Genomic DNA, 72,089 nt, shown 5'->3' with positions numbered 1-72,089 from the left:
TTTCGGCCAACAAAGCAAGGTAGGGAGCTACAGGTGTCCAAGCTGAGAAGCTACAGCAGGACAGCTCCAAAAGCGCATTTCTCAGTATTAATGCAGATCACTCCAACCGACTCAGTGGCCTCCAAAGGCCAAAATACCTTCTGACAAACATAAATATGCATTTACTTTGTATTCAATGATGTAATAACTTTCTTATCTAAATATCTTGAAAAGTTGGTGAAGATATTTCATTTCTCAGATGACTCAACGCCTGAGATATTTTGTAATACTGTTTGTATATATTTGCCCCTCGCACAAGCTTGCAGGGTTGTTGTTGATCCCCTTGAAGTTCTTATGCTGTAATCCTTTCAGAGTTTAATAAAGAAAGTGATGGAATTTCTTGGAGTTCTGAAGTGTTGAATGCGTTCTGGTGTCTGTTGAAAGATGCAGGATTCCTGTGTATTTTCACAATACAATAAGTTTTTGTAACTCTCTTTGTTATCTATTTTCGATTTATTAAAATCCATATATGTTTCTAATTTCTAAGTTTTTGACAACAAAGAAAAAGAATAACCTTCAGGACTTATTCATGCAATACCCTGAGTTCAATCTATGTTGTTAATGAATGTTTCTTCTTCAGCTATAATCTTGATAAGTGTAATTCTTAATTGCTGCACTTTCAGAATATATCTTTCACAGTGACCTTTGCTTCAGGAATTTCAAGTTTGCTCCTGTGCAACATGTTTCATTTTCACATCACCAGCTTAATAGAGAATTCTTAATTGCTTTCTATTGGCTGGCCATGCATCACCACTTAAGTTTGAATTTGTTTGTTTGAGATACACAATAGGCCCTGCAGTCTGAACATCATCACTCCAGAATTTCAAAGAATTCCATAGCTCTAGACTCCATTGCCCAATGATATACTACTCTCTGAACACTACATCTTAAGCCCTGAAAGAAGTCCTTCAACCAAAACATAAACCAAAACCTGAGCACAATAGCTAGCCTAAAAACACCATCAAAATAGAGACAAATCATAAAGAGAGAGCCCTCTCTGATTACAGTTTGGCTAGGAACTGTGATCCAAAGATTGGTTAGTGGTTACCCCGGCCGTATTCCCTTGGGAGTCATAGGGAACAACCTGGGTGTTAACACTGGGAAAGAATGCACAAATCTAGAGAGGAAGGTGAGGGCCTTCCTTCGCCAAATTGTGCAATACATCCTTGGTGAAGGCAGAGTTCGGGCCAAGGTTGGCCCGAATCGCTGACGGGAAACTGAAATCATCTAAGACAGTAAATGCATGGTGACACGAAGTGATAGTAGAAGTGATTCACAATGCATGCAAAATGTGAATGAAAGATTCAGAAAACATATCAACATGCTTGTGGGTGAGGCAATTCACCGGTTGGGCGAACGTCCGTGCAAAATAGTTTCATGCATGCGACAACAATGAGATAGAAACGAAAATTGAAATAGAGCTAGGACAAGCTAGTATACATGTAAACGACAATAAGCATTCAAATAAATCAAGCAAACACTAATCCCACAAGAAGAAACACAAAAAATGACAAAAATACAACACAAGGCATGGGAAGCCGGCTTACCCCAAAAGAGTTGAGATGAATGTGCCGACTGCTCCTAGATTTGATATGGGATGTCAGACCTACAAGTTTGATGTGAGGAATGAGCTCTAGAGCATATGATTGATGAGTTTTTATAGCATCGAGGTTGTGATGCACATGCCACAAAGCTAGGGGAAGCGACACTTGGTGGGAGGTTTCTAAATGGCTCTTTGCATGTAACCTCAAAGTGCTAAACATAGATCCTTGAGACAAGGGATGTATTTGCATGATGCCATAGGAGAAGCAACCTATGCATGCAATTCTACTTTGCTATGTCTCGAAGGGAATCGTTCAACTCAGTTGCACATCCAAGAGGTTGTTCGTCTGCTAGAGAAAAATGTGCATTTATGGCTGGGAGCTGGGCTGGCTGCCCAGGAGATTTACGCAATATTTACGCAGAGAGGCTAATTTCTACCCATATTTGCGCAAATTCTAGGTTGAGCAGCCTCACTAGGGAAATTTTTGCAAATCCTCCTAGGAGTGTTGGCAGGCAAGATTGCGCAATCCTGGAGCCCAGCCGGTTGCCAGAGAGGATTGCACAATTTTTGGAGGGAAGGCTAGTTGCCCTCCCAAAATGGGCAATTTTCAAGGGGAATTTTCTCACCCTGCAATTGGACCAAGTTTGAGTGAACATCTTGTGAGGGTAATGGATCAAGCTGTGACCAAAAAGCTTACTTGTGAAAGAAAGACACTGAAGCTTGTGAACTTGGCGAAGAAAGGCAAGCTACTGTGAAGGTTGGAAGGGAGGCTCCAAAACGAGGCTAAGGAAAAATTTTGGAGGGTGGTTGTAGCTGCTACAACACTTGGCGACACACTGGTAGAACTCCAGCTCTCTGAATGGACTTTGTTCGTGAAAAGCAAGTATAACAACTCTGAGAGTATTGTTCAGTTTTCAGCTCATCTTTGTTTCACACTAACTTCATTATAAGATGTAGCATCTACCAAATCCTTGGTCGATTGACACAAATTCCAAGCCAAGGAAACATAGTTGTTTCTATTGGGGTTGAGGGGTATATAGGTGCACAAGCAGTATAGTCGCCAGAGTCTTAGTTTCATCTATGGCGTTGTTCCACTGCCAGTAGGCCTGGACAGTACCCCAGTGGAGTCACATAGGAACAAAAGCATGGCTCCGCTGCCAGTGAGCTTGGATAGTACCCCAACGGAATTAATTGCATCACCTCCCTATGTAGAAAGCCTTTATCTTCTTTCACCTTATTCATTTTTCATTTTTTACTTTTCATTTTTTACTTTTCATTTTTTCACTTTTCACTAGCATATCTCTTATTCATTTCAAAGGCGGAAGAGGGATCCTAATTTATTGAGACCAGAAGAGGTTGTTGCAGCAAAGAAGTAGTTTATTGTATCTCTGACGTGCCTATTAAATTTTTCCCCCTCACCTTACTCTACTTGACTGAGAGGACAAGGGTTAACCCAAAAACAATTGACTAGAGAAGGTGACACTAGTTAGCGCGCAAGCGTTGTGTTTACACCAAGGTTTGCTTCAAACAATACGTATTTTCCTTCGACGTATCATGGACTAAAAGTAACAAGCTCATCATAAATAAGCAAGATGACAGATAACCAAGTAGTGATAGCTCCATAAGCCCTCTTGTACTTTACCCAGCTCACTTCAAGAGTCATACATGGTTTCGTGCAAAACTAGCCTATGAACGGAACAAGTGAACGAACTAACAATCAATAAAGCAAAGCAAGAGTAGAAGAAAAAATGAAATCGAAGAAAGTAAACAAACAATAAAGTAAAAAAACAAGCAAACAATTCATGTAAGTAAACAAGCATGCAAGAAAACAACTGAAAGAAAACACTACTCCTACTCCTACACTAACAGTACATGGGCCTGATCACGTGAACTGATACTTCTAGTGTAACCATCGATGCATTGCTAGACCCATGTTGGTGAAGGCTTGGTCCACGAGCAAGCCAGTTGTGCAAGCTAACAAGTAATAAAGATATAACAATGAAGACAACCACACTTTGTGTTTGAAAGCTCCCATGGGACATAAGTGAGTGCATGTGTATGACGGGCAATCCATAGACTTATCATGGTGCTGTGTGACACTATGTGCAACTTTTAAGCATAAGCACACTCTTGACTGTGACATGTAAGCAAACGAAAGAAACAAATATAACTTGCGTCATGCACAAGTGCTTGCGACGTAAGACTCCTCCAATGCATGAGAAATGGGATCATGTAGTTCGAGTGGAGGAAGTAAAATCTAAGTGTTAGATTGATTTTAAGTGCATACATATGAGTGATGAGGAGCCTTGAGTGTTTGAAAAATTTCCTGATCGGAAGTGAAACCAACCTCAGGACAATGAGGGCCTGACAAAACCATCAGCTCGGGATGAAGTGCCTCGATGGTCTATGGGGTTTCGACTTCGTTGACAGATGGATCTTCATAGACCAGTGGCTTAGATGGATTGACAACGAGTGAATCAACATTGTGATCGGATGATGAGGTGAAGAGATAACAACAACCAATATCAGAAAATATAGGATGTTGTTCAGCATCCTCATGGTTTGATGAATCACATAGAGGGGTAGATGAGGAGGAAGTATGTTCACCCTCTGTGTTTCCGGAAAAACTAGATGAACTATCAAGTGGATTTCCAATTAATGACTAGTCCTCTCCATTGTTGTATGATGGGTTAATGTACGATGTGTCCTGTGAAATATCAACAATGGGTGCATTCGTGGATGAAGACACACATGCAAAATCATGGATGGCAGGTTCACCAACGATGTTAGGAAATAACTGAGGGTGCTCAGACGGAAGGGAGTCATCCTTCGCCGAGTGTTGATTCACAATATCTCACGCATACTCTTCATGAATGATAACGCATGTTGGTTGTGCAACACCAACTCCATCAGTGGGTTGTTCCTCGTTCACAACAAGTGAAGAGTCTGGAATGGACGAACACAAGACAACATCATCCGGAGGAACACCCAGGTGCGAAGATGAAGGTTATAGAAAAGAATTCATATGAGGAATCAAATGAATCACAACCAAATCTGCACGAAAATTGAGTGAAGTGATGTTGGGAGAGTGTGAAGGATGAACAGGTGTGTGTGCATGATCCTCAACATCCCCGGGAAGTGGTGGAGTTGTTGAATAAGAGGAAGGTAGACAGTCAATTGAGATAATGCTCACTTCCACATGAGATTGTGTAGCTCCATTAACAAAGAATGTTGATCGAGGCTTGATCTCAAACTTTCTCTTGGGATAGGAAGATTTCTTAAGGTAGTACTCGAACCGGTCCCAGAGATAAGAAAATTTTATCTGGCTCCTCGAAGATTGAGACTGCAAGTCATAGAAGCACTGCCAAAAATCAATAATGGATTCATGTGGATCCCTCGATTGTTGTAACAGTTTCCAGTCAAGATGGTCTTGATCAAAATGCTATAACGTGTCTACAATAATATCACAAAAGTGCTCAAATGAGTGCATGGTGTCAACTGATAGGCTGAGAAACCAACGAAATGGGGATTCGCGAAGTGTGTATGCAAGCAAAAAACTAACCTCTTCGTCAGAAAAATCGTCTTCCTCATGAATCATGGAAAGAATTTTATGTAAGTGCTTAGGCCAGGCCACTTTGCCTTCACCATCATACACGTGAGTGGACAAGAGATCGAAAATCCTCCCCGAGATGGAGATATCTTCACGATTCGAAAAACACCTCGAGGGAAGAAGAGTGCAAGACTCCATGAAAGATATGCAAAGGTTCAAAAATGTATGAGAGGGCATAGCTTGTCATCAGGCCCTCCTTCTAGTGTCAGAAATGTTGACGGTGTTGGACCCGCCAACATGTCAAGGGGATCTCCCCGGTAAGAAGTCCCAAATAGACCTCAGACCGTTTGGTGTAGGAGTCCCAACAGTGGGTCATAAGGTAATGCCTTGACCGCGATGTCGTACAGAGGCAAGTAAGATAACTCTATCAGTAGCAAGGGTGTGACTAATACAATGAGTCAAGGAAGGTGTATGATAGGTTCTAACACTTCGAAGGGAGAAGAAGGTGAAGGTGAGTGCCAAGTTGAAAGGGATTAGTTCCAACTTGGCTAGGAACACACAACACAAAAGGACACACATAACTTCTGGTGGAGAAGTCCACTCGGATGCAGCAGTCGCATCATCCAAGGTAAGATAACACGTACAACACTCACAGATCAGTGCAAGATGAGTTCGATGGTTGTTACAACAAGGTTAATGTGAAAGGTATGTTTGATGTCTGGCAGAGAAGTCAACACGAATGGTGACAACGTTAACAAAATATGCAACACATTAACAACAAGATTCATATAATTTCATATAAATCAGTTCATACACAAGTACGTAAGTTAAACAACATATATCATTAAGGAAACTAGAATCGTCCAACTACAATAACAACATATGCATGAAAATGTGTTGGCTCTTATTATATAAAGAATTGTAAGTCACAATCATACAGTACATCCATCTCAACCTGCTAGCTCCATCAGTGAAACATTACAGCCACATCCACCTGCTCCTCCAAGGAGATGTACTAGCTCCATGCAGTGGTGAAGCCAAGGTGTGTTACAATACTATCCAAGCTTTCTTCAAGATAATTTTAATAGAAGCTTGGCTGACCGAAATCCTATACAATGAGTTATGAGAGACTATTTATAACAAAGGGTGGGATGACTCTTGACATTCCCCTTTGTGAAAGTTCAACTACCCTCATGACTCTTCACCTACTCTATGACTGTTACAAAATATTGACACTTGAATTACACTTTACATGACTCGACGTTACAATGCACATGTACTCATGTGAGACAACATGGCTTGAGCAAGTCAAGCAAGACATCACTGACACTCAGTCCGCTATGGTAAGACCAATTATTTGACATGCTTGTGATGGTGAAGGTGGTACGTTAATTCCAAGCTTCATCGTCTGTGATGGTGTGCATGCTCCTCATGGTGACATCTTGCTAAAGCGAACTCTTGCCTCCATTATAACTGGTGCATTGGTTCAGCCCCTTCATCCAACTCGTCTGCTGACATGCACATGGTATTCTTGGGCATGGTTGAATCGAAAACACACTGATGCATGGAGTCAGTGCTTATCTTCAAGTGTGTGTTGGTGGTCATGCGCATCAACTTACCAGAGTACATGTTCAGCCCCAGTTGGACTTACTTATTATCTTCACCTTGGTTAGGGTGTTGAATGGGTTGGATTGCATGCGTGCGCTCAACGACATGCATGGTGCTGAATCCATTGCATGTGATCAACAACAATTCTCACCATGTTTGCTCTGTGTTAGCTGTTGGGATGGATCCTTAACCTGTAAAGGTGCAATTTCATCCGTGAGTGCATGTTGCGTCCAATGCTATTACTATTCCTAGAATCCTATTGCAACTCATTCGTCTACCTATGAAGCTTCATGTTCTTCCTGACTTGCTTCTTCAACATATGAAACTCCTTATTTGTTCCATCTTCTGCCTTTGCGCGATCTTCATGTCGCATCGTCGCTTCATAGCCGGAGTCTCCAAAGTTTCTTTCATCATCAATGGACCTACTTGAGCTTGCAAACTTGTTCCACCTCTGTGTTATCAACAACCCTCCTCTTGCATTCATTGAATTTGATATGTTGTCTTCAGCTTTTATTCTTGATGCTGCTCGTTGTGATGTTGCTGCTGTCATATCTTGATTTCCTTGTCTACGAACAACTTGATGTCTTCGTGGGTAGGCAAGTCCGTGGAGACTTGATCGACTGCATCCCCAAGTGTGCTCTAAAAAGTATCTTTGTCTCTGATCTCCTGGAAACCATTGTACTTGTACTGTTAAGAGGAAGATGAACACTTGGGATACCTAGAGACATGGCAACACTCATGGGAATAAATCTGTTAGTCAAAAACCAAAATGAACATGAGAACTGATTTGCAACATACATGTGTGGTTGATCATGAAGGTTGCACAATTTCGGTAGGGAGTTTAGGAGACCGACTGCCATGACTACACAAGGCAGAATTTGTGCTGCTGGGAGACTGACTAACTGTTGGAACTACACAATGCACAGTCTATTCTGGCTGTTGACTGCTAGGATTGTGCAATGCACAATTCCAGCAAGGAAGGACTGCTGGCCTAGGGATAGATTTGCACAATTTCTTGGGCCAAGCAGCCATTGTCCTCCAGAAATGTGAAAAACAGTCTTGGAGGCCAGTTCTAGGCAAGAATGTGAAAATTTAGAGAGGAAGGTGAACCTTCCTTCCCCAGATTGCGCAATTCTGCCTTGGTGAAGGCGGAGTCTGGGCCAAGGTTGGCCCGACTCACCGATGGGTAATTGAAAGTAGCTAATACAGTAAATGCATGGTGACACTAAGTGATAATAGAAGTGATTGACAGTGCATGCAAAACATGAATGAAATATTCAACAAACAGATCAACATGAATGTGGGTGAGGCAGTTCGCCGGTTGGGCGAACGTTTGTGAAAAATAGTTTCATTCATGCGAAAATAGTGAGATATCAACGAAAACTGAAACAAAGCTAGGGAAAGCTAGTATACATGTAAACGATAACAAGCATTCAAAGGAATCAAGAAAATAGTACTCCCACAAGCGAAAACACAAAATGCGCTAGAAATATAGCACAAGGCATGGGAAGCGGGCTTACCCCAAAACAGCTGAGATGAATGTGACCACTGCTCCTAGATGTGATGTGGGATGTCACAGCTGCAAGTTTGATGTGAGGACTGAGCTCTATAGTGCACGGTTGATAACATTGAGGTTGTGACGCGCATGCCACAAATTGAGGGGAAGTGACACTTGGTGGGAGGTTTTTGAACGGTTCCTTGCATGTAACCTCCAATTGCTAAACATAGATCCCTGAGACAAGAGATGCCTTTGCATGCTATCTTAGGAGAAGAAACCTATGCATTGAAGTCTACTTTTCTTGGTCCCAAAGGGAACCAGTCAACTCAGCTACACATGCAAGAGGTTGTTCGACTATTGGAGAAAAATGCGCATTTCTGGCTGGGAGATGGGCTAGCTGCCCTGGAGATTTGTGCAATTTCTGGGAAGAGAAGCTGACTGCTACCCAATTTTTCGCAAATTCTAGGCTGAGCAGCCTTGTTGGGGAAATTTTCACAAATCCTGCTGGGAGTTTTAGCAGTCAGGATTGCACAATCCTGGAGCCCAATAGGTTTCCAGAGAGGATAGCGCAATTTCTAGAGGGAAGGCTAGTTTCCCTTCAGAAATGTGCAATTTTCAAGGGGCATCTGCTCATTCTGCAACTAGACGAAGTCTGGGTGAATAGCCTATGAGGGGAATGGATCAAGCTATGACCGACAGGCTGCCTTTGTGCAAGAAAGACACTGAAGCTTGTGAACTTAACGAAGCAAGGCAAGCTGCTGTGAAGGTGTTATGCCGCTATACTACTAGTGTAACTCCTTATTGTTATTAGTAAAACACCCTTATTATATTGTTGTACCCATGTAGTCCACATATTGTTATTATTATGCTTCATAGAAGCCCACTATTTTTATTATTGTGCCCTTACATTATTATTGTTATGTCGGCTCTGATTATATTATGACCCCTTAGACTCCTATATATAGAAAGGAGGTCTTGTCATCTGAATCATCCAAGAATCATTCATTTGTGTAATGCAAAGGAGGTTGCCCCCTCGAAGAGGCTAAATTCTAAGGTGTTTATCTATCTTTTATATCTTTTTGTGAGCTTCTTTCATAACTTTTGGTATCAGAGCTTTGGATTCTAGGGTTTCGCTGCTCCAAAGAGGTCATAATGGAATTTTCGCTATAACGTTTTTTCTCTGACGTTTCAGAAGAAAAAAAAATAACCCATTTGAGAAAACATCTTGCTGAACCTTGAGTCCAAATTTTAGAGCTCTTCTCGCTACAGTTCCAGAGATATGATCTGAGGAAGTTAGGGTTTTTGTAGACTCCCAAATTACATTCTAAACGTGTGACCTGGGAAAAATAATCATAACTGTGTCTGTGAGCATCGGATTGAAATTTAGTAAGAAGTTACAGAAAGAGGACAGACTGTAGTTTCCTGTGTATAATTTTCAGATCCGAAGGTCAAAACAGTGACACGTGGCACTTCATACAAGTTCGCTCTTGTGGAAAGGTATATAATCAAGTCATCTTGGGAGATTGTGCATAACTCTTACTTGGAGAATCCAATTTCGATCAGACTAATGGCATTAGGAAGAGGACACAAAGGGATACTATAGGTCATGATTTCAGAACTAGAAGATCTAAAATTATAGAGTTACAGTCATTTCAAGATCAAGCTCCTAAAATCAAGAAGAGGCGATATGAGGAAGTTTGATGGCAAGGATCCGGTAAATTGGATACTACAGATGGAGCAATATTTTGATCTACATGAGGTGCAACTGTTACAAAAGGTATGTATTTCATCTTCATATTTAGAACCGAATCAATTTTTATGGTATAAAGGGATTTTTTCTCGTAAACCACTTGTTACGTGGTCAATTTTCATGGAGGAAATGATAGCACATTATGAGGATACAAAGAGAAACACCTTCTTTAGCCAATTGATAAATATCAAATAAAAGTGTTCAATGGAAGAGCACATTGAGGACTTTCAAAAATTGAATATAAGGGTAAATGATATTCCAGAGAAGCAAACGATTGATGTCTTCATAGGTACTTTAAAGGATAACATTCAACATGAGGTTCGTCTTTGGGAACCTGATTCATTGGAGAAGGCATTCAGGTGGGCAAGAATAATTGAAAGCGAAATTATGGAAACAGGGAATCCCACCACTCACGACTATAATTATGGAAGTGTTTTTCCTCCTTCCACAACCTACAAGGTTTACACCACAACAATTAGAAGAAAAAAGAGAAAAAGGGCTTTGTTACAATTGTGATAGCAAATGCACTAAAGGTCATAAGTGTGCTGAGAAGAAATTAGTTTACATAGATTATGAAGAAGAGGAAGAAAAGGATCAAGAAATATCAAAAGAAGAGGATATAAACCAGGAACCAACCCCAAAGAAGGAAGAAACGAATTTGATCTTGTAAACCATTGACAAGAATTACCACTCCTAAAACTCCCAAGATAGAAGGACATATCAAGAAGAAAAAGGTTCAAGAAGTGAAAGATCACACCGAGAAAGAAGAAATGAATCCAACCATACCTTGTAATGCATTGGTCAGAATTACCACTCTTCAAACTATCAAGATAGAAGGACATATCGAGAAGAAAAATGTTCAAGAAGCGAAAGATCACATCGAGCATCAAGAAATGAATCCGACCATATCTTGTAAAGCATTGGAAGAAATTACCACTCCTCAAACTGTCAAGATAGAAGGAAATATCAAGAAGAAAAAGGTTCAAGCAGTGAAAGATCACATCGAGCATCAAAAACAAGTCCTCCAACTTTTAAAGGATAATGCCACTATGGTGCATAATTGAATGAAACAACAGGTAGATCAACATTGCAGTGAAAAAAGTTTTGATATAGGTGATTTTGTATTTTTACGGCTACATCTCAAGCAAGCTATTTATGAGAAGGAAATTTTGGAAAGACTACATGCACTTAAGAAACGACGACCTTACCCAATGGGAAGACTCTGCAAGGTAAAAATGGATCATGATAGTCTTAAATACTCTTTAGAACAAATATTATCTTTAGAAGAACAAAAAAAATGGGTCACAAATATGTTGGGTTATGACTTTGACATCATCTACAGAAAAGGGAAGAAAATTTTTGTTGCAGATGCACTCTCAAGAAAGGATGAGGATGTGGAAGCATTGTTTTGTGCTATTTCTATTATCCAACCAAATTGGGTAAACGAAGCAAGGGATGAATGGAAGAAGGACGAAGAAGTGTGGCCACTCATTTAAAAGTTGTAGAAGATCCCAATTCAAACAATATTGCCAGAACTTGAAGAGGAAGGAAAAATCATATTGGAACCTGGAGCAGTCACTGAAGCAAGAACCCAATAGCTACGAAATCGATCAATTTCAAAGTATCTCATCAACTGGAAGAACTTACCCATTGAAGATTCCACATGGGAGGACAAGAATTTTATACAGAAGCATCAAGAACTACTCAAGTGTTGAGGACAACACATTTTGAAGGCGAGGGGAATGTTAGGCCCCTATACTACTAGTGTAACTCCTTATTATTATTAGTAAAACCCCCTTATTATATTGTTGTACCTATGTAGTCCCCATATTGTTATTATTATGCCCCGTAGAAGCCCACTATTGTTATTATTGTTCCCTTACATTATTATTGTTATGTCGGCTCTAATTATATTATGACCCCTTAGAATCTTATATATAGAAAGGAGGTCTTGTCATTTGAATCATCCAAGAATTGTTCATTTGTGTTATGTAAAGGAGGTTTCCCCCTTGAAGAGGCTGAATTCTAAGGCGTTGATCTATCTTTTCTATATTTTTTTTGAGTTGGTTTCATAACAGAAGGTTGGAAGGGAGGCTCCAAAACAAGACTAAGCCAAAATTTTGGAGGGCGGTTGTAGCTGCTACAACATGTTGAAATTTGAATCCTATACATGAATTCCCAGGTCAATTACAAACAAGACCTCAATTATGAAAATTTCCATTTGCTAAATTAAAACTTACAAGACTTACAAAAATTTTGGTTATAGATTAAGTTGAAAATTGAAACCCCATCAATTGAAAATTATTTTTGTTGTTAAAGAGGAAAACATTTACCCACAAAAGGCATCTTTATGCCTCAAAATTCTCCCAGAAGGTTTCAGACACCAATCTGCCAAATTGGGGCCCATCGTAAAAATGGTTTTGTGAGCTTATTCCTCCAGTTTTTCCACTCTAAAAGCATTGAGATGGATGAAAAAAATATATATAATGATACAATTCGTATCACACCTCCCCATTTTTGGAGGTTTTTGGTTCCAAAAAGCTTCTATTGAATGAGGTGAGGAAATGTTTCCTCCACCTTCTCTCGGGGGTACTATTCAGCCTTTCCTAGAGGTTTTCCTTTCAATCCAATTTGTAAAAGGTCATGCAACCCCTATCTTCTAGTTCGATACCTCTTATACAAAATTGTATCCTCTATCAATTATGCCTGAGCATCTAGTGTCAAATCCTACATAGATGGTGGGACCTACTCCTATTCCTCATCTAGCATGGAAGGGTCATAGAGTTTTAGATTTTCCAGATTCACAACTAAGTAAATGCACATGTATGGGGGTAAACTAAATATGTAGGAATTTATCCAACCTTTCCGAGTATCTCAAAGGGACGATATGAAAGAACTTGATTTTATTACCAAGAACATGTAGCCTCTCCTTGTTTAACTGTAAGCATAATATATCTCCCACATTGACTAATTTCTTTGTTCCTTGTTGATCATGCCTAGCCTGATATTTTTCATGTCACTTATATAGTGCCTCTTATACCTATATATGGTTCTCTTTGATATTTTTAACTTATTTTTCTTCCCTTAAGGCATCCCCTGTGAGATCCTCCCTTAATCCTTCTTATTTACCATATACAATATCCAAAGGTAAAGGTGGAAACTATCCAAAACAAGTTTCAAATGGGGACTTACTAATGGAAGTGTATACTTCTATGTTACAAGAGTGTTGTATATATACCATATTTTAATCCCAGGTCTTTGGATGCTTCTGATTGTAACCCCTCAAAAGCTACAACAAATTCATGTAGACTACGTTTGTTGTCCCATCTATCTGTGAATGGATTGTTGTCTACTTATTCAACTTCATGTCCATCTTCTCCCACAATTTAGTTAAAAGTGCACTAATAAATCTTGTGTCCCTATCTCAAGTGATGGTACTTGGTATACCAAAGTGCATCTAGACCTGCCAAAAGAGCAAGTTCATTGCTTCCTTACCATTGATGGTATTTTTATAAGGCATTAGAACACACATATTGTTGAAGATATCAACTACCATGAGCAGGTAGTCATGTCCCTTCCTAGTTGTTCGTAAACCTCCCATGAAGTCCATGGAAATTATTTCCCAAGGATAAGTGGATATAGGTAAGGGATTATATAGACCATGTTTCCTATTAGTATGCTTGCTAGTACAACAAAGCATGCATCCTCTTATGAACCTAGCAACATGTTCTTGCATCTTAGGCTAATACACATATATCCAAATAGAACAAGGGTATAATAACAAATTAATATATAAAAGGCCACAATATATAATTCATTAACCTCATAAATTTAGTTGGTGCATTGCATAGGAAAAATGGCATGACTAATTGCTCATACACAACTTTCATGATATTTAAGGCAATCTTCTAGGTATATTCTTCTCTGAATAAAACCTAGTGATATCCAAACTCTAAGTCCAACTTGGTGAAGTATTTAACTTGTTGCAAGTGTTCAACAAATTATTTATTTTTGGCAGGGGGTATGTATTCTTGAGAATAATTATTTTCAACGCCCTACAATTTATACACATTCACCAAGACCCATCCATATTTGGAACAATGATAATGGGTAACCCACATGGTGATGTACTCGGTCAAATGACACCCTATTCTAGTTGTTGTTGCAACTATTTCTTTAGCTCACTTGCTTCTATAATAGAATACTTGTACAAACCAATGTTTGGCAATGAGAGTCAAAAAATAGTTGGATCTCATGCTCTTCACTATTGGGTGGTAGCCTTTTAGGATCATGGAACATATCCTTGAATGAATATAGAAAACTATTCCACTTGTTGTTTCTATTTCTTAGTACACCTCTCTATTGATGCCTTTTCTCTCACTAACTCTTCTACAAACTTAATTTTTCTTAAAAATAGTAAAACATGCTTCTTTCTAGAATTGATCAGTTTCTTCACTTGGTTGGCACTTACCAGTGAAATTTTCCATCCTTGACCAGTTGGTACTAGTTGGCTCTCCACATGTAAATGTAGGTAATTCCAAACACCACTCCACATACATCAAGAAGAACGATGTCATGTTCTACTTCATCATTAAAATCGACATGGATAGTCAAGATAATTTTGCATTATCCTTTTAACTTTATCTTGACATCCTTGGTTACCCATCCCAATAATTGGGTTTGTATGATCACAAACTTCGAATCCCAATTTGTTGACCCTCTCTACTGCAATGGGATTTTCCTGTGATCTTGAGTCAAATGGAGCATTAATCTTGGTCTTTTTAAGCTATATATTTATATGGAAGTGCTTGGTATTTTTGTTCTCCGCCTATTTCTAAATGCTACTAAGATTCACCTCCTTCTACAATGATGTATAGATGATCATTTCATCCATTCCCAAGTTATTTTCAACCCATTTGCTTGAATTAGTGGCCTTGAGATTCTTCTTATTATATTTATGTTTTCTTCGAGTTAAGTTCTAGATGCATATTTCAAGAGTTCTCCTTTGTATGACCTTCAATATTTTAGTGGTTACAATGGTTGTTGGAATCTTTGCACTAGTATGTTATGGCCATTGTATTTTTATATTTCCTCATTTCCACTTCTTCCCCTCCTTAGAAGTATCCTGGTACTCCTTATTCTTTGATATACTTGTTTTCACTTTCTTTAGGCCTATGTTCTCTAGGTATTATGCTTATACACAAACCACATCCAATGATATGGGCTTGAATAACATCACTTGTTTTGCAGATGGTTGTGCAGACCCCCCATATACTTTAGGAGTACATCTTGTTGGAAATAAGACTGAGAGGGGCTGTGAATCAGTATTATCAAATTCTTTTCAATATATCTTCCAGATTTATACTTTCATTTATTCTTCAGATATTGATCATTAATTTGTATGTCAGTATCATATAATAATGAGCAAGAACAAGAAAAAAAGATAGTCACACCAAAGAACACCAAATATAAGGTGGAAACCCAATGTGGGTGAAAACCACCTGCTGCAATATGTCTCTATCTTCTTTCAATTAGAAACTTCTTTTACAATGATTTTGTACTAGTGCAGTCCTTTACCAGTACGCAGGCTGCAACCTGCTGAGAGCTACAACCCTCTCTCATTTTCCAGTCTCTCCTGGAAGGGAGCTACAACCCCCTTAGCTCTTGTACTAGCTGAACTACTAGTAGTAGGTGTTGACCTACTTCTTTTCATCCAAGGGCCACTTTTCATAAATTTTCAAACTGGATCCATGAACATCAAATAATCATCAAGTACATGTGAATCAACCAATCTCCTTTTACAATCACCTAATGAATCAACCAATAACTTCTCAGAATGCAGTAGCCAGAAAAGAAATACCAATAATCTAAACCCTGAACTCTGCAGCAATAGATAAAAGGAAGCCAACAAATATTTTAAGAAAAGTCCACAAATTCACCAATAGAAACTTGCGAATATCCGTAGTTCTGCTGTGTCTGGACTGCGCAGCGCCACACCTTCACCTTCTGCTGCACTGTGGACCCCCGTGTTACACAAAAATATCATCACCATGATTATTTGCAGTCAGTATGGGTCTATCATCACTTGTACTGTCCTCCTAAGCAAGTCTAAAACCTCAGCTCTTCAAATCAAGCTTTAGAAGTGGGAGAAAGACATTAAATATCAATGTAACTCTGGTTCCACACTTTCTCTCATGGTCACCTGCGGTCCCGCACCTTCTGTGTACAAAAGCTGCGTACCTACCTGCTCTGTTCCTAACGGTGTAGGTGCGGACCCTTGTGAAAGTCAAAAGGCGCAAGTTTTATCTTAAAAAACTCACTTTGGGTTAATTCTAGAGTTTTCTAGAAGGAATTTTGATGTTTCGCTCTGAGGTGGTTCATGCATCCCGAAAGAGAAGGAGCTAATCCCTTGACTAAAGGAGCTATCCCTTTGAAGGAGGGCTTTATCCCTTTGAAGGAGGACCTAGTAACTTCCCTCCATTGCACTATAAATACAGGCATTGGGGTGAGGACTAGAGAGGTTAGAAGCTGAACATTTTGAGGGTAAATGCTGGTGAAATTAAGACTCTTTGGTTGAGCTTGAGAGGAGAGATCACATACCTCTTGGTTCTATTGGAGAGTGAGTGAAACTTGTCAAAGTAGAGAAGACATCTTGTTGGACCCTGGGAGGAGCTTGTACAACGTCAAGGCAAAGGTTGTAAAGTTCTTCTTCTTTTGAATCAATACAATCAAACTCATTTTTCTCAACAAGTATCTTATGTTATTTGTTTCATGGACTCCTTGACTTTCATGTTAAATATGTTTTATGCAATTGGTTTTTCAGGTGCTATTTAATTTGTTTGCCTTGTTTGTGTTTGCAGATTCATGAAAAGGAGCTCATTTGGATCAAAGGAGCGAGGGCATCCACAAGCTTGCGTTGGACCAAAGGTAGGCCCTAAAAACACTTGTTTGCTATTGTTTATTAAAGCATATTTAGAGAAAGATAGTGTCTGGTTGGTTTGCTTGTCATTAGGTCTTCTTTAGATTCTAGGAAGGTCTATCTTGTCCGCAAGATCGACACATTCCGTGCGACAAAATGGCGACTCCACTGGGGACTTGATTGTTTTCTTTGTCTATACTTTGACCTGAGAAACTGTATTTTATGTTTCTGTTTTTGACTTGATGATTGTGGGATTGGGTGAATTTAGTTAATTTTGAGTTAGTTTTCATTTTTCATAGTTTTGAGAGAGGTACGCACCCTCTGAGTTAAGCACAGTGCGTACCTGTATGCACTTTTGCTTTGTGCACAGAGCATGGACGCACTTGTGTAAACAGGTTGCCTGCGTACCCTGTCAAAAATTTGAAAAATTTTAAATTTTTCTCTTTTTTATCAGTTTAGAATTTGTTTATAGGTTTTATCCATTGCCCAGACCTACTTGTTCCCTGTCAAAAACTTTCCTTGGTTTCATTTCATTAGCATTAGGGTTTTAGGTGGAATTCCTAGGAATTTTGCTTGTTGGGTTTGTTTTTCATTTTTGGTTGTGTAGTGGCTCTGAGCTTAGAAGCCGTAGGGACCTCAGATTACCTTGGTGTCTACCAGTCTTCTTATGAGTCTGACCATTTATGAAATCTCCCCTTGTTGAGGAATCCGCTTTGAGTTTTCTCATTTCAAAATTTCGAAAAGCTTGTAGTTGAAAGTTTGGAATTTTCATTTTTAAAAAAAGAAACGAAAGATTGGTTGTTTTTTGACTAATTGTGATTCTGCATAAATTAGTCCTTAGCCCACATTTAGCTAAGTAAAACATCCTCAAAAAGACTTTCAGTAGGCTTTGACTTCAAGTAGCTTTTTATATAGTTTGTAGCTCTCAAAGTTAGTCATTTTCATTAGTTTTGAGTGTTTTATTTACAAAATATAAAAAAAAATCTCTCTTTTGAAAAGTTTGTTTTTGTAGTGATTGAGTGCTTTGAAAAGAAAAGGGAAATTTGTGTGAAATAGCTAGTTGTCTCGTTTTTGAGTGCTTTGGAAAGGAAAAGCTCTTCTTTTAATTTGTTTAATTGAGAAAGATTTGTGTTTACAAAGTATTTGCATTCTCAAACTCTTTCTTAGTTTAGAAGTTCATCGAAGAGAAAAGATTGTTTAAATCATCTTAGGTGCATCTTTTTAGTGATTTCGAGTCGAGTCTTTACACCACGAGTTTCATCTCCGCCACCTCTTGACTTAAACAACAACCACTAAAATTAACGCTTAAAGTAAAATTCACCTAGTAACATTTTATTTCTAGGGCTCTGATACACCAACTTAGCTTAGGCTAGTGTCTTGGAGTAGGAGAGTAATTAACTCTCCAAGACAGTAAAAACAAACAAGTAGCTGTATCTTGTGGTAGGAAGAAATCCAATTGTTGCATTTATGCTCTGGGAAAGCTCCTCTTAAAGGAGAAGCACGAGATCGTGTCCGAACCAGTGTGGGAATCAATCCTTCCTCATTGGGAACGACGCCAGATATTCACATATTAAAAACGGTAAACCTCGGATTAACCATTGTCGAGGAGCCTGGGGTCACTTGTTGGTAAACCTTGGATTATGTCAAGGAGCTTTCAAGGGGATTGAGCTTGCTACTCTGCCCTTGCGTGCGTATCAGATCGTAGACTATTCCCCCAGGTGTATTTGTCTCAGTTGGTAGCCTTAGTGACCATATTCTTTAGGATTCTTCCTAAGGTGACAGTGGTGGGAAGATCCCACTGTACCTGGAGTAGACGTCGGCCAGACTCACTTGGATTTTCTGGGGGGTTCACTTCACTCGAGACGGTTAAGTGGAGGAACTTGGTCTGGTCTATTCATTAAGCAGATTGCCACGATAACTGTTCCAACCACCATTTCTGTACTGAATTCTGCGACGTTGGATTTCATCACCAACTAGTGTTTTCGGTCTGGAAAGTTACTGTTTGTGTGTGTTTGATCTCTAGATTCTTTAGGCGTGTGATTCAAATTTGTTTGGTTCTTTAGAGGCTTTAGGTGGTTTTCGTTGAGATTTTACTTTGTTTGCGTGTGAAGTAGTTAAAAGTTTTTAACTGTGGCTGAATTACCAAGACAGTCCCGTAGACTTCGGGGCCTGTCTCCTGAGTTTGTAACCGTGGCTGATTTATTGAGGAAGTCCCGTAGACTTCGGCGCCAACCTCCTGAAGAAGTCCCGAGCCAGCTTGAAGGCTTGAAAGTCCTCGTAACTCCTAGTGGTAGTAAAGTTGGGTCACCTGAAGAAGGAGAGTCTTCATTGGTTGTACATCCTGATTACCAAACTCTAGTAATAGGTTATAATCCTGAATCTATTTCGGTTTCCGAACTTGCTGGTAGCTTTTCATCTACTAGTGATATAGGTGAAGAACCTGAGATATCTGAACCTATTACTCCAACATCGGGGTTGGTCTCTCCAACTTCTAGTGGTCCTAATTCACCTAGGGTAGAAAGAGTAATCACCGAAAATCTTCCTTCTGGTTTGATAGCTATTGACGAACTTGCTCCGGAAGAAGAAGTAGGCATCCCTATCCCTGAAAATCAACCTGTTATTGATCTAAGGGAGCATGAGTCAATTTTTTACAGTCCACCTAGAAGTACTACTTGGTATCTTTCTTTGACTAATTATTTGGAAAACCCAGCGTTAAGTTTTTCACCACCTCGTGCTCCTTATCATCCTAGAGGTCTTTATACTCCCGTAAATATGTCAGGTCAGTCGTCCATGTTCACTCAATCGCTTGAATCTTTTTTGTACGGCGGTCCTTCTGTTCCCTCTGGGTATCAGTCACTTTCTGGTACTTTTTCGGGAGCATCTCCTCAACCCATTGAACAAGGGTTATTCACTGGAAGCAATGGTGCAAAGTCGTTGAGCATAGAAGACATTCTTATGATGTCAGGTTCTATTCCCAATTCTCAACCTCAAGGTGGCCAGTTACCGCCTAGGGGGCAGCCTCAATTAATGCCTGGGGGGCAACCTCAGGGTACGCAATTTGCATCTGGGGGGCGACCTCAAGGACAGTACGTACCTACGGTACAATACGTTCCTCAAGGTCAACCCCAGACTCAATATGTACCCCAAGGTCAACCCCAGTATCAATTTATACCGCAAGGTCAACCCCAATATCAGTACGTGCCTCAGGGGTATCTACCCCAAGGTCAATACTCGAACCAAGGTTTCCAACCACCCCAAGGTCAATCTTATGTTCAAGGAACGGGAAATGTACCTTTCAATTATCAATCCTACCCTCAACCCGGTTATGGTCCTCAATATTCTCAACCTGTTATGGGTCAGTACCCAGGAATGAATATAGTGTGGAATCCATCGCAAACTCAACAGGTGTTGCAGCCAAATGTACAGTTGTCATCTCAAACTGGACAACCCTTAGTTTCTGGTTCACCCCAGCAATCAGTCCAGTCTAATATTCAAACTTCTGTACCTTCGGTAGTTTCTCAGTTTGGGCCTACTGCGCCTCGTACTCCATCTCAAACGACTGCTGCAACTGCCGCAACATATGTTCAATCTACCCCACCTACTTCTGGAGTATCGACAACTCCGATTTCTACTGTTCCTGTATCTACTCCTCAGACATCTTTACCACCGTCTGGATCCATGATTCAAACTACGGTTCAGATGCCTGTAGGACAACCTGGTTTAATTACGGTTGTCACAAGTCAACCACAATTCACCTATCAACCGTACCAGGGACAGTACCAATTCGGTCCTGCTGTCCAGCAGCCAATTTATCAGTATCAACTGTATCCCGGGTACACTTATCAACAACCTCAACAACCCCAGTACGGTCCGGTTAATCCTGGTTTTTCGGGAGGATACAATATCTCGAACTCGATTCCTATTCCTAGTTATCCCGGATATCCTCCTCCTGGGGCTGGTCTCATGACCCAAAGTTTCAGGGATCCTAATCAGCAATTACCGTTTATCGCAACTTTGGACTTACTTGATTTTTCGCGCCTAATGAACGATCCGATTAATTATCTTCCGTTTTGGCCGCCAATGCCGAATAAGTTGCCTAGTGACATTCCCAAGTTCGAAGGTAAATCTGGAGAGGACCTGTCGAACCATGTGATGAATTACCACCTATGGTGTGTGTCTAACTCCATCACAGATGATTCGATCCGTCTTAGACTTTTCCAGCGCACTCTAATTGGTCTCGCGGCCAAGTGGTACATTGAGTTACCGTGAGGCACTTTTTATAATTTTAGTCAGTTAGCTACCTTGTTTTTAACTCATTTCCAGTTGCCAGTCCGATATGACAATGGCATGGAATTGTTAACTTCACTAAAACAATCAACATCCATGTATATTTCAGATCATATTCATGAGTGGAGACGTCGACGACGTTTAGTGAAGGTATTTATTCCGGATCAAATCTTGGCTGAGTGGTTTGTAAAATCTTTGTTGCCAAGGATCACTGAAGATGTTGCTAAAGCCGGAGTTGTTACTGAGGAGCAAGTGACTGCTCAAGCACAATACCTTGACTTGGTCTATACTCAGTCAGGTACGTTACACGAAAAGATCCCCGATCTTCCCAAGTCAAATCAAATCACTGCAGCTCCTTCGGGATCTCATGCCGCTGACGGTATGATTGGTACGGTTAACACTAAAAGTAGGAAGAAGTCTTCCAAGAATTCTTCTCCTATCATAACCTTGCCTGATTCCCCGACAGGAGATTCTTCTGCAGAGGTTTCCACCAATATTCACGTTGTAGAATCATCTACGACTAAATCAAAATCCGGTGGGAAGAAGAAAGGAAAGAAGAAGAATAAAACGGACAAAAGTTCAAAGGAGAAACCTGAAAAGGCGGAATCCAATGATGAAAAACGCAAACCTCGTTATCCATGTCTCATTTGTGACAAAGAACATTTTACAAGAGACTGCCCTCATCGAGCAGAGGTTGCGAAGATCGTCAAAGGTTCCCAAACTCCTGTTGTCTTGAAGGATCCATTTCCAAGTCAAGACAGTAAGATGATAGGTTCTTCCTCAAGTGCCAATGAAGAACCCATATTGATGATGTCCCATGTAAGGATTGCGACTCGATCGCAAGATTATGGTAGTAAAAGTCCTGTTGATGGTAAAGAAGCAGAATCTTCTCATTCTAATCCATCAACCTCAGCTCCTGGTTCCGATCCGCTACAGATCGAGAAACCTAATCCAGACTTAGTAATCAAACCGCCCGCCAAGGGTATACTTCGAAAGTCAGCTTTCAATCTGCATGCGAGAGCGGCTCAGAATTATAACATTGTTGAGGATTTAGCTGTTTCACCCTCAGTAATGTCGGCTTTGGAAGTACTGCAATCATGCCCAGCACAGCGTAAATTACTTTTGTCGGCTATAGGAGCTGTTGATGTTCAGGACCCGAACCTAATAATCTTTGATCTAGAAAATAGTACACCGCGTTTGCCTCATCAAATGGCTTTCCAGATCCCAGTGATAGTAAAAAACAGGCCTATTCATCGGACTGTAATTGATGAGGGAACCGCCACGTGTATTATGTCGATACAGTGTTGGAGATCGCTTGGTTCTCCTTCACTAAATAAATCCCCGACAATTCTTAAGGCTTTTGATGGCCGTGGGTTTCATCCTTTTGGCATTCTATAGGATTTGCCTATAGGGGTTGAAGGAAAAACCGTTAGTCTAGATGTGGAGGTGGTTGATGCCCCTCTAGACTACAACCTTCTCTTGGGTCGAAGTTGGTCTTACGCTATGACAGCAGTCATTTCATCGATCTTTAGAGTCATAAAGTTTCCACATAATGGAAAGATCGTAACAATAGACCAGCTGGCTTACTTTTCATCCGACCCAGCCTCTTCAGAGAGTATTCAGCATGTCGGTAAAACGACTATCCCGTATAAGGATGTTGGAGTAGGATTAGTTAAAGATGTCGGTTTACTGGGAACTTTTCCTTTTCCTCCAATCAATGCATCATCTTCATTTGCAACCATTCATATGATTACATCAGATACTATTTTTTATGACGATCCTTGGATCGTTCCTCCTGAATCTAAAATAGACTCATTTGGTAATTCCATGCCTTTGAGTCCATATGAAATTGCCTATGAAGCCGTGCAGTCTTTTGTCGACCCGTGTTCAACCGAAAATGACTTAATGAATGTGGTCCGTGAGGAATCACTTTTCACATCAACCTCGGATTTAACTACGTTTTCTGAACTTGTCACTCTGATGAGAAAACTCGTGAAATCCTATGTGTAGATGATTTACCATGGGAGGATTTCCATCACAGATCTTCGTTTTTACCTGAGGATGATCGTTTTGAAAATGGTTTCTCATCAATTTTTACGATTGAATATGTCAAGGAACCTCAGAATCCAATGAAACATCCCGATTCAGAGTTAAATTTGGGAAACATCTCTCGAACTATTCCCATTGACATTTCGGTTAAGCCTGGAATTTTTGAGAACATTCATATAGGTGCCTCGTGTATAAATGACGAAATTCAATTTTATAAGGCCCTATTTCAAGAATTCCGCGACGTGTTTGCCTAGTCCTATGAGGAAATGCCAGGAATTGATCCCGCGATTGTTGTTCATGAGATCAAGACTTACCCGGATGCTAAACCCGTCCGGCAACATTTGCGTTAGATTCACCCACGAAAAGCTGCTGCAATTAAGGCAGGAGTTGAAAAACTGTTGAAAGCAGGTTTCATTTATCCGATCCCGCTAACGGATTGGGTATCGAATATTGTTCCGGTTAACAAAAAACAGGGAACAATAAGAATATGCATCGACTATAGGGACATTGATCGAGCCTGTCCAAAGGACAACTACCCAACTCCCTATATCGATCAAATCATTGATGATTGTGATGGCAGCGAAATATTTTCCTTTATGGACGGTTTTTCCGGATACAATCAAATCAACATTCTACCTGCCGATCAACCAAAAACGGCTTTCATTTGTCCATGGGGGGCATTTGCTTATTGCAAATTACCTTCTGGGCTTAAGAATGCTGGAGCAACTTTTCAGAGGGTGATGTCTTATGCGTTTCATGACATCAAGCACATTGTGCAACCCTATCTCGATGACTTGCCTGCTCATTCATTACATCGAGCTGATCACCTCGTCCATTTACGAGCAATCTTTATGAGGTGTAGGCATTATCGTATTCGGTTGAACCCACACAAATGTGTCTTCTGTATAGAAACAGGTCGATTGCTGGGATTTTTAGTTTTGAAAGCCGGCATTCGTGTTGATCCCTCGAAGGTCGAAGCTATCATCAATTTTCCTCCTCCTTCGAGTCTTCGCCAACTCCAAAGTTTGCAGGGGAAAGAAAACTTTTTACGACGATTCATTCCTAACTACGCCGAGGTTACAAAGGGTTTTACACGGTTGTTGAAACAGAACACTCAATTCTCTTGGGATGACATAGCTCAGAAATCTTTTGATGCACTCAAACACGCGTTGACCCATGCACCGTTATTGCATCCTCCCAACTACAACCAGGATTGCTTTTTGTATCTCGCTGCCTCCCATTCCACTATTGGAATGGTCTTAGTTCAGGAAGATGAATTCGGAACGGAACATGTGATATATTACCTTAGTCGCACATTAAATCCAACTGAGCTAAAATACTCACATGTGGAGAAATTGGCATTGGCAGCCGTTCAAGCTGTCCAATGTTTTCGTCACTACATTTTACTACGTAAAACTACGATAATTTGAGATTGCAACCCTATGATCTACATTTTGACCAAACAATTACTAGGGGGCAAGTACTCTAAATGGATCGTTATCCTGCAGGAGTTCGACTTGGAGTTTGAGAAATCTAAGTCTAAGAAATCTTTAGTTTTTGCAGAGTTAATGTGTGACTTCCCGCGTGCTGACACAGAAACTGTGGCAGAGGAGCCCATTGCGGACGAATCTTTGTTTCTAATCAGCACTTTAGATCCGTGGTATGGGGATATCATCGTCTATCTCCAGACCCAATCCTTTCGGCCAGAAACTTCAAGGTCGGAACGTCGGAAAATTTGCTTCCAGTCTCAACAATTCAAAATTATTGGAGATACTCTTTATCGCCATGGGGTGGACTCTATTTTTCGACTTTGCTTAACTCACGAAGAAGCTGAAAGGGTTCTAAATGACTGTCACTCTGGAGCATGTGGCGGTCATATGTCTGGGTATGCCATAGCCCAAAAGATATTGCACGCTGGCTATTTCTGGCTGTCTTTATTTATAGATTGTATTACGGCGGTCCGAAAATGCCAAAACTGCCAGATTTTTGATCGTAAGATGCGCGCTCCACCCGCTCCTCTCCACCCTATAATTGTCGTTGGTCCTGTTAGTTTCAGTCTTTCCAGCCTTCCTCCAGTGATCAAATGTGCTCTTACATAGTGATTTTGAAGTGTCAAGGTCAAATTTTGTCATTTCAGTGAGTCTTCAAGCAAAATTTGGTCACTAGCCATTAGGTCTAGGGTTTGCCCAAATGTCAGTCTATGTCACTATCCAGCTGAGTCTATCATCATTCATAGGGTTTTCATTATCATGTCAGTGTCTAATGGGTCATTTGATACCTTGTTCATGCTTCAGTTGCGCCCAGGCAAGGTCATTTCCCTCTCTTAGGGTTTTGAAGGCAGTTTCTCTTGGGCGGACAAATCATCGGCAAAACTTGTTTCCTGATGTTCATACACCTTCCCCTATCCTTAATGTACCTTATCAAACACTTCCCAACACTCAGATCCCCCAAATTCCTCATTTTTGCACAAACCCTAGTTTCTAGCTACAACTTGACAATTTTCTAGGTTGGGCCTGTGTTTCACTCTTTTGAACCCCTTCCTCTCACTCAATCTCTGAGATTCCACTTTCCCCTGCTTCCTAACTTCCATCCCTACTCCCAAAAATTTTCTCAAGAATTTAGAAGCCCCTTATCTCCTTCATTTCGCTCCATTTCGACAAAATTCCTTGTTTCACACATCGGGGCAAGTTTCACTTAAATGATGGCTCTGAGCAATCAAAGATGAATTTTGCAAAACTGATAGAGGTTTTTTTCTGAAACATGCCAAGGAAGAGAAACCTCCTTCACTTTTTGCACAGGTGTCATGGTTTGAGAGAAATGTCAAGAATACCATTGCCTCAGGAGAATCAAAGGCACCTCTGAAGTGACCTTGGGAAAATCAAGTTTTCTCCTAGCTTGGTTGACCAAATGACTTTCTTGATGGGTAAAATAATAACTAGACACAAATATCTTTCCAATGAGCTATCATGAGCTCAATTTGGGGTTGAGGAAGGTATTCAAACGTTGACTGCAACAACACTCTTCCTTGAGGCAACCTCATTGGGCACTTTTTGACCAGTCTTGGGAGATTTGATTTTTGACAAGTCAAATCAACTCCAAATTGACAAATTCTACTTGGTTTGGAAAGTAGACTCAAATACCTTTCCAACGAGCTATCCTGCGCCCGATTCTGACACCGGGAAGGCCCCCAAACAGGCCTCTCAATGTGCGCGACCACTCAGGAGGTGCGCGACCACTCAGAGGCTCTCCTGCAGTGTTAAATTACAACGTGCGCGACCACTCAGGAGGTGCGCGACCACTCAGGCTGTAAGTGCCAAAATCACCTCCAACTCACTCAAAATCTCCTTCAAACTTGCAAATTGGGTTGAGGTAGGCTCTCTACAAATTGTTTTGTTGGTTGATGGTGGTTGTGGATCCTCATGCTTGTGATTATACCTCCAAGAATGCAAGGAAAGAAGACATTGGTAGCTGCTTGTTCATGTAGGCATAATGCTAGGGTTTGATGTTTTTTCAAGGTGTTGATTCCCATCTATTCCCTCCATTGTTTCCCATTAAATTCACAATTGTTATGATATGTTTCTATCTTATCTCATTTGCAAAGAATATTAAATTTCCCATCCCCAGTACCTAAACCCTATCCCTCCCTCACATACATTCCCTAAACCCTAATGCCCTCCATCTAATCTACCCAAAACCCTCACAATGGACAATAAACTATCTTGAGCAGCGCAACAAGCAACTTGAGGATGAGAAAGAGTTGGATGAGATGTGGAGGATTCGAGGTGACCAAGTCATCAACCGTAGGAGGCCCGGTGACTTGCTGCCCAAGGAGAAGGAATCCATGCTTATCCGTGTGAATGCACACTTGCAGAGGCTGTTAGAGAAGGAAAATCATGACAAAGAGCTGCTACACAACATGAAAACACACTATTGGGCAAGATTGCATGTTTGCAAGGCTAAAATGAAAATTTTCCGAAGGAAGCTGTCAGAGGCCCAGAAGAAGAAGAAAAGGACAAACCCACTCCGTATCTTGGCTGAGGCATCCCTCACTCACCATGGTACTCATTAGCCTTCATCCAACAGCAAAATCAAAAAAATTTGAGAGTTTTGGAGCATTTTGGAAATTTTTGGAAATTTACAAGTTTTTGCCTGTGGAGTGGTCTCACCCCCCGCGCGACCACTCGGGAGGACTGCTCAGAATCACAAAAAGTTGACATTTTCGGAAAGGGCATGCAAAAACTAGAATTACCTATACTTGGGGTCAACTTGATTTTGAGATTTGGGCCTCCAAAAGCTCAAAATACATCAAAATTTTGACTTTCTGCCCACTTTTTGAGTTGCAGAAAGTGACCTTGGGAGAATTGACCTTTTAGGGGTCAGATCAACTCCAAATCCAGAAATTCCACTTGGGATGGAAAGTAGACACACAGAGCTTTCCAATGAGCCATCTTACACTTGATTTGGACAACTGGAACCCATTCAAAAAGTGCTGCAAAGGGGCGCGACCACTCGAGCAGGGGGCGCGACCACTCGAGCTAAATTTGCCAGTTTTGACTTTTCAGGCCTGCAAACTCTGTTTTTACCTTGGTTGATCATTTGTACCTGTAAATGATGGATGTATGGATAATTTTCATGGGACATTGATAGATTTAATCTCTCTTAACCCTTCTAGAAGCTTCCTTGATGTAAATAGTGAATATTTAATGCATGGATGAGTTAGCTAAGTTTTAGAGGCAAGTTGTTTTGACTTCCTATTATCTAGTGCTTAGTTTAGAATTAGTTCAAACTGCTCCTAGGAAGCTGAGCTCGACCCCTAGAGGTGGGGAAAGGAGTTAGATGGTCTATATTATGCCTTCTCTTGCTCATTTTCATGGTTGGACTCTTGAGGGAGAAGCTCAATTGTATATTTTACTTGTATCTCTGCAATTTGAGGAAAAGGAAGGCCAGGGTTTTGCAGACATCATTGTGGATTCTTGTGGATTATTGTGTTGATGGTGTGTTTCCTACTTGTCATTGTAAGTGTATTTATGTGTTCCATCTCTTATTCTATTGCTGCTAATTAAACAAAAGAAGTGATAAAGTTTGAATTCATGCATGCCATGCTCAGCTTTCAATTTTGTTTAATATTTATGTTTTCCACTGTCTAAAGAGGATTCAAAGTCATTGTTTGCCCTCTTTAGCTCCCTCTATTTCTTCCTTGATCATCCATCTCAGCTTAAGGCATCAGCACAAACTCCTTCCTTGCCCCAAAGACCCACCTGCAAAAACTGAGCTCAATCCCCACACCCGGAATTGCACTCCCTCCAATTGCCACCAAAAACCCCAAAAAACTTTAAATCAACCCTCCTTATCAGTTTACTAGCCTAAAATCAGTGTTCCTAATTGGGTCAGCTCATCCTATTGAAAGATCTACTGAGTTTGACCGGAGAGAGCCTTCTCATACCCCGTAGGGCTAGCTACGAGGTGAAATGGTTTGATGTTGCCTTGAAGGTTTACCTTCCTCAGCCTAGGGTGAAATCTCAAGCGCTAACATAGTGGCGACCATACTGGGGAAGAACAAATTGTTTGTGGATTGATGTGTTTGTTTCATAAGTCTTAGACGGAGCCTGAAGTTATGCCAGGAGCCTTCGAAAACGCTCTTGTTTTACATCAGCGTTAGTAGATAAACGCTGCTTCAGTCAATCTCCGTGAGCTTGTGAAAACAACACTTCGGCTGCAATTTACCCCAATACATGTATCAAGTTCAGATCTGATTGTTGATGGTGAACAGCGATCAGACACTTGAAAGGCTGAAATCATTCACTTGGTGACTCTATATCAGTTTTGAAGATCAGATCCAAAGACTCCACTGGAGGATGATCCCAACCAGCAGAAACATGAAAGGAGAATATGGCAAAATCAGGTATTCAGGTTGGAATTTCATCCAAGACATTTTGTTCTTTGTCATAAATTATTTCTTCTCTTTTCCCATGAATGTCAAGAAGGCTTTGCAATGTATATTGTATTTGAGAAGAGATCCTCAACCTACAGTTAATTCTTTTCCTTCGAAGATTGTGAATACCAAAGATTTGCATGCTTTTAAGCTTGATCAAGATCCTTTTTCCGAATTTTGTGATGAACCCCAAGCGACCAAGTCCGATTATATACCTGCTGTACATACCCATACACCTTGTAAAATTCCAGATCGGTATAAGCCTCTTGTTTTACCTTCTGTTCTTCATGCTTTCCCCAAAAACTATGATCTATACTTGCCGATGTTTGATGGTGAATGTAAGAATGTCAACGCTGAGCAACATGTCCAGAATTTTGAGAATTTTCTAGATCTTTTTGAAGTTGATGAAGAAGATGTCAGTATTAGGCTTTTTTCTCTTTCTTTGCAAGCTGAAGTGAAGAGTTGGTTCAAAGCCCTACCTGATGCAAGCATTTCAGATTTCCAACAGTTTTTCAAAGTTTTTCTCGACAGGTGGATGATCGATCAAAACCTTTTCTTGATTGTAGAAGAGTATAACCAGTTGAAAAGACTGCCAGGTGAGACAGTACAACAGTTTTCGGCCAGATTTAATCAAGTTTATTATTCGATGCCAGTTGATATAAGACCTTCTCCTAGATCTGCTCTCTTGCACTATCCGGGTGCCTTTGATCCGGAGATGGAGTTTCAGCTGAGAGAAAAGAATATTGCAACACTTCACGAGATGCAAAACAGTGCAGTAAGTGTAGAGGCTCATCTGTTGATCCGAAGGGCAAGGATGAAGGAAGAAGAGATGAAAAACATAGATCCGGCCGAATCTCTAGAGGTAAAGCTTGACGTTTTGGTAAGTGCAGTAGAAGAGATGATGGACAAGATCACCGCAAGGAATGATTATGATGTTCAAGGCTCGCTGATTGAAGAAGAACAAGTTGCTGATCCAAAACATTTTGTTTCTTATCCTAGTTGTCGTAGATCTGATAATGATTGCTTTGTAGATCACCTTGGCGAAGAAAGAACTGTTGATATGACCTGCATGCTTGATGATATGTTTTATACCGATGATTTGCCTCGGTTTGATCAATATGACGATGATTATGTTCTCCAAACAGAAGCTAATCTTGTAGATAAACCAACAGCTAGTTTGTGGGAGGAAGAGGTTCATTTTCAGCAGCTCAAGTATAATGATCACCCATCTCATATCAGCTATGACAGTGACGAGGGAAGCGCAGCAAATTTTGAAGTAAGTGAAGGATCTTTACCTTTTTGTTTTGATTCATGTCAGTTCATTAAAGACAACTTCCATGGAATTAGAAATCAGCTGTCAACAAGTCTTGATCTAGACCATCTTGGAGCCAATAAAAACCTTGTTCAAGTCTTTTCATATTCAGATTTGCAGTCCCCAAATGCCTTTGATTGTCAAGTTGCAGATGAAAGCATGGAAGTTGACATATTTGATCAAATGATACAAGAAGGTTCCCTACCTTTTTGTTTCGAATCATTTCAGTTTTTGAAGGGTAGGTTGTATAGTAAATCTTTAAATGGACAGCCTATAACAAATCAGTAATCTCTCAGTGTAAATGTTGAGGATGAGACAGATGACAAATTTCTTGAGCAGCCTGTAGCATCAGATTTGCAGCTACCAAATGAAATTGAAGGGCAGATTACAGATGAAGGTATGGCAGCCGACATACATGATTTGATGATACAGGAAGATTCTATACCCTTTTGTTTTGAAGCATTTCAGTTTATAAGGCAGAATCTTCGTAAAATCTCTCAAGAAAAAGATGAACAGCTAGAAGGATGTCATACATCTTCAATGGATACATTGCAGCAGTCTTTTCAAGTTTTTCATGATCCAATAGCTGATGTTTTGGATGAGGTTTGCAGTCAAAGTCTTTCTCCATTTACTATGTGTGAGCTTGAAAAATATGCTGATATGAATTTGATCTGGCAGCCAGTTTCTTCGTCATTTTCAGCAGGGGTCTCATCACAAGGCTCAGATCAAAGTTTGCATGCATGGTATGAGGAAAAGAGAAGTACTCCATTGTATGAGCTAAGTTCCAATGTGCTTGAATTTCAAGATCCTTATGCAGTGTTTTTGGAGGCGGATAGAGAGTTCATATCATTCAACGGATCTATTTCTAAGTTGCCATCAGAGTGGCCTTTCAGTAGTTCTCTCTTGTTGTTCATAAGCAAACACTTGTGGAGGATTCAAACAGCAGACGGAATACTTACTTGGTTGCATTGGTTGTTTCATTTCACTTGATCATGTGATGAATGAAACTGTTAGAGTAGGTTTTGATGAATAAGCTCCACTTTGAGCATCATTTTCAGTTGGTCGAGTGTGTTTAAGTATCGAGTCAGTTTTTAGTTGAGTCATGAGTCCTTTATGAGTCAATTTTTAGCCTTGTGGTTAAGTTAGTTTGTGTCAGTTTTCAGTCTTGCATTTCAGCTTGAGTTTATGACTCCATTGCCCAATGATTGTAAGGCACTGGTCTGCTCTCCCAGAGGTCTGAGGTTCTTGGCACCTCCAAGGAGCTACCATCCCCATTGGAGCCAATGTTAGTGTCAGTCTTTCCAGCCTTCCTCCAGTGATCAAATGTGCTCTTACATAGTGATTTTGAAGTGTCAAGGTCAAATTTTGTCATTTCAGTGAGTCTTCAAGCAAAATTTGGTCACTAGCCATTAGGTCTAGGGTTTGCCCAAATGTCAGTCTATGTCACTATCCAGCTGAGTCTATCATCATTCATAGGGTTTTCATTATCATGTCAGTGTCTAATGGGTCATTTGATACCTTGTTCATGCTTCAGTTGTGCCCAGGCAAGGTCATTTCCCTCTCTTAGGGTTTTGAAGGCAGTTTCTCTTGGGCGGACAAATCATCAGCAAAAATTGTTTCCTGATGTTCATACACCTTCCCCTATCCTTAATGTACCTTATCAAACACTTCCCAACACTCAGATCCCCCAAATTCCTCATTTTTGCACAAACCCTAGTTTCTAGCTACAACTTGACAATTTTCTAGGTTGGGCCTGTGTTTCACTCTTTTGAACCCCTTCCTCTCACTCAATCTCTGAGATTCCACTTTCCCCTGCTTCCTAACATCCCTCCCTACTCCCAAAAATTTTCTCAAGAATTTAGAAGCCCCTTATCCCCTTCATTTCGCTCCATTTCGACAAAATTCCTTGTTTCACACATCGGGGCAAGTTTCACTAAAATGATGGTTCTGAGCAATCAAAGATGAATTTTGCAAAACTGATAGAATTTTTTGTCCCAAACATTCCAAGGAAGAGAAACCTCCTTCACTTTTTTCACAGGTGTCATGGTTTGAGAGAAATGTCAAGCATACCGTTGCCTCAGGAGAATCAAAGGCACCTCTGAAGTGACCTTGGGAAAATCAAGTTTTCTCCTAGCTTGGTTGACCAAATGACTTTCTTGATGGGTAAAATGATAACTAGACACAAATATATTTCCAATGAGCTATCATGAGCTCAATTTGGGGTTGAGGAAGGTATTCAAAAGTTGACTGCAACAACACTCTTCCTTGAGGCGGCCTCATTGGGCACTTTTTGACCAGTCTTGGGAGATTTGATTTTTGACAGGTCAAATAAACTCCAAATTAAAAAATTCCACTTGGGTTAGAAATTCGACTCAATTACCTTTCCAACGAGCTATCCTGTGCCCAATTCTGACACCAGGAAGGCCCCCAAACAGGCCTCTCAATGTGCGCGACCACTCAGGAGGTGCGCGACCACTCAGAGGCTCTCCTGCAGTGTTAAATTACAACGTGCGCGACCACTCAGGAGGTGCGCGACCACTCAGGCTGTAAGTGCCAAAATCACCTCCAACTCACTCAAAATCTCCTTCAAACTTGCAAATTGGGTTGAGGTAGGCTCTCTACAAATTGTTTTGTTGGTTGATGGTGGTTGTGGATCCTCATGCTTGTGATTATACCTCCAAGAATGCAAGGAAAGAAGACATTGGTAGCTGCTTGTTCATGTAGGCATAATGCTAGGGTTTGATGTTTTTTCAAGGTGTTGATTCCCATCTATTCCCTCCATTGTTTCCCATTAAATTCACAATTGTTATGATATGTTTCTATCTTATCTCATTTGCAAAGAATATTAAATTTCCCATCCCCAGTACCTAAACCCTATCCCTCCCTCACATACATTCCCTAAACCATAATGCCCTCCATCTAATCTACCCAAAACCCTAACAATGGACAATAAACTATCTTGAGCAGCGCAACAAGCAACTTGAGGATGAGAAAGAGTTGGATGAGATGTGGAGGATTCGAAGTGACCAAGTCATCAACCGTAGGAGGCCCGGTGACTTGCTGCCCAAGGAGAAGGAATCCATGCTTATCCGTGTGAATGCACACTTGCAGAGGCTGTTAGAGAAGGCAAATCATGACAAAGAGCTGCTACACAACATGAAAACACACTATTGGGCAAGATTGCATGTTTGCAAGGCTAAAATGAAAATTCTCCGAAGGAAGCTGTCAGAGGCCCAGAAGAAGAAGAAAAGGACAAACCCACTCCGTATCTTGGCTGAGGCATCCCTCACTCACCATGGTACTCATTAGCCTTCATCCAGCAGCAAAATCAAAAAAATTTGAGAGTTTTGGAGCATTTTGGAAATTTTTGGAAATTTACAGGTTTTTGCCTGTGGAGTGGTCTCACCCCCTGCGCGACCACTCGGGAGGACTGCTCAGAATCACAAAAAGTTGACATTTTTGGAAAGGGCATGCAAAAACTAGAATTACCTATACTTGGGGTCAACTTGATTTTGAGATTTGGGCCTCCAAAAGCTCAAAATACATCAAAATTTTGACTTTCTGCCCACTTTTTGAGTTGCAGAGAGTGACCTTGGGAGACTTGACTTTTGAGGGGTCAGATCAACTCCAAATCCAGAAATTCCACTTGGGATGGAAAGTAGACACATAGAGCTTTCCAATGAGACATCTTGCACTTTATTTGGACAACTGGAACCCATTCAAAAAGTTCTGCAAAGGGGCGCGACCACTCGAGCTAAATTTGCCAGTTTTGACTTTTTAGGCCTGCAAACTCTGTTTTTACCTTGGTTGATCATTTGTACCTGTAAATGATGGATGTATGGATAACTTTCATGGCACATTGATAGATTTAATCTCTCTTAACCCTTCTAGAAGCTTCCTTGATGTAAATAGTGAATATTTAATGCATGGATGAGTTAGCTAAGTTTTAGAGGCAAGTTGTTTTGACTTCCTATTATCTAGTGCTTAGTTTAGAATTAGTTCAAACTGCTCCTAGGAAGCTGAGCTCGACCCCTAGAGGTGGGGAAAGGAGTTAGATGGTCTATATTATGCCTTCTCTTGCTCATTTTCATGGTTGGACTCTTGAGGGAGAAGCTCAATTGTATATTTTACTTGTATCTCTGCAATTTGAGGAAAAGGAAGGCCAGGGTTTTGCAGACATCATTGTGGATTCTTGTGGATTATTGTGTTGATGGTGTGTTTCCTACTTGTCATTGTAAGTGTGTTTATGTGTTCCATCTCTTATTCTATTGCTGCTAATTAAACAAAAGAAGTGATAAAGTTTGAATTCATGCATGCCATGCTCAGCTTTCAATTTTGTTTAATATTTATGTTTTCCACTGTCTAAAGAGGATTCAAAGTCATTGTTTGCCCTCTTTAGCTCCCTCTCTTTCTTCCTTGATCATCCATCTCAGCTTAAGGCATCAGCACAAACTCCTTCCTTGCCCCAAAGAACCACCTGCAAAAACTGAGCTCAATCCCCACACACGGAATTGCACTCCCTCCAATTGCCACCAAAAACCCCAAAAAACTTTAAATCAACCCTCCTTATCAGTTTACTAGCCTAAAATCAGTGTTCCTAATTGGGTCAGCTCATCCTATTGAAAGATCTACCGAGTTTGACCGGAGAGAGCCTTCTCATACCCCGTAGGGCTAGCTACGAGGTGAAATGGTTTGATGTTGCCTTGAAGGTTTACCTTCCTCAGCCTAGGGTGAAATCTCAAGCGCTAATAGGTCCTTTTGCCAAATGGGGTATCGATTTTATTACATGTAACCCTCACTCGGCCAGGGGGCATGTGTATATCATCCTTGCGGTAGATTATTTTACTAGTCCTGAGGCAGACGGCAAGACAGTTGCAATTTTCATGTTCAACCATATAATTGCTAGGTTTGGTATCCCACAAGTGATAATCACTGATCATGGGCGTCATTTTCGAAACGTTATGATGACCGAACTTACAGGCCAGCTTGGTTTACGTCAAGATAGTTCAACTCCTTATTATCCACAAGAAAATGGTATGGTTGAGTCCATCAAAAAAGTTTTAGTTATCATGATCTGACGAATCATTGGGATTCATCGGTCGAATTGGCACTACATGCTATTTTCAACGCTTTGGGCATACCGAACTTCAGTAAAAACATCAACAGGGTTCACTCCTTTCCAACTAGTCTATGGTCTGGAAGCTGTGTTACCCATTGAATGCGAAATCTCGTCACTGCAAATGGCCATCGAGTTACTTCCAGCCACTTCTGAAGAGGAAAAGCATTTGTTATACTTAGCTCAATTAGATGAGAATCGACGTGATGCTGCATTGGCGATCGAGACTCACGCAAAACGTATGAAAGCTCAGTATGATCGGAATGTGACCCCTCGAAATTTTTCGGAAGGAGACCTAGTGTCATTGTATGATCAAGCTAATGATAAATTAGGCGCTGGGAAATTCGTTCCTATGTGGCATGGTCCCTATATTGTTAAGCGAAAGCTAGCAAAAGGGGCCTATGAATTGGTAGACTTTGATGGGGACTCTTTGGGTAAACCCAGAAATGGCCTTTACTTGAAGAGGTACTATGCTTAAAAGAATGGGTATGGAGATTTTTAGTTAGGATAGTTTTTTCTTTCTAGCTAGTGTGTTTTAGTTTACAAAGTGTGCTTAGCTTAGAGAGTGTTTTTTCGTCATTATTCCTGCTTATCTTGGTTTTACTCTTGATATTGTAGATGTCGATGCCTCTCCAAACATACATTGGATTTGCTGATGGTGCTTGTCGTAATACACGGAACATCTCTTCCACAGCTTGGGTTATCTATTCGCCCTCTGACGAGTTAGTTTCTATGCGTGGGGTAAGCCTCGGTCAAACAACAAACAACATTGCAGAGTACAGTGCAGTGATTGAGTTATTGTCTGAATCTATTTCATTTGGGATTCGGAGTTTGATAGTGAGGTTAGATTCTGAACTCATTGTGTTACAGCTTAATAGAGTGTATGCCATTAGAAATCCAGTGTTATTAAGATTATTTTTGAGGGTGCGTCTCTTGGAACGTGAGTTTGATTATATTGAATATCAGCATATTCTAAGGTCTTTAAATACATTAGCAGATGCAATTGCTTCTCGAATGTTAAATAGGCATTTGCAATAATCATACATGTAAATTTAAAACCATTCCATAACATGATTTACAAGATAAGCCGGTAATAGTGATATATATATATATAGGACTGTGTCAAAAATACATCGTCTTTGATCATAGGTTGAAAAAAACCTTATGATCGGCAAAAATGATAAGTACAAAAAACAAAAATGTCACATGTGCCCACAAAAGGCGATCATCCTATCACTGGTGATGATCTCTATAAGAAACCACTGCCCAGGCCACCTTGCAAAGGAACCTCCTAAAAGGTCCTGGGACTCCAATCACATAGCGCTGAAGTCGACGAGGAATGTCGTCTATAGTGGTCTCAGGAATATCCCCTGTCAAGTGCTCAAGATGACCCTCCAACTCAGCCAAAACCTCTGCTGATTCGTCCTGTGGGGCTAGCGCGGGTGCAACTGGTTGCCTCCTCTCGAAAGGCCGGAGAGCGGCTGGTCGTTGTGGACCCACATCTGCATTTGAAATTTTTACTATCAGTTTTGAGATGATGGAAAAAAAATAAAAAAATTTAAATAGAAAAAGTTGAAAAGGATTTTACCTGACTCATCCCACTGCTCTCCTAGTGGAAGAGCCATGTCTGGGTCACCACGAAAATCTATCCCAGTGTAAGGGAAGTCCTGAATGGAAAAGACCTGGTTTTCCAACCATTGGAAATACTCAGGTTTGAACTGAGCAACTTCTGTCCTCTTGTCCGGGTGACGGGCCAGGACTGCGACCCATCGCATCAGTTTGGGCTCTCGAGGAAGCCCAGCTCCAACAGTAAGGTGCTGTGGGATCAGCATAGAAACCCTCTCCAGGCCAAAACTCACGACCAAAGCCCCATAACCAAAGGTCTTTAGTCGTCCACTCTTGGCCTGGTCAGTTGGCCTTTCACATTGGCCAGCACAACATTGCACCAGTTGAAGATGGTGCCTCGAAAGCAATCAACTGCCATACGCATCTGGGATCTGGTGGCAACATGTAATGCGGCAGCTTCGCAAATTCTGGTGACAGTAAACGCAATCACCATGAGCTCAGGACGGGATATGGTCTTTATGTCTATCCCTTTGTCTTTAGCCTGGCTGTTGCAGTACTCTAGCCGGAGGCTATCGAAAGACTGGCCACCTGGCCTAGTCCTGTATAGAGTCAAGTCTTCGCCTCTCTTAGGTGAATCAGTCAAGAAATAAATGTCCTCCGGCTAGATTTCGAGCCGATGCCCGCCAATGAAAAAACACTGGTCCTGTATGCTCCATCTGTCAACCAACCACTCTAAGAAATCCACCTGAGCCCTCATGCCAGGAATGGTCCAGAATTTGTACAGTCCGCACGCCCTCAAAGCATCAAGTGAAGGCTGATGATTCCATGCGGCAGTATCCACTTCCTCATGCTCTCGTTCACGCCAATCTAGCATGATATACAATCTGCATCATGTATAAAGATTAATTAAATTGCTATAAAACATTTTGATTGGTCCATTTTTGAGAAATTTTGGGTTCAAAACCCTTGCGGTGGGGTACGCACCATCCGAGATAGACACAGTGCGTGGGTACGCACTTTTTCTACACGGAAGGTGTGGACCCCGAGCTTTTCCCCAATGGAGAAAAATTTGGGGTCCGCGGGTCCGCAACGGTAAACCTGCGGACCCCCGCGCACAGGTTTTGCGCCTAAAAACCCTCCCAAAAAATGAAATGAAGGACTAAATCAAAAAACTAAATGGTTGAAAATGAAGAGTAGGATGATGTGGATTACCTGAAGAAGACGGCGCTCGATTCCGACGGTTGGATTTTCCACAATCTTCACGGGAAGTTTTCTAAGCAAAAGCACTATTTTCTCACCCAAACTCGAACGGTAAAAATGAATTGACAAAGGCCCTTTTTATAAGTTTTTTGAGTAAATAAATCGCAAATTTGTTTATGTTTCACTTTGAAAAGGTATTTTGCAATGCTTTTATCCATTTCAAACAGGTATGAGTAATGTTTGTGTTTTTGTGCAGAATAAAGGATTATTCAAGCGAAATCTATCATTTTCAACGAAAAAACAAGTAGAGTCATCTTTAAGCCCTTTTCTGACTCCTAAAATATGAAAAGATTGCCGAGCGTTTCTTTTACACTCGTTAAAACGGAATTAAAAGATGGTCCACTTACAGCTCTTTTCTGACCGTAAAAACATGAAAAGATTGCCGGATTTTTGTCGTTTCGAATTCGATATTGGTTATAAAACGACGTGTCGTTGATCGCTTTTTTACTTTTTCAGATCAGTGACACTAATAACGAAAAGTACTCCTTGGTCGTAAAAGATCAAGCGGTTCTCTCAAGTATTATTTTATACTTTTTCGGGCTTGGGAGACACAAATTTACGAAAAAGGTCAACCCTGGAGTCTTCTTAAGTTTTTTCAGACTCTCTAAAATTGAAAAACGCCGAGTTTCTCCTATACTGGACTCGTTAAAATTTGACAGTAAGGGACTGTTCAATTACAAATAGGAGCGAACCACTCCTTCTTAGGGTTCGAATCTAAACTAAGTTGGACTCATCCAAAGGATGAGCTTATAATCAAGCAAATGTTATCCTCCTCAAGCTTGTCAAAAATAAAGAGGTACTTGCCAAAAATGGTAGGGGAAAAGAGAGGAAAATGAGTCTGTTTGTCATACTTTGTAACCACTCTTGAACACGACACTTTTATTCACCTGGGTTGGGAAATCCTTTTCCTAACAGTTGATCAAACCAAATTGAAAGTTTTCAGCTGGTTTCTGGGTATTAACTTTGGGTCAATCGTCACCAAGCCATCTGTCGTGTCATTATGTGTTCAAGAGGTAACTGCCAATAAGCCATTCATCTGAAAAATATATGTCATCCATCTTGACCATCCCTGAGTCAGTCCTTGCAACTAAATTTCTTCAACTTGATCTATGATTTCGTGTTGTGGGCTTACCTATGACGGATCGCTTTCTATCGACATCAGCTCATTATCTAGAAAGATGATCTAGAAATCGTCAGTACCTTGAGATCTGCATGCCTCAATCGTAGGTTTCTCGCCTTTGACGACAGTTTACATCATTGACTTTTGATCGAAGGATTCCGTGATATGTTCGACATCAACACATTTACTCACATCTCATGGATTGTACTGGGTACTTTGAGAGCCATTGACATTACTGGTGGTTTCTCTCACACTTGTTAACAGTTTACATCATTGACTGGTAATCAAGTGGTTTCTACCATGTTCGACATCAACGCATTTATTCGCATGGATAGAATCGTACTATTTCGGGATATAGAAATGAAGACCCTGGGTCTAGTTTCCACCATCCAGGCTGCGAGGAGTTTTGTATTCATTGTATTGTGGACTATTCATAAACAGATGGCTGCGTCCATATTGTGTTCACACGAGTCTATACTTATGATGCTACAAGGTCATTCCTATATCAGAGCAGTAGATAGTTTTCTAGTTAGTTTTGATCTGAGTATGGGAATGCCTACCTCAGCGATGATATGATCTCATATATATATCTTGCATTGAATGTTTTTACAGGTTCCGACCGGGTTCTCCACAAGATGATCCTCGAAATGATAAAGTACTTCACTCTTCCTATATGATAAATGAAATCCTCATCTACTACAGACTTCGCACTTTAGGGGGCAATCTGTTACACAAAAATATCGTCACCATCATTATTTGCAGTCAGTATGGGTCTATCATCACTTGTATTGTCCTCCTAAGCAAGTCTAAGACCTCAGCTCTTCAAATCAAGCTTTAGAAGTGGGAGAAAGACATTAAATATCAATGTAACTATGGTTCCGCACTTTCTCTCATGGTCACCTGCGGTCCCGCACCTTCTGTGTACAAAAGCTGCGTACCTACCCGCTCTGTTCCTAACGGTGTAGGTGCGGACCCCTATGAAAGTCAAAAGGCGCAAGTTTTATCTTAAAAAACTCACTTTGGGTTAATTCTAGAGTTTTCTAGAAGGAATTTTGACGTGGATTGTTCGCTCTGAGGTGGTTCATGCATCCCAAAAGAGAAGGAGCTAATCCCTTGACTAAAGGAGCTATCCCTTTGAAGGAGGACCTAGTAACTTCCCTCCATTGCACTATAAATACAGGCATTGAGGTGAGGACTAGAGAGGTTAGAAGCTGAACATTTTGAGGGTAAATGCTGGTGAAATTAAGACTCTTTGGTTGAGCTTGAGAGGAGAGATCACATACCTCTTGGTTCTGTTGGAGAGTGAGTGAAACTTGTCAAAGTAGAGAAGACATCTTGTTGGACCCTGGGAGGAGCTTGTACAGTGTCAAGGCAAAGGTTGTAAAGTTCTTCTTCTTTTGAATCAATACAATCAAACTCATTTTTCTCAACAAGTATCTTATGTTATTTGTTTCATGGACTCCTTGAATTTCATGTTAAATATGTTTTATGCAATTGGTTTTTTAGGTGCTATTTAATTTGTTTGCCTTGTTTGTGTTTGCAGATTCGCGAAAAGGAGCTCATTTGGATCAAAGAAGTGAGGGCATCCACAAGCTTGCATTGGACCAAAGGTAGGCCCTAAAAACACTTGTTTGCTATTGTTTATTAAAGCATATTTAGAGAAAGATAGTGTCTGGTTGGTTTGCTTGTCATTAGGTCTTCTTTAGATTCTAGGAAGGTCTATCTTGTCCGCAAGATCGACTCATTCCGTGCGACACCCCGCACCTATGACTTTTGTTGCGCTGCGGACCCCCGCACCTGCACCTTCTGCTACGTTGCGTAACCCTGCACTTGCGCCTTCTGCTGCGCTGTGGACCCCAGGACCTGCGCCTTCTGCTACACTGCGTACCCCCGCACCCACACTGTGGATCGCCTGCGAACCTCCAAATAGAGCCAAATTAATAGTCCTCCAATGTGCCACAGATAGTCAAATCCACAGATCTGATCATGCGCCAGAGAGATCACGACCTATCAATAGATCCGCCTTACAATTCACAGTTTTCACCTTGATTTAGATCTAGCTTTTCAAACTGTTCACCCAAAAATTCATATCTTAAGATATTCAAAATTCACAAGTGACTAGCCAAGTGATCTCCTTTCCTTTTTATAGGCAAGCCCTTACTCAAACCATGGAACAAAACCATCGAAAACCAATACAAGGGATCCAAAACCGGGGTTCAATAATTTAGATGTTATACCATGGACCAAAACCATAGGATCATGTATGTCGGACTAAATACCATGGACCAATCATAAAAATTCCCATGTGCGTGCGCTTCTCTGCATTGAAGTGAGTGAATTTGACACCCGCACCTTTTGTTCGGAGAACCTGTGGGTATGCCCGCACTTCCTGTTTGGGGCACCTACGGGTCCGTAGATTTTCTTAAGCTCATCTGCGGGTATCTCTTTCTCTATGATTTTGAGAGATTTTCCACTTGATTGATTTGCCATCAAGTACAACACATGTGCCATAGTGCCAAACCTGAATCATAATGCCAACAATCTCCCCCTTTGGACTTGATGGCAACCCCAAGATCCTCAAAGTCATTCTCCCCCTTTGTCATCAAGGGAAAAGGGTTATGCTCCCCCTGAGAACATGCTGAAAACTCTACTCTGTTGGGCTAATCATGCTCCCCCTGACTGTAGGCTAGATCTGTAAAAGAAAATTTCTTCAAGAAGAACCATAATCCACCATACACCATAAATGACATTGACAAAAGAGATATAAGATATAGAGACAAAACATTAGCAGAAATATTCAGATCAACATCCTTCTGAACTTTCTCCTCCAAGATCCTCTATAATAATGCCAAAAATGTATTATTAGAAGAATAAATGCTCCCCTTGAACCTGTGCCAGATGGTCTTTGACTAATCCATAAACCAGCGAATGTACGCGTATACCCCATATGAAACTCGTGTACAACCAACAATCTCTGAAACAGATAAGATTCAACAATAAGATGATGCATCAACTACCCCTAGCTTTTGCCTGAGGTATTCAAAGGTCTCCCTGGGCAGTGGTTTGGTGAGTATATCAGCAACTTGCTCCTTAGAAGGAACATACTCCAACTTGACTTTTTGTTCAAGCACTTGTTCCTGAAGAAAATGATATTTGATAGGTATATGCTTGGTCTTTGAATGCATGACTGGGTTCTTTGAAATACTGATAGCACTTGTATTATCACATAGGATGGAGATAGGTGGAGTACAAGTGATTTGAAAGTCCTGCAAGGTTTGCATCATCCAAAGAAGTTGTGTACAACAAGATGCAGCAGCCACATACTCTGCTTCAGCTATAGATAAAGTAATTGAACTTTGTTTCTTGCTGAACCAAGATACTAATCTGGAACCCATGAAGAATGCACCCCCACTAGTGCTTTTCCTGTCATCCACGCTTCCGACCCAATCTGCATCTATATAAGCATGAAGTGTGAGATCTGTATCTCTAGGATACCATAAGCCATAGTTTTGAGTTCCTTGAAGGTACTTGAAGATTCTCTTAACTGCCTGAATATGAGTTTCCTTTGGATTTGCCTGAAATCTTCCAACTATTCCCACTGCGTGCATGATATCTGGTTGGGTACCTGTCAAATAAAGCAGACTTCCAATCATGGATCTATAGGTTGGTTGATGCACTGCTGCAGATTCATCATTTGCACTGAGGCTGCATCCTGTAACCATAGGTGTACATACTGGTTTTGAATCTTCCATGCCATACTTCTTCAAAATCTGCTTGAGGTACTTGGTTTGAGACAAAAAGATACTGCCTTCATTTTGTTGGATTTGCAATCCAAGAAAATATGTCAGTTCTCCAAGCAAAGACACTTCGATTTCTTTCTGCATCACCAAGGCAAAGCTTTGACTCATAGCTTCTTCATTGCTGCCAAAGATAATATCATCTACATACACAGCAAGTATTAGCAATTTGTCATTTTCAATTTTTATATAAAGATTGCTATTTGCTGATCCTTTTGAAAAACCTTATTGATGTAGATATTTGTCCAAATGGTAGTACCAAGCCCTTAGAGCCTGTTTAAGACCATAGAGAGCCTTTTTTAGTCTGCATACAAGATTTGGATCATTCCCAAGAATGAAACCATCTGGTTGCTCAATGTACACTTCTTCTTCTAAGTTTCCATTCAGAAAGGCTGATTTCACGTCCATTTGAAATACTTTGAACTTCTGAAAGCTTGAGAGAGCAAGGAAAATTCGGATGGCCTCAAGTCTAGCAATGGGAGCAAAAGTTTCTTCAAAGTCTATTCTTTCTTGTTGAGCATACCCTTTACAAACAAGTCTGGCCTTGTTTCTAATCACTTCCCCATTTTCATTCAACTTATTTTTAAAGATCCATTTTGTTCCTATAACATTCTTATCTTTTGGTCTAGGAACCAACTCCCAAGTGTTATTCTTTTCGATCTGCTCAAGTTCTTCATCCATTGCCTTGACCCAGCATTCATCTTTGCATGCCTCTTTTACATTTTGTGGTTTAGTGGGGGAGAGCAATGCCAAATAGCTTGAGGCTTCTGCAATTGTTCTTCTTGTTTGTATATCTGCCTCTTTTTGCCCCAAAATTTTAGATTCTGGATGATTCTTCTGAACGTATCTGGATGGAGTCTTCTCTTCTAATCCTTATCTGTTCCTCTGGTGCCTCTTGAGGTTCTTTTTCATCATCAGTTTGATTTGAAGGATGGCCGTCATCCTCTTTGATATTTTCATAATTTACCTGCCTAGGAATGTTTCCTTCTTCATCAAACACTACATCAATGCTGTCAACAATTCTTCCAAGTCTTTTATTGTAACACTTGTATGCTTCGCTGTGGGGAGAATAACCAAGGAGAATGCCTTCATCTGCTCTAGGTTCAAATTTTCCAAGATGTTCATCATTATTCTTAATATAGCATTTGCTTCCAAAAATTTTGAAATGTTTTACCGAAGGAGTCTCACCATACCAGAGCTCATGAGGAGTTTGAGTGATGTTCACCCGGACATCTGTTTTGTTGAGAATAACAACCGCAACAAATGCAGCTTCACCCCAGGAGGTTGCGGGAGTTCCAGACTCATCAAGCATAGCACGAGCCATTTGTTGAACCGTTCTGTTCATCCTTTCCACTACTCCATTTTGTTGAGGAGTCCTAGCTGTAGAGAATTCCCTTCTTATTCCATGTTCTTCACAGAAGTCAAAAAATTCATTCGAGGTAAACTCCCCACCTCTATCAGACCTAAGGCATTTGATTTTGTGATCTGATTTGTTCTCCACCAAGGCTTTGAATGATTTGAACTTTTCAAAGGCTTCATCCTTGTGCTTCATAAGTCCTATCCAACACATCCTGGAAAAGTCATCAATGAATAATATGAAATATTCTTCTCCTCGAGGTGACCTTTTCCTAGATGGGCCACATACATCAGTATGGACAAGTTCAAGTGGCCTGATAGCTGATCCTTCCTTCTCAGAGAAGTTAGTTCTGGTTTGCTTACCAAATTGACATGACTTTCATATTGTGTTGTCTAGAATTCTGATGTCTGGAAGACCACGAACTGCCTGGTACTTGCATGCTTTCCTTATCTGCGAAAAGCTTAGATGCCCCAACCTCCAGTGCCATAACTAGTGTTCATCATTTTTGCTCAAATAGCATTGTTGTTGTCCTTCTTCAAATATGTATAAATTATTTGGAGTTATTATGCCTTTGATCACTGTTTTTCCTGTATCAATATCACGAACACTACATCCATTTGATCGAAATATTACCTTAGTTCCTTGATCGCACATCTGACTGACACTCAGTAGATTATGCTTCAAGCCATCAACATACAAAACATTTCTAGCTTTGACTTTTTCTTTCAACTGAACAGTGCCTTTTCCTTTTATGACTGCAGGGGTATCATTTCCAAAAGAAACTTTCTTTCCCTTTTCTAAAGCACTATATGATTGAAGTTTTTCTTTATCACCTGTCATATGCTTCGAACATCCACTGTCGATGTACCATTTATTTTCCTATCCTTCTGCATATAAAGCTATCCCACATCTTTCTGGTTGCGGTTCCTTCATTCTCCATGTTTTGGCATTTGAGGTTTGTTCCTTCTGAGTTGTCTTCCGAAACCTGCTCCTGCATTCAGAATCTTCATGACCGAAGTTATTACAAATAGAACATTCAATTTCACTTTCAAGGGCGAAAAAGTTGTTATAGGTCCTTTTTGTGATTCCAGTCATACTTCTTTGTTTTTGAGCTTCTCTAGTCATGATTGTCTTATAGGAAACACATTGAGCTGCTTTGTGACCAAAGTTATGGCAAGAAACATTGGCCATTGAAGAAACTCCTACAATTATCAAATCTATCAACCAACCGATTGTAGTTTCTACTGACATCGAGGCAAATTGGGAAGCTTTTACCTGTGGCTGGTTGTGGCTTCTATTTGTCCTTAAGGTAGATTGCCCCCGATTTTCTTGATATTCTTTGTTCATTCTTGAGGTAAACTGTCCCTGATGATTTCTATTAGGCCTTTGCTCGCTCCTTCTTGCTGCATCAAGATAGCTTTTGGAGGTGGATGCTTGAGATGCTTCTCCATTATATCCCAGACCTATCTTGATTAGTGGAGAACGCTGCACATTGATAATCTCATCCAGAGTTTCATATCCTTTAACAAATTTAAGATTAAGAGCTTTTGTTTTCTCAATCTCTTTTCTAAGACCAACAATTTCACATTCCAATTTTTCATGATGTTTTTCCCTTTCAGCTAGTTGACATTGCAGAGAATCAATAATCACATTTTTCTCTTCTAAACAAATTTTGAGTTTAGAAATCTCTTCATAAAGACCTTCTTCCTCTATAGCATCCATGTAATCATCATCTTCAAAAGCCATTAAATGTTTATAATTATTACCTCGTTCATCTTCGTCACTATTTGAAAGTCCATCACTATCTTCATGAGTGTAATAGCTTTTCTTATTTGCATTCTGTTTTTTGTTCCATCTAACAAGTTCCTTCCCCTTGTCAATCTTATCCTTATGAGGACATTTGGTAGCCTAGTGACTGACTCTTCCACAAGCAAAGCATTTGAAAGGTAACTTACCTCGGAATCGTGGAGCACCCCGTTGAAGGTTTTTGACAAAATTTGATTCTTCTTCTTCTTTTGACACGTATCTTGACTCATAGTAATCTCCTTTGCCTGAAGCCTTGAAGGTAGCTTCTCTCCTGTCTGATGGTCCTCCTTTCCTCATTTCATAAGCAGTCATAATTCCGTGCAGCTGTGACATGGTAAGGTTTCGTAGATTCTCTTTCTCTTCTAGAACCTTTTCAACCACAACAACCTCTTTTATTTCTTCACCCAAATTTTTCATACAATTAACAATCTCGTCTACACGAAGGAAATAGTTAGCCACACTTTCGTCATTGTGCAATCTGAGATTTTCATACTGAATTCTGAGGGTTTGAATTTTTGCTCGTTTTACCTGTTCATCTCCTTCATAGCTCAGAACAATCTTGTCCCATATTTCTTTTGCAGATTTATATTGCATAACCTTCACGAATTCTGATTGAGATAGACATCCTAATAGAGTACTGACAGCCTTTGCATTTGCTTCATATTTCTTCTTCTCAGCCGGATCTGTTGGAGTTGCTGATGGAAACGTGTACCATGTATCTATGATGTCCCAGACTTCTGTACCAAGAGATTGATGATAGGCAGTAACTCTTACCTTCCAATATACAAAGTTTGTCTCATCAAAAATTGGTGGCTTGATAGATGCTTCTCTCTCGTAGTTGCTCATGATCATGGATCCTCCTTCAAGCAATCAAGCTTCTTCAGAAGGACCTGCTCTGAAACCAATTGTTGGAAATAATACTAAGAGGTGGGGTGAATCAGTATTATCAAATTCCTTTCAATATATCTTCCAGATTTATACTGTAATTTATTCTTCAATTATTGATCATCAATTTGTATGTCAGTATCATATAATAATGAGCAAGAACAAGGAAAATAGATAGTCACACCAAAGAACACCAGATATAAGGTGGAAACCCAATGTGGGTGAAAACCACCTGCTGCAATATGTCTCTATCTTCTTTCAATTGGAAACTTCTTTTACAATGATTTTTTACTGGTGCAGTACCAGTACGCAGGCTGCAACCTGCTGAGAGCTACAACCCTCTCTCATTTTCCAGTATCTCCTGTAAGGGAGCTACAACGCCCTTAGCTCTTGTACTAGCTGAACTACTAGTACGTAGGTGGTGACCTACTTCTTTTCTTCCAAGGACCACCTTTCATAAATTTTCAAACTGGATCCATTAACATCAAATAATCATCAAGTACATGTGAATCAACCAATCTCCTTTTACAATCACCCACTGAATCAACCAATAACTTCTTAGAATGCAGTAACCAGAAAATCAATACCAATAATCTAAACCCATAACTCTGCAACAATAGATAAAAGGTAGCCAACAAATATTTTAAGAAAAGTCCGCAACTTCACCAATAGAAACCTGCGAATATCCGTAGTTCTTCTGTGTCTGGACTGCACAGCTCCACACCTTCTCCTTCTGCTGCGCTGCGGACCCCCGCACCTGTGCCTTCTGCTGCGTTGTGGACCCCCGCACTTGCGCCTTCTGCTACGTTGCGTACCCCCGCACCTGTGCCTTATGCTGCGTTTCGGACCCCCGCACCTGCGCCTTCTGCTGTAGTGCATACCCCCGCACCTGCGCTATGGATCGCCTGCGGACCTCCAAATATAGCCAAATTAACAGTCCTCCAATGTGCCATAGACAGTCAGATCCACAGATCTAATCATGCGCCAGAGAGATCACGACCTATCAGTAGTTCTGCCTTACAATTCACAGTTTTCACCTTGATTTAGATCTAGCTTTTCAAACCATTCACCCAAAAATTCAGATCTTAAGATATTCAAAATTCACAAGTGACTAGCCAAGTGATCTCCTCTCCTTTTTATAGGAAATCCCTTACTCAAACCATGGAACAAAACCATCGAAAACCAATACAAGGGATCCAAAACTGGGGTTCAATAATTTAGATGTTATACCACGGACCAAAACCATAGGATCATGTACGTCGGACTAAATACCATGGACCAATCATAAAAATTCCCACGTGCGCGCGCTTCTCTGCATTGAAGTGAGTGAATTTGACACCCGCACCTTTTGTTCGGAGAACCTGGGGGTACGCCCGCACTTCTTGTTCGGGGCACCTGCGGGTCTGTAGCTTTTCTGAAGCTCATCTGCGGATATCCCTTTTTCTATGATTTTGAGAGATTTGCCACTTGATTAAGTTGCCATCAAGTACAACACTTGTGCCATAGTGCCAAACCTGAATCACAATGCCAACACATCTAGGTTATTTGGGTAGATACTTAACATTATGGCCATATTTCTAAATTCTATGGTGTACCCTTGTACACTTTGTCCTTTCTTTTGCTTGTAGTAGTACCACTAGATCAATTGGTCCTCTATATACCTGATAGGGTAAAATTGTGACTTTATGCGGGTTTTAAAGTCCTCACACTTGGTCAATGTAGGATCTTCCTCCAACCACAAGGTCTCCCTATGGCTTTCCCACCAGTTCAAGGCACGATCCTCTAATTTTAGTTGTGCAAATAAAATATTATATTCTTCTTCTATATGATGGTCTTTAAAATAAACTTATAAATGTTGCTATTGGTGATTTAGCTTTAGAGCATGAATATCACCTTTTATGGCTTGATATTGGCCTTTGCTTCCATTTTGAACAAGGACTATGAATGGTTCATGTCACCTAAATTGGTTTACCTTTTTCAATTCCTTTCTTTGGAAAGTTCTATGTTTCTTCTCATTCTCCTGATTGGACCTTTGTGTTAGAACACCCATCTTCTCCAAATAGCTCAAGCTTATTGGTCAGACATGTCATGAGGAGATTCACGTTACGATTTTTATTTTCAACTTTTGCCTTCACCCATGAAAACCTCTGTTCCACATGATCAAGAGTATTATTCACAAATTTGTCAGCCATGGCTAGGGTTTTACGAATTTTGGCTTAGTTGATCTAGATCCCTTGCAAATATCCACAATATACCCAAATAATGCTACTATGATACCAATATGATCTGTATACTTTCATGGATATTCCACTGAACAATTCGTCACAACATATATGATAAAAGTATACTAAAAAATATAAAATCTACACTATGAGGGTTTATTTTTATTTATATTTTTGGATCCATAAATTATTGTTTCTTGTGTACACATGGAAATAAGAATTTTTCATAAAATAGAGAGAAATAAAATAAGAACTCACAAACCATGATTGTCACAATATTTTTCCTGGGAAACCCTTTCGGGAGAGAACCTAGTTTGAAGGTGGGGTCATTTTTCTCTCTTTCTTTGAATAAAAAATGGATGCGAGTACAAAGTAAGGCTTGTGGGGGATACTATAGTGCACAAATAATTTTTTTATGCTCTCTCCTTGTCCCTCTCAACTACATTTCTCATCTATGAACAAAATTTTCCTTCAAAAGAATGGAAAGCCTTTTCCTACTAGTGGCTCAGTTATAACATAGCCTGATAGTCTTCTAGCAGTTTGGTCTGACCCCTTCAACTCTGAACTAGAGTTACAATATGGAATATTCCAGATTCTTCTCCATCATAATCATGTGGAAAGTCCTCTTTCCGTGTGTAATGGGTGCTTGTTGGTTATGCAAACCCAATAATGGTTGGGTAGATCCAAGGATGGGTGGTGGACCCAAGGATGGTGGGCAGACCTACCCATGGTTTTGCACATGGTTTTGGGCATGATAGTTTTCCCATGGTATTTTGTAGATCTGATCAAGGAAGCTACACTAAGTTCTAATCCAAGGTTAATGGATTGAGGTTTATGAATTATTTGGAATGTATATAATGTATTGTAATATTTAAAGGAATAAAATGAAAAATCAATCTAGTTTTCCCGATTTTCAGTTGCAGGAGAGAATATCTTTATATGTATTTTATGTCGAGAACATTATATATTTTTTCTATTTTTTATAATTTGTTTGCAGGAAATTTTTGTATAGGGTTAAAACCTAAAAGGATGACGTGCTATCCTTTTGAATTATGTTGCACAAAATAGGAAAGTCAACTTTTGAGTGGCATAATTTTTGCGTACAAAATTTAGTTGAGGAAATCCTTGTGTTGTTGGAAAGTTATCTCTGTGTAGAATAGGAAAAAAAAGTGTGGTGCAAAAGTGGTAAATATTTACCCCATAAAAACATCATTTGATGCCTCAAAATGCTCCCAAAAGGTTTCATACCCCATTCTGCTAAACTATATTCCACAGGTAAAAATGGTTCTATGAGTTGATTCCTCCAATTTCTCCACTCTGCAAGGATGAATATGGATGAAAAGAAATAAAATGGTCTAATTCAGATCAAAAAGTTGTGTTTTTTTTTATTAATATTGTAATATGAATTTGAGAACTAAATAGCCTTCTAGTATCTCCTTGTCTCACGGAGTAGTTCCTAGTCATATGGATAATTTGAAGGAATCTCTCCAACTATTTCTATATTATGTTATGTTTATAGTTTTTAGGATTTTGTCTCCATTATTGTTGAAGTCATAGCTCTATTATTATGAAGTTGTTTTCTTTTATGTGAAGATAAATAAGATTGGGGTTGGATGAATAAAATATAGGAAGATATTTTTATTTTCACACTTTGAGCATTGAACTCAATGTGAGTGGATTACTTTCCACATCATAGTGTAGTGCACATATTTACAAAGTCTATGGTCATGCTTTACATAGACCACATATGTCTAGTTTATAGTTATTTGATCATTACATATACATTCAAAATCTATGGATAAAAAATGGAATAATATATGGTGGGTTAAATTTTATTATGTTCTTCCTTGGTGAGTAGTTACTGAGTGGGTTGGTATCAATTAGCGACAACTATATACAACCCTGTTTAACCAAGGCTAACCTAAGTCAACCATAATTAACCATTATTATTAGAAGCATCAACCATTGACATGGTACATCTACATTCAACCATGGAAACCTATAGTCTATATTGATCAATGGTATTCATCCATAATTTCTAGTGGAGATTATGATAGCGGTTAGGGGCTAGTTAATGGGGTTGTATCAACTATGGGAAACCATATTTTTTCTTTTAACTAAAACTGGGGAAATTTATATTATAAAGGTTGTAGAAAAAGTAATTAGTAAGAGTACATAATATTGTTGACCTATATTTCAAAACAAATAGGTAGATTTTATATGTCCAAAATATAGCTTGCAAATATCCATAGTTAATACTTCCAAAGATCTATTATTGCAATATAACCTTAACTAAGAACCTAGTATTATATCTACTTTTCTTAACATAAAATATAATAAAAAACATGATGAGTGTTGGCTTCTTCTAGCCCAATATTAAGTTCTAATTTCCAAGCTCCATGTCTTCTATCATTTGATGAAATGTACCTTCCTCCTTAAAATCCGCTTGAATTGAATTTGTCAACATCTTGTGATTGGAAATAGAAAATTAATATCCTATGCTTAGATTTGTTAGGATATTCCGACACATAGGAAATAGTTAAGTATAACTTGGTCTAGTGTAGAGTTAGGTAAAGTGTGTTTCTTTACTATGTACGTTTTGTAACTTACAATCCGACGATCACAATATGTAGTGATCTGACGGTTCATTATCTCCTTGGTATTATCGACACTTGATCCGTGGCTTAACACCCGATTGGTCCATGATCTCTATTTAAAGAGCGTGGAGGGTCATTTGTAGGGTAACCATTCATGAGAGAAGCTTATGTAAATTTTCATTCTTTTATTAATAAATTGCATGAAGTGGCCGCGTTGGCTCAGGCCGTGGACTGTTTCCCTCTTTGAGGGTTTTAACCATGTGAACAATACTGGTGTATTGATCTGTGATCTGTTTGTGAGCGGTGTCCTTTGGTATTCTGTCTGAGGAACTTACCTTGTAAATTCCTACATGGTATCAGAGCTATTTTGAGGGCCACATCCGTTGGTGATCCAAATCTGAAGCCGGTAGAACTGCATCCGACTATCGTTTCCTAGATCTATTGTTCCTGACTGCTTTCGAGCCAAGAGGACTACTCTATTATGTTAGGAGCATCTGTTCCAATGAGGAACCCCTTTCGTTTCACTCGAAAAGGTTTTCGGTAGCCCTATCTACGTCATTTTTAAGATCTGGAGGCATATAGTGTTTATTTGCAGTTTACAGTTACTTTCTCTTTGTTTATTTCGGTTTATTTAGCTCTTTGTTTTTTTATTACCGGATCTATACCTTTCATTTCTGTGTATGCTCTTTGCCCCGTGACTCTGTGTGATTTGGGAAAATCAGAAACAAAAAGGAAGGATTTTTCTCATGCGTATACTCTTTTCCGCCGCGCCTTAGTGTGATCTCGGAAAATCAAAAACATTGAGGAAAATATTTAGTTTTCGGGACTTCAAGCCACAAGGTTTGTTTTTTTTAGTATGTTCGTGTTGGGTTTTTTGTTTTGTAGGGAAAAGAGCTTTCTCAAGTAAGCACGCAATCCAAAGCTTCAGCGACTAAAAAAAAAAAGCCCCCTTCCTCTTTTCCAAAAATTACTAAAGTTTTAGTTTAGCTCACTTGGTCCAAAGTTACCTTATGAGAGTAGAGGTCTTCAGTTCAAGTCTTCTTTTTGTTGAGCTAATTAGATTAAGTTTGGAAAGGGGATGGATTTTTTTTTTTAATATAACATTATCATTCATTTCCGCACATTCCCGCACATCATCGACATCTTCATAAAATTTTCTTCAAAAAGCCATAACTTCTTCATCTGGAAGCCATTTTCAGAGCCGTTTTTTTGAACCAGCCTAATTTTTCAAGATATTTCAATTGGAACACTTAGTTTCAGCATCTATTGCTTCAGTTTCTGTTAAATGGAAAGTCCATGCCAAGTTATTCTTGACAGCACCAACTACTTCCAATGGTGGTCCTACATTGTGGATTTACTTAGAAGTAAAGGTCTTTACAGAATAGCCTTAGGCCAAGAAACCAAACCGAAAGATGAAGATAAGGCAGCTAAATGGGAAAATAGGTAAGATCAAGCATGTGGGTTGATAGCGATGTCTATTTCTCCAGATCTTAGATTCCATATTGCAGAACTTGATACTCCTGATGAAGCAATGAAGCAGATCACTAAAGTTTTTGGAATTAAAAATGAACTTAAAGCCCATCAACTCGAAAATGAGTTGCTTACATTGGACACCAATAATTTTTCTTGCATTGAATATTTTTTGTCCAAGTTCAAGACCCTTAGACTTCTCTTGGAAGGTGTTAAGATTAAGAAAGAAGATAGTAACCTTATCTATTCCATTCTTACTAAGTTGGGACCAGCCTACTCTGTGTTTGTTTCCACCTTCCATTCTACAAGAGAAGCCTTCATTTCTCAAGGACAAGCCTACAAGTCCCCTTCCTTTGATTCCTTTTGTGATTCTTTAATAAGAGAACAAGAAAAACTCTTACACCTTGGTCTTCTTAATATTGGAAACTATTCTAAGAAAGCGTTAGCCACCCAGCAGCAACCAAATTCAAAGAATCCTAAGAAGTTGTATCCTAAAAGGAATGGTCCTAAACCAAACAAGGGTCCTAAGCAATTTCAGCCTCAAAATGAAAAATCATTTCAACAAAATGATAAGGCAAATAAAAACAAATGGAAGAAGACTGATAGACAATGCCAATTTGTAATCAAGATGGCCACTTAGAATCCAAATGCTTTAAGAAGATGGAAGCCTTGGAAGCAGCAATGAAGAAGCACAACATCCATTTGGATCACTCTTCAACTTCAACTTCATCTTCAGGAATAACACTTTTTGCATGTGGTTTTGAAGCATCTCGGTTTGGCTATGCACTAAATGTATCTTCTTCTTCTCATTCTCATGAGTGGCTCATTGATTCTGGAGCTTCTTATCACATGGCCAAAAACAAAACCATTTTTTCTTCTTTAAATGATTGTAACACCAAAAATATATATGTTGGTGACGATAGATCTCTTAGTGTTGTAGGGACTGGAACTGTTCATATAGACAATGGTCAATTAATGATGTATTATGCGTTCCAACCTTATCCTGCAACCTTCTATTTGTATATCAGATAACTCATTCAGGTGAAGGTAAAATCGTTGAATTTTCACCTCACGATGTTGTAATTAAGGACCTAAGAGATCCTAGACAGATTTTAGCTACTAGAATTGCTGATGATTCTACAAGGTTGTATAAGTTTCACAACTTTGGGTCATCAAATCTTCCCTCAGTATTTTTTGCTCATAACGATGAAGTGAGCAAACTTTGGCATGAGCGATTTGGTCACTTAAACTATCGCTCCCTTCAGAATCTATGTAAAGAAAATATGGTGACAGGTCTTCCAATGGTATCTTGCAGAGATGGTGTTTGTTCTGGATGTGTAATCGGAAAACATCAACAGGATAGTTTTGAAAAACGTGCCTCTTGGCACGCCTCAACCCCTTTACAGCTTGTGCATAGTGATTTATGTGGTCCACTTCTAGTTGTTTCATTCTCTGGCTACAAGTATTTCTTAACTTTCATTGATGATTTCTCCAAACGCACTTGGGTATAACTCTTAAAACTCAAGAGTGAAGTATTTAACATGTTCTTGGCCTTTAAGGCCTTTGTTGAAAAACAATCTGGACATCAACTTCTTAAGCTAAGATCTGATAATGGCAGAGAATATGTTAACAAAAAATTCATCAACTTTTTCACTAAGAATGGAATTCAAATGCAACATATTGTTCCATATACTCCACATCAAAATGGTGTAGCTGAAAGGAAGAATCGCACCTTAAAGGAAATGGCTAATTGTATGCTTCAATCTGAAGGACTTAGTCTTAATTTTTGGGCAGAAGCAATTAACTGTGCAAATTACATAATAGATCACACTCGTTTAAAGAATATCAGTCCAGAAGAAGCATGGATCTCAATTAAACCAGATGTAAGTCACTTTCGTGTTTTTGGAAGTGAAGCATGGGCCCATATTCCAGATGAGAAACATAAAGCTTTAGAACCTAAGAGTGAAAAATGTATTTTTGTTGGATATTCTGAAGATGTCAAAGGATATAGACTTATTCCACTTAAGTCCAAAAATGTTATCATTAGAAGAGATGTAAAGTTTGCTGATAATATATCGGCCTACGAGCCTAGTTTGGCAGATGTGCCACCTCTCTCTATCTCTTCTACTGTTGAAAATATTTCTTCTTCAGATAATGAAAGCGAGGATGACAATCCTTCCCCACATTCTTAGGATCCTCCTTCAGCTCCTCATCTTCCAAAATGGGTCCATGCTACTCGGGATACAACAGTTGATCTTGTCAGTGATCCTACAGATCAGCGACGTACACGTTCTCAGTTTGATAGAGCCTCTTCTTTACTAGCTCAAGCTTCAACGAATTATGATCCTGACACCTTTGCAGAAGCTTTAAGCCATCTAGATTGGGACACAGCTATGAATGAAGAATATCGTTCATTATTGGCAAATGATACATGGGATCTTGTCCCTCTACCAAAGGGATGAAAACTTGTTCGATGCAAATGGGTTTACAGAACCAAGTATGGACCAGATGGGAAAGTTGATAAACATAATGCTCGTCTTGTTGCTAAGGGTTTTTCACAAGTTGAAGGCATTGACTATACTGAAACCTTCTCCCCTATTTCCAAAATGAACTCTATTCACCTTGTTCTTTCCCTTGCTACCTCTTTCAAATGGGAAGTCCATCAGATGGATGTTAAATCTGCCTTCTTGCATGGGGACTTGCATGAAGAAATCTGTATCGAACAACCTTTTGGCTCTATACAAACAGACTCTCACCTTGTATGTCGGCTTAAGAAATCCCTTTATGGTCTCAAGCAAGCTCCTCGGGCTTGGTATGCCAAAATGGATAGCTTTCTTTTAGAAACTGGCTTTTCTAGGTATCACTCTGACAATACTGTCTACACCAAGAAAGTGGGCAAGTCTCTTATCATTCTTGTTCTTTATGTTGATGATCTTATCCTCACTGGTAGTGATCCCAACCTTATCACCCATGTGAAGTCCAGCCTTAAAAAGAAGTTTGAAATGATAGACTTAGGACATTTGCATTATTTTCTTGGTCTTCAAGTCTTGCAATCCAAGGAAGGTATTTCACTTTCCCAGTCTAAGTATCCCTATGACCTTCTACGCCATTTTCACATGGAAGACTGTAAGCCAACCCCTTCTCCCTTTCAGTCTGGAGCCAAAATTTCAGTCACTTGTACTTCCCCTGAAGTTGATGCTACCTTATACCGTCAACTTGTAGGAAAACTTTTGTATCTGACCCATACTTGTCCTGACCTTTCCTTTCTTGTTAGCCTTGTTGCTCGGTTTATGCAAAACCCACATGAAAGTCATTGGAAAGCAGCTAAAAGAATACTTCGTTATGTTCGAGGTACAGTTCAGTTTGGGATTCATTACAGTGCCAAAGCATCTCCTCTATTGGTTGGTTTCACTGATTCCGATTGGGTTGGTGACCCTGATGATCGGAAGTCTACTGCAGGTTATGTGCTCACTCTTGGTTCAGGACCTATTACATGGGCTTGCAAGAAACAAGGTGCCATTTCTCTTTCTTCAGAAGAAGCAGAGTATCGTGGTGCCGTAGAAGCTAATAAGGAAGCCTTGTGGCTTCGTCAGATCCTATCAAAGTTTGGCTTTCAGCAGCAACATCCGACTACACTTTGGTGTGATAATCAAAGTGCCATTCAACTATGCAAAGATCCAGTCCAACATCAGCGCAACAAACACATTGAACTGCACATGCACTTCATCGGAAAGCTCATTCATGACCATGTTCTTGAAGTGCAATATTGTTCAACAGATGATCAAGTTGTAGACATCTTTACAAAGGCTCTCACAGAGGCGAAGTTTACTAAACTTCGATTTATGGTTGGAGTTCAGGAAGTTGTCACTAAGGGGGGATAGGCTCTAGTGCCTCCTTCCTTCTCCTATTGTGTCATATTTGTAAATCCTTCAATCCTATCCCAAGTTGTTCTTAAGGGGGGATGTTAGGATATTCCGACACATAGGAAATAGTTAAGTATAACTTGGTCTAGTGTAGAGTTAGGTAAAGTGTGTTTCTTTACTATGTACTTTTTGTAACTTACAATCCGACGGTCACGATATGTAGTGATCCGACGGTTCATTCTCTCCTCGGTATTACCGACACTTGATCCGTGGCTTAACACCCGATTGGTCCATGATCTCTACTTAAAGAGAATGGAGGGTCATTTTTAGGGTAACCGTTCATGAGAGAAGCTTATGTAAATTTTCATTCTTTTATTAATAAATTGCCCAAAGTGGCCGCGTTGGCTTAGGCCGTGGACTGTTTCCCTCTTTGAGGGTTTTAACCACATGAACAATACTGGTGTATTGATCTGTGATATGTTTGTGAGCGGTGTCCTTTGGTATTCTATCTGAGGAACTTACCCTGTAAATTCCTACAAGATTTAATATTTTATTTTTATATTATTGCCTTGTACCTCCAACATATCTATTTGTAGTTTCTGTTAGGCTAGAGTGTTCATAATTATGGCATTTTAAGAGACACATTAATGATAATTTTCTTGTACTTTTGTAGTCATAGAGGAGTAACATAATTTTGATACATTGAATGGATTATACACATTTACTTCAAAAGACTCTTCAAACATCTTTGGCTTCCCTATAGTCCATGGATATATCTTGCAAAAAGAAACAATGTTGTTAGCACTTAGAAAGAGTCTTAAGGGTGCAAATGTTTGCTTAAAATGAACCTAAATTCAAGACAGAATAAAACTCCAATGGGCCACAAAATAGAAAAAATTACCAAGTGTCGATGATCCACAAATGTTTTGATCCAAATAAATTAGAATGACTAGTGCCAAATAAAATTTGAATATCCATACCCCTAATAGAAAGTGTCAATAGCACCAACAAACAACTAACTAATGCAATTATAACCTAGAAAACTTAAAATATGAATTATGATTGTAAGTCAATGATGAAATAACACTGAAAAGTGTTACATGTAGAGAATATCCCATAGCCACAACAGAGGAATCTTCACCCATAGATAATGCCCTAAAATTGTGACCATCAAACAAAAAGTATAGAATACCATATAGAGGCTTAGGGAAACACTTACTAAGAAATTTCCCATCAGAAATTTCTCTCTCCAAATGGTGGTAGCCACTTCTCCAATATAGTTTTCCCCTATCCCATCTTGCCTTTGATAAACTAGAGGGTTCAAAAAAATATTAGTATTTAATTTGAGGATATGACAGGGGGTGGAAAGGTCCTTTCATATGTAGGTGCCTCATCTAAAATTGGATGGTAATGGTATTGTAACATATGTTGATTTATTATGATGTTACGTGCCTTCATATGCATGAACTATTATAATTAAGGTATGGCTTGATAGTTCCAACATGTAGTTTTCCTTAGCACCCCTATGTTGAGAATCGTGGCTTCATTGGCTAGAGAATTGGCTTAATAGTGGTGCTCACTTAAGACATGGAAAAATGAGACTTCTTTCATATTAAAAACCTCTTTTTATATGAGCTATAATTGATTTAATCTTTCCATCAAACAAAGTAGATTTTCAAGTGCATTAATTTTATGTGCTTGAGTCGCATGTGATGATCAATGTCTTATTTTTTGATTCATTTATTAGAATAAGACCCTTAAAAAGGAGCATAAGCCTCAGCTTCGCTACTTGTCGAATTTCCTAAGCCCTCGACGTAACTTGATTCAAGTTTTCCATTGGGATCTAATATGATCAACCCCCATTTTCCACCCTGATATGGCAGACAAATCAGTCTTGCAGATAAGAGTGAACTCCCTAGATTCAAAAGAGATATAGTAACAAATAGAACAAGTGATTTCTACCTTTCCTTAGTTTACAACTAAAGTATGAGATATGAGATATGCAAGAGCCTCTTACCGTTTTATGAAATCAGTGTGGAATTTCTTCTGATGCTTTCAAAATCCTTTCCTCGTCACTTCACAGGAAGACTTGCATGAACAAAAACAAACAAGGCATAAAATCATATCATAGATAAATATGAAACACAAAATTAATGGAAATTGCAACATAGCATATATCATAAGATTAAACCAATATTCAGTGATAAACTATGCAAAAGATCAAGGATCCTTGAAAAGGGCATTAAAACAAGTGCAATTAGGAAAGAAGCAATTGCTTGTATTAATTTGAATAAGAAGAAGCAATACAACCTTGCCTTGATGATGTAAGCCTCCTCGCAATGGTATCCAATCCTCCTTGAGGTAGTTTTTTTGTGGCAATTGTGTACCAAAAGGCACCTCCTTGAAAGTTGGTTGATCCCCGCAAAGGAACACAAACAAATTTGATGCTATTAGTGAACATACTTAGATAAACAAAGCATTTCAAATAGTAAAAACAATGCATACACAAACATAAACTATAACAAAGAGATAAATACACAAATAATGCTCAATGGAGCAAACAAGTCAACAAAATAATGGAAAAAGCTCCCTTTATTAACTGTTGGTAGTAGAAGTTGAATAAAGTAGATGAATATTAAAAACTTGAAGAGAATTATTTGAGCTATCGTGCTAAAAAATCCTCAAGAAGGAGGTTCTTTTCCTCAATCTCTTTGTAAGATTCTCCTCTCTCTCAAAGAAGTATGAAGACTCTATCAATGGTGGACTCTTATCCTATCACTAAGATGATGGATTTGTTAGAAGAAATATGGACAACATGCTACTGCTCTTACATTCTTTGGTTTCAATAATGAAATGTTCGTTTGCTTTGATAGCAATTTGGCCAGCATAACATTGTCTCTTATTTTGGTTCTCCCATGGCCCATTTATATAGAATTTTTTGAATCCATCTTGACCCTCTTGGTTCATGAATGCCAATTAATCATGAGTAGGACAAGATGATTCTATTGAGGACTACATATCTTTAGGGTGACTTGAATTCAACTGTCTTGGACTGAGATCCTGTTAGGGAATCACCTCTAAGTGTGTGAAGTGGTCCTGAATGCATTGAATCATCCATTTGCTAGAACACGTGGCTTTCAAAGAAAATTCCATGCGTTTTGTGACTATTGAAGAAATATTCATGGATTCTTCAATTTTTAAACTTTATAAACCTTTTACCTTAGGATAAATTAAAACGTTTAAACTTCATGATATATTTAGTTGGAAAATATTCACTTGTGCATTCTTCTGAATATATTTTAACGTCTTCTAGACTACACAAGCATGTGTACACTTTTCTGGTGTTAATAGTTGCCCCCTGATGTATGATATTATGAGAAAACGTATAGCTGAAATACATCATCTTTTCTTTTCTGGAGGAGAATATGATTAACTTTTTGAGAGAGAGGATAACTTATTATGGAGATGAGTAGGGAAACCCATTGACTGAGTATAAAGGATAACCATGCACTGAAGAAAACCTAAAGAGTAAAAAGGTGTTTATATGAGGAAAGAATGTCCCATGCTCGTTATGATGACTAGTGACAAATTATTACAACTGGACAAGTAATGGTTCTATCCATTCAACATTGTGGTGGTTGTCGTGGTGATGGCTGATGATGATAACTGTTGGCACCCTCAAGGGAATTTGTTCGACAAATAGAATAAATATAGGTCCCCCATGCATAAGAAAGGTGAAGCATTGTTGAATTAGGTCTTGATGTATGCATGGCTCTTCGAATTTGGGTACCTCCCCCATATCATGAGGTAAACACTACTGAATGTGGTGCTTTGTGATGCGAGGGACTTTGACTAAATGAAAGAGTTGCAACGGTCATTAAGTATGGTAACACCATGACATGAAAACTTGTGTTGGTAGTTAATGTGAAGGGGATAGATGACATCAATGGGAAATAATGATTCCCATTGTGCCACCCGAGGATATCCATTCAAGGAGGGGGTATCCAAGGTACTACCTCAATCCTAGAATATGAGTGTTGAAGTCGACAAAAAATAAGCATCAACCGCCCGACATGTTGAGTCGAGGAATCAATATAAGGTGTAAATGGACTTTAATAATGTAGGCCAGACAAGGTATGATAATTAGAGTTGATGATATGAGTGGATATGGACAACTAGCCCGAGCTTGAAGATATTAGGCACATGGTGGAAATAAAAACACTTTTTCTAATAGGTTTAGCCCTGGAGTTGGTAGGATTTCTAGGGTGGGTGTATGTATGTTCTGACCGACATGAAAAGGGTAAATAAGTGTGGGTGATGTGAGCTCCGACCAAGGGTGAATAGAAACTGTCGTCGGGTAAAAAGACATGAAAATATGGGTGGGAATATTTTTCCTAAAAAATATTTGTACACTTGCTAAAAGAATGTAGACATGGTTTGGGATGTACATACACGATGATTGGTGCCCCTTGAAAATGATGACCTGCATGATGATGAAGGTAAGGTTTTGTGTGTGGAGGACGGGCACCCCGTTGGTTAGTCTCGGTGTTGGGGTGGACGAGGCAGATGGAATGACATAGATGGTCTACTATAATATGAGTGGATGGTAGTCCCAGTGTAGCATTCAGTGGAGCGTGCAGTTCAATCTATCTATGACCAACCATGGTGGCCCAAGAGTAGGGGAGGTAAGAAATATGAAAATAAGACAAGTATGAGGTTGATATTCGATACATGTGCATAAAATGGCTCTCAGACGGAAGGGAATGGACATGGATACCAATACTGTGAAGGGGACTATGAACTCATGTGCTCCATGTAGGTTGGGATCTATCGACCAGCGTGGACACTTACCATGTGTAGGTAGAAGGTGATGGTAACCATGGTAGAGATGGTGAACCCTATGGTTAACGTTAGATACATGATGGCAGTATATGCAAGGCGTTGGAGGAAGCCTATCATGCTGACTAGAGGATGATACCTCGACTTTCGATTACCACTAAGGGAATGATCTTGCTGTGAAGGTGTTGATATCCTACAACTTCAAAAGCCAATACCCCAAGTGAAAACATCCATCTATGAAAATATACAAACTAGAAATAAGGATGTACCAAAAACATAAGAAGGCACAACTGATGGGTTCTATGAATGAGTGAAGTTGACGTTGCTTTTTCCTAACTAGGTAAGCATCGAGACACGTTTCAATGTGGTGCTCCATGATCAAAGGGTTGATACTGGGCATCTAAAAATATGGCCGCACCGAAATGTCCTTATATTCTAGAGACATGACCTTGTAGGAGGTTACCTCTTCTGGGGAGCATGCTTCCCCCAACAAGATCTATTCAATAGTGCCATGTTTGATTTAAATATCAACCTTAATGGAAGGTGACATATTTGACATGTTCTCCTCCTTGACTACATCTAGTGTTGGGATGGGGTTTTTAGACCAATATACCTATCCTAAGGCTATGAAGGCCTTTATTTCTACGGTGCAAATGTCATGACTTGGTGCCTCAGTAGGTGAGCATTTTTTCTACATTAAAAAGAAAGAATGGTGATGAATGGAATCCCAAGGGAAATATGGTTTCATCGTGGTTGTTAGAATATCTTCACCTGAGTGAAAAATATTAGTTAATATTGAATTGGTTTATGAAATGTCATGAGGGTGGGTTTTAGACCTAGTTGCATTGGTTGACAAGACGAAATATAATTCGATGGTTGATGTCATAGAACCTAGTGAAATTGACTATGTGCGACTAGAATTATTTTGAGAACTCCCTTTGGGAGGGTTTTGATGTTGTTGGGAGTGTTCCTGCTTTGTATTCACCACTCCTTGATGAGGGAAGGGATGTTGTATTACTGCTGGTTGTTGGTTTCCCCTCTTTCCCCCCATTGCCCTTTATCCTTTTCAACTTAGGGAGTTGGGGACAGTGATGGGTATAGTGACCATATTACCCGCTTATAACATAAGAATGCTTTTTCCTTAGACTTGTGTTCTTCTTTTTCCTTCATGAGTTATTATTGGCCTACCCATGGTTTTGATTTCGGCTGAAGTTGGCCTTAGCCGGTATCCATGGAGGGTGTTGTTGATTGCTTCCCCCCTGGTCAAGTTCTTCCTTTGGTTTTCTCTTTGTTTAGTTTCTTGTATGTTTCAGTGGTGGTGCATTTCATAGCATCGAATACTTGGCCACTAAACAAGTATGCAGGGTACTAGTAGGTGTTTCTAAGTTGGTTTTGGGTTATGGACCCAATAAGTTTGCAGGAACATGGAATCTAGAAGCACATGATAGATATATCTAGACTAAGTGTATATAAGCTAGAATTATTGATCTTCGTTAATGGCTTCCTCCTCATTATGCGGGGATGAATATGCCACGTCTTTTAAAATTTATGATGTGAGGGATATCAAAAACAAGTTGAGAAGGGCTTTGTCTCAAACTAATATTTACATAAGCTACGACATTTCTTCCATTCATGTATATGATCTAATATGTGGGTATCGGGTGTTTGTTTGAAGTGGATGAGGAGTTCTAGGCCCGAATCATGATGAACCAGGAGTTGGAAGAATGTGAGGAAAGATGTAGCTAGGGATCTGAAATTTCCATGTGACACAAAAGGCTAGTCAATGTACCATTTTGCTATAGGCCCAGAAAAGGGTGCATGGACATATTCGTAGTCAAATAGTGTTGTCTGTGATACTATTAGATGAACACCATAGGTGAAAATTCATGACATGGTTTCCTCGGTCTTCTCCCTGTTTTCCTTCGAATTTTGGAATGTCTGAAGGGAGCTTGGTGGGCATGGCTGGCCAATTTTGGCTATGAGCGATTGGTTCATTACATAACTTACTTAAATGTGGTAGGTTTAAAGCATCTAAGAATGGGATTTGCGAGTTATCAACCATCACAAAACAATTTTGGGTAGATATCTCTAAAGGGGTCCTTTGTGGGGAAGTGGCTCCCTAAAGGGGTAGAATATGGGGACCCTTGTGGGGTCGTGAAAGGTGTGTTTTTATGGGGAGGGGCCCCGAGAAAAGATGTGCCGATAAAGGAAGATCCTATAACAGTGTCTGCGTGATGTCCTCTACGCCTAAATGGTGGGAGTCCTCACACACCTCCCGATAATGGGTGGAGTTTAAAAGGTGTCAAGATCGACAAGGAGTCATGGGGTCCCTATGGTGTTGTTTAGAGTGTGTGCTAATTTGTGTATGGTGAGGGAAGGAGATGATTCTTAAAAGAAAATAAATCACATACATAAAACAGAGTGAAAAATTGTTGGGTAGCATCTCCCTAGGCTAAAGTTTTGTCAAAGTTTTCTAAAGATCCCGCATTTTAAGGAGAATAGTGTGCTTCATGCAGTCTTTTAGGAGTCATAGGGGCTTTAGGGTGGGTCAAAGCCCCTTATTTTATAATAGGATGGGATCAATTCATATGTTTTGAGCTCTGCCCATGGTTTGCAAACCATGGTAATGTAAGAGAAAAAGTTATATAAAGGGTTGTGTTAGTAAGGAAAAGGTCATTGATGGATATGTTTTGATGTTTTGAGTATGTAGTTTTCATATCTTTATTTTCTAGAGTGAAGGGGAAGGCTCCTACAACTGTCTGTGCGAATACCTTGTTAAGTCTGCAGCTATGTGCATAGGGTAAGAAGGATTGTAATTATGAAGATATGAAGATAATAAAGAATATTTTGAAGGAATACCTGTGTACTTACATTTTGTACTTTATGTTATGCAATTACTATTTACTTTTTTGCTCCGCAGTAAAAGATAAGATCCTAATTAATATATGAATGTTTTTACAATTCATTATAGTTAAGGTCAATTGATTTATGCACAGTAGATAGATTTTTAGATCTGAAAAGTAGTCTTTTTATATGAATAGGTCAAATTTAGTATAATATTAAGTAAGATCATGTAGCACAGTAATAGATCTATAGGTGAGTTAGACTAACTCAAGATCCACACACCATAATCCTTCTAGATGCGGAAACCTGGTTGTAGCATCCCCTAATATCACCTCGGGTGAGATTGTGGTATGCACGAGAAAATCGTTATCGATAGGGCCAGTGATAAATGGTTGTGTTAGTTAGCACAACTAACTCTGAGCCTAGGTCTAAGCCCCTCCTATTGGGTAGGGTCCCCCTAGGTCAAAGTTTTATAACTAGCCCGCATTTTGAGGAGCGGAGTACGCTTCGCACAATGTTTTAGGAGTGATAGGTGCTTTAGAGTAGGTCAAAGCCTCTTATTTTGTAAAAGGATTGGATCAATTTGTATGTTTTGAGCTCCGTCCATGGTTTACGGACCATGGTATTGTAAGAGAAAATTATTTATAAAGGGTTGTCTTAGTAAGTCAAAGGTCATTGATGGTTATGGATATGTTTTGATATTTTTAAGTCTATAATTGTGATATGTTTCTGTGTTAGAGCGAAGGGGAAGGATCCTGCAGTTGTGTGTGCGGCAACCTCGGTAAGTGTTGGCCCTCGTTTTTTATCCAATTATGATTCATTAAATACACTTAATTTCCATGTCGTCCATCTATTTACCATCATATACACCCCATTTTGACCAATTTATGCATATTTAGGTATATAAATTAAGTTTTTCAAGTTTTAGATGTTTTTATAAAAATTGGATTTTAAGTGCATTTTTACACAGGACCAGAAATTCCCATAATGGATTCATTGATGTCATACTTTCAAGACACTTGGGCACAAGCTGGGCACATTTATAGAAATATTGGGAACTAAGATTGAATGGGTTCCTATTGGTTTGGTGAAACCAAGCTTAAACATGCCCGGTCAAAGCTAGTTAAACAGGACCAGTCATTCAAGAAATCCCTAGGAAAAAGGAAAAATTTGGAATTTCATGGGATTTTCCAGATTTTGAGTGATTGGATGGATGAGTTAAACCTAGATAGATAGAATAAGGATAGACATAGCTGTTAGAGACATTTTAGATCAGTTTGTTTCATATTTTCTCTATTTAAGCCAAAACATTGAAGGCATGAATATGTAGAATTTGTATAATTTCATATTGAGACTTCTGAATATTTTGAGTTTATTTGTGTTAGTTTCGGTCTTGAAGCCCTCCATCAGTGATCAAAGCTCTTTGCATTTGCATAGGTAGGTGTCTCATCAGTGTTAAGTTTTGCATCCCGTTAGGCATGCCATAACCCTGATGGAGGAGCTAGTTTATTTATACCCCTCTTGGTTTTGCTGGATCAGGTCATATCAGTCATTAAGCTCTTTCAAGATTGTCTTGTTTTGTCTTGAGGTCAAAGGTCCTAGGTCTAGGGTTTTGGTCATTTATCTCTACAAGGTCATGTCTTTGAAAGTCCTTGAGTGCCCAGCGAGCCAGAGGGAGGATTGTAAACATGTTTCTTTGATATTTTCATCATGTACAGTTCATTTTTAACCTTGGATTTAAAAACTCTGTTTTTAAAGCCAAGGTCATGTTAAATTTTTGTAAAAAGAATGAAATTCCAAAAAGTCTTCAAAAGGGCAGCAGTAACCCTAGTCCCCTTGCCAAAGTCCCTCAGATGATCTACCTGCAAAAAGAATCAAGTCAAAGCACTCAATGAGTCAAATTCAAGATAAAGGAAACCAAAAATCAGTGTTATAAAGTGTCAAAAGAAAAAACATTAGAAAGTGGGTTTGTAAATGAAATTTTTTCAAATGAGACTTATAAAGGCCCAAATTCCCTCCTTTCACTCTCATTGTGCATTCTAATGCTTGCAAGAGAGATAGAGAGAGTGATTGAGGGAAAGGAGCGAAAGAGGAGCGATTTCGGGCAGCAGAGAGGGGCGCGACCCGTCGAGCCAGGTGCGCGACCCGTTGGGTGGTGCGCGACCCGTTGAGAGCTCTTTCGCAGTTCAGAAAAGCAACGTGCGCGACCCGTTGGGAGGGGCGCGACCCATTGGGCGGCCTGCGCGACCCGTTGAACTGTTTTGCTGCAAACTTCAAACAAAATTACCCAATCTTTCTCCAAGCCACAAATTTGGTCAAGGTAGGTGGTCTAATCTTAAAAAAGTTTGTTGGTTATGAATGGTGGATGTCTTGAAAATGTTTGAATGATCAAATCATGCAAGTGAAAAGACATTATATGGCTGCAATGTTAATGAGCAAACTGTGCTAGGGTTTATGTTGTTTCAAGCTATTTTTCCCTTTGGTTTGTTTCCCTCCTTTCCCTTTCACTCACCCTTATATGTTCATCTCCTTTCCCATATTATTTTACAAATGAAATGCAAATCTTTCCCCATCCCTAATGACTAAAAATGTAAACCCTACCCCTTTCCCAAAGCATACAAAACCCTAATTTCCCTCTACCATATACATGTGTAAACAAAGGAAAAATTCATGTGAAAACAAAAGAAAATGTTGATGAATATATCAGCAGGTTTTGTGTATGGTTTCCCTATTTCCCCTATTAATACATGTATGCATATTCCCATGTTCACTTTCATACATGTTTTTTCCCATATGTAATGATCTTTGCAAATGATTTCCCAATTACAAATATGTGTTCCTATATGCATAATGATTTGCAAAATTTCCCTTAAAAATTCCTTGTAATATTTATATGTTCCCATTCCTTGTTAAAATATCCCTCCCCTAACATTTCCCTCGTGTCTTTTTCCCCTTGAAACAGCATAGAGTTCAGCACTTTTTGCAGGCAGAGACAGCAGTTCAGTTTGTCCACTTTGCTCCTAAACCATGTCAGAAACTGAAACTTATGAGCAAAGTGATGACCATTCATCATCTACAGAGGCTGAGGTACAGAGGAGGCCTCGTAAGGGTGGTAAGGGTGGACATCATAAGCGAGAGGAGCCCACCTCTTTGGCAGAATTACAGGCCTGTCCTATGGCAGTCACTTGTTTTCGGTACATGTCTTGTTATGAGTTCTGTGAGAGGATTTCTCGGATTCAGCACCATAGAGAGTTGGCCCGCTTGTTTGTTTTACACCTCCATGATGGACATGTCACTCTGGCAGGGGTGAACTTTACATTGACACCCGAGGTGATCTCACAGGCTACAGGGATACCGAATGTGGGTGAGGTGTGGCCTAAGCACAGGTTACTAGATTTTGTTCACTTTGAGCCCTATGTCTGGCCACCATTCGTGAGACATTTGGCGGGTGTTTTTCCATTCAGATTTCTCCGGAGCGAGTATGCTCCCATCATGAGGCTTATTATGCATTATTTTACCTGTGAGGGCAGATTTTCACAGGTGTACTCATATCACATTCGCCTTTTGATGCATTTCACCCGAGTGAGGATGATGAACATCCCGGTCTTCTTCTTTCATGACATTCAGAGGATGGTGCCCATGTTGCAGAAGAAGACCCCGGCCCAGCAGTACAGGAGCTTATGTCATTATGGTTTGATTCAGCTCATAGTCTCACATCAGTTGACTCAGCAGGGCATCTCATGGGAGGAGTTCATCTCCCGTGAGTTTTTCATAGTAGCACCCCAGCCACATCCCGAGGTCATTCATGAGGAGGGTGGACCGTCTCAGCAGCCTGATATTTTGATCATTAGACATGTTGTTTCTTCACCTCAGCTCACATATCAGAAAGGCCCGAGGGCCTTATTTGCAGCAGCTAGGCGAGTACTATCTCCACAGCAGGTGGAAGGGGTCTCGCCTTCATCTTCAGCTCAGCGAGTGTTATCTCCACATCAGGTGGAAGGGGCCTCGCTTTCTTCACCAGCACAGGTACTACAGAGGTGCAAAGAGCCCATGATTCATGAGGGTCCGGTGATTGATCTTGAGGCCAGTTCTCCTAGCCAAGAGGCAAAGGAGATCATTCAGCATCTCAGGGCTGAAAATGATGTTTTGCAGAGGAGAATTGAGGGTGCCCAACGGACTATCACTTACCTGGAGCAGCGGAACAAACAATTGGAGGAGGAGAAAGCACTTGATGAGCCATGGAGGATTCGTAGCGACCGAGTCTTGAACCGTAGAAGACCCGGTGATCCATTGCCTGCTGACCGAGAGTCTATGCTCATTCAGGAGAATGCCCGCTTGGATAGGTTGTTGGCTAAGGCCAACCAAGAGAAAAAGCTGTTGAGAAACATGAAGAATCACTATTGGGCAAGGATGCATGTATGCAAGGCCAAAATGAAAATGTTCCAAAGGAAGTTGTCCGAGGCTCTTAGGCGGAGGAAGAAGACCAATCCACTCCGTATCTTGGCTGAGGCATCCCTCAAAGATCATGGCACTCACTAGCTCAGCCACAGCACAAATCCCAAAAAATTTTGAGAATTTTGGGTAATTTTGGCATTTTTTGGAAATTTACAGGTTTTGGCTCCTCAACGGGTCTCACCCCCGGTGAGACCCTTTGTCATGGCAACTCCTTTTCACAAAAACTCAGCATTTCCCGATTTTTTATGCAAAGTTACATATGCCCATGGATGGACTTGAGTTTTTATGGGGTTTTGGGCCTCAAGAAGGTCAAAATACATGCAAAATTTGACTTTCTGCCCCTTTTTTGAGTTGCAGAAAGCAGTCTTAGGAGAATTGAGTTTTGACTGGGCAAATGACCTTCAAATTCAAAAATTCCAGTTGGGTTGGAAAGTAGACTCATAGATCTTTCCAACGCGCTATCCTGAACCCAATTATGACACCTTCAAGTGGCCCAAACAGAGCTCCAAAGGGGCGCGACCCGTTGAGCAGACTTTGCCAGATTTCACTGTACAGCTCGGTAAAGCACAGTTTGACTTGGTTTGACTTTTTGGGGTTGAAGATGATTATCTTTGATGTAATTTTGGTAACTCTAAGACACTTTTACTCTTTTTTAACACTTCTAGAAGATTCATTCATGTAAAGGGTAAAAATTGATTGTATGAACTGGTTTCCAAGTTTATAGAGGCAAGTTGTTTTGACTGCCTATTTTCTAGTATCTAGTTTAGAAGTTGTTGAAACAGCTCCTAGGATAGTGAGCTCGACCCATGGAGGCAGGGAAAGAGGTTAGATCATCTATATTATGTACTTTCTTGCTCATTTTTCATGGTTGGACTCTTGAGGGAGAAGCTATCATTGTATATTTTCACTGTATCTCTGCAATTTTTTGCTAAGGAAGACCAGGGTTTTGCAGTCATCTTTGGGATTCTTGTGGACTCATGTATTGATGGTGTGTTTATCAATGTTCTTGTAAGCTTTGTTATGTGATTCATTTCCTTTCTTTACTGCTGCACATTAAACTAATGAAGTGTTAAAGTATGAATTCATGCTAGCCATGCTCTGCTTTTAAATTTGTTTAATTTCCATGTTTTCTACTGTCTAAAGGGAATTCAAAGTCATTGTTTGCTCTCTTTAGCTCCTCATCTTTCATTCCTTATCATCCATCTCAAGTTAAGGCATCAATACTGTTTCCTACCTTGCCCCAAGGAACCCCTTGCAGAAACTGTGTCCAATCCCCGCACCCAAAATTGCAATTCCTCAATTTGCCACCAAAACCCCAAAAAACCCCAAATCAACCTTTCTAATCAGTTTACTAGCATAATATCAGTGTCACCGTATTGGTCATCTCATCCATTGAAGATCTACCGAGATTGACCGGAGAGAGCCTTCTCCTGCCCCGTAGGGCTAGCTACGAGGCTAAATGGTTTGATGTAGCCTTGAGGTTTACCTTTCTCAGCCTGAGGTGAAATTTCAAGCGCTAACAATTTGAATAACTTGTTCTATCTTCTTTTTGTTGTTCAATGCTGTGGATGATTGACTGAGTTTGTAGTAGCTGATAATCTCTTCAGGTGTGCAAGGCAAGGGTGGAAGGTCCCCACACCAAGCTAAGTAAACTTCATGGTTAATTTAGCTTAATTTTCATAAACTAGTTTTGCTTCAGATTTGTTTATTTAATTAGATGTATGATGATTTATTATGTTTGCTGATGAATCTTAGTTTACTTCTAATCTGTATATAAAGGGGAAAACCAGTGTTTAAGAACTCTCCTTCTATCTGATAAATGAATAGAAAATAAAATTCATCTTTCTTGCTTTCAAGTGATTTTATGGATTTCCAGTTTTCTAACAATGGCATTAATGATGAATGAATTTGTAATGAAGAATAGTAAGGACCTCCTTAGTTAGGATCCTCTTCAATTATTCTTTAATGCATCTTAAGCTATTGTTCATTAGTGGTTTTTGATTTCTGTTCATAAAGTAGTATTGTAAAAGAAGGTCAATATGGTTCTCCTAAGTTAGGAGCCATTTCTCCTGCTTATTACATATTGAATTAGAAATTACTTAGTTGAATTTTATATTTGTAATATGCACTTATAATTAGTTTATAGTTGCATTTCCTTCATTTTCCATAACTTATCTTTTAAAGATGATTATAGTTGATATCCATATATTTTGAGCATGCTTCTAAGTTCTACAAACCTGGATTGATATTTAAAATATTTGTGTTAATTTACTCAATAAATTGACCCAACATTTTTGCGCTATTATCGGGGAAGCATTCATCAACATAGTCAATTAGAGGATTAAAAAAAATATAAAAAATAAAAACACAAACAAAAACAACAAAAAATTAGTTTTTCCTTTAGT

Source organism: Pinus tabuliformis, chromosome 1_2, assembly GCF_031772625.1.
Source record: "Pinus tabuliformis cultivar Carrire ecotype Pingquan chromosome 1_2, CPIR1, whole genome shotgun sequence".
NCBI classification, from domain to species: domain Eukaryota; kingdom Viridiplantae; phylum Streptophyta; class Pinopsida; order Pinales; family Pinaceae; genus Pinus; species Pinus tabuliformis.
This window is presented reverse-complemented; position numbering follows the sequence as displayed.